Source organism: Medicago sativa, chromosome 4 (assembly GCF_051527215.1).
Source record: "Medicago sativa cultivar Bolivia chromosome 4, Bolivia_mono, whole genome shotgun sequence".
Lineage (NCBI taxonomy): Eukaryota > Viridiplantae > Streptophyta > Magnoliopsida > Fabales > Fabaceae > Medicago > Medicago sativa.
The window spans coordinates 84083029-84153708 of record NC_140752.1 but is presented as its reverse complement, the minus strand read 5'-3'; the positions used below and the strand labels follow the sequence as shown (position 1 = coordinate 84153708).

General features: G+C 33.3%; 9 protein-coding genes, 1 non-coding gene and 1 pseudogene across 11 annotated transcripts in view; 9 read left to right on the top strand and 2 right to left on the bottom strand.

Annotated features, from left to right (window-relative positions):
* The window catches only part of UFO (F-box family protein), a 2046-nt gene extending 1847 nt beyond the window's left edge, over nucleotides 1–199 (top strand). Inside the window, exon 1 of the mRNA XM_085704622.1 lies at nucleotides 1–199. This exon is cut by the window's left edge and continues 1847 nt beyond it. The gene's annotated coding sequence lies outside the window, so the exon portion shown is untranslated.
* Nucleotides 200–26998: 26799 nt separating this feature from the next.
* Nucleotides 26999–28851, top strand: LOC146932914 (mediator of RNA polymerase II transcription subunit 15a-like). Its single transcript, XM_085704611.1, has 6 exons — nucleotides 26999–27241; nucleotides 27346–27499; nucleotides 27592–27725; nucleotides 27826–28002; nucleotides 28089–28177; nucleotides 28542–28851. Exons 1-6 carry the CDS (start codon nucleotides 27230–27232, stop codon nucleotides 28729–28731), a joined length of 756 nt encoding a protein of 251 aa, XP_085560737.1. The 5' UTR covers nucleotides 26999–27229; the 3' UTR covers nucleotides 28732–28851.
* A 1038-nt stretch (nucleotides 28852–29889) lies between these two features.
* LOC146932913 (uncharacterized) lies at nucleotides 29890–32715 on the top strand. The gene is made up of 8 exons (XM_085704610.1): nucleotides 29890–30270; nucleotides 30336–30508; nucleotides 30940–31033; nucleotides 31268–31379; nucleotides 31490–31578; nucleotides 31965–32050; nucleotides 32187–32251; nucleotides 32384–32715. The coding sequence occupies exons 1-8, from the start codon at nucleotides 29968–29970 to the stop codon at nucleotides 32488–32490; spliced, it is 1029 nt and encodes a 342-aa protein (XP_085560736.1). The 5' UTR covers nucleotides 29890–29967; the 3' UTR covers nucleotides 32491–32715.
* Nucleotides 32716–33748: 1033 nt separating this feature from the next.
* TRNAG-UCC (transfer RNA glycine (anticodon UCC)) lies at nucleotides 33749–33820 on the top strand. The gene has a single exon. It is a non-coding gene; the product is annotated as a tRNA-Gly (tRNA).
* Nucleotides 33821–34325: 505 nt separating this feature from the next.
* Nucleotides 34326–38656, bottom strand: LOC146932911 (UDP-D-xylose:L-fucose alpha-1,3-D-xylosyltransferase MGP4-like). The gene is made up of 4 exons (XM_085704609.1): nucleotides 37959–38656; nucleotides 37008–37169; nucleotides 35191–35406; nucleotides 34326–34913 (listed from the first exon to the last, which is right to left on the bottom strand). Exons 1-4 carry the CDS (start codon nucleotides 38442–38444, stop codon nucleotides 34704–34706), a joined length of 1074 nt encoding a protein of 357 aa, XP_085560735.1. The 5' UTR covers nucleotides 38445–38656; the 3' UTR covers nucleotides 34326–34703.
* Nucleotides 38657–40565: 1909 nt separating this feature from the next.
* Nucleotides 40566–43436, top strand: LOC146932910 (F-box/LRR-repeat protein At3g58900-like). Of its 2 annotated transcripts, none has more exons than XM_085704605.1 (5): nucleotides 40566–40727; nucleotides 40851–41838; nucleotides 41980–42282; nucleotides 42424–42554; nucleotides 42947–43436. In XM_085704605.1, exons 2-5 carry the CDS (start codon nucleotides 40882–40884, stop codon nucleotides 43011–43013), a joined length of 1458 nt encoding a protein of 485 aa, XP_085560731.1. In that variant the 5' UTR covers nucleotides 40566–40727; nucleotides 40851–40881; the 3' UTR covers nucleotides 43014–43436. The 2 variants fall into 2 exon arrangements, with proteins under 2 accessions (XP_085560731.1, XP_085560732.1); XM_085704606.1 differs by having other exon boundaries at nucleotides 42405–42554.
* A 1118-nt stretch (nucleotides 43437–44554) lies between these two features.
* On the top strand, nucleotides 44555–47252 carry LOC146932909 (polygalacturonase QRT3-like). Its single transcript, XM_085704607.1, has 3 exons — nucleotides 44555–44872; nucleotides 44952–45173; nucleotides 45921–47252. The coding sequence occupies exons 1-3, from the start codon at nucleotides 44702–44704 to the stop codon at nucleotides 46968–46970; spliced, it is 1443 nt and encodes a 480-aa protein (XP_085560733.1). The 5' UTR covers nucleotides 44555–44701; the 3' UTR covers nucleotides 46971–47252.
* A 667-nt stretch (nucleotides 47253–47919) lies between these two features.
* Nucleotides 47920–50187, bottom strand: LYM2 (lysm domain GPI-anchored protein 2 precursor). Its single transcript, XM_085704608.1, has 4 exons — nucleotides 49820–50187; nucleotides 49395–49748; nucleotides 48410–48724; nucleotides 47920–48305 (listed from the first exon to the last, which is right to left on the bottom strand). Exons 1-4 carry the CDS (start codon nucleotides 50136–50138, stop codon nucleotides 48184–48186), a joined length of 1110 nt encoding a protein of 369 aa, XP_085560734.1. The 5' UTR covers nucleotides 50139–50187; the 3' UTR covers nucleotides 47920–48183.
* A 3765-nt stretch (nucleotides 50188–53952) lies between these two features.
* LOC146932907 (zinc finger BED domain-containing protein RICESLEEPER 2-like) lies at nucleotides 53953–56420 on the top strand. Its single transcript, XM_085704604.1, has 4 exons — nucleotides 53953–54055; nucleotides 54158–55513; nucleotides 55613–55934; nucleotides 56104–56420. Exons 1-4 carry the CDS (start codon nucleotides 54041–54043, stop codon nucleotides 56223–56225), a joined length of 1815 nt encoding a protein of 604 aa, XP_085560730.1. The 5' UTR covers nucleotides 53953–54040; the 3' UTR covers nucleotides 56226–56420.
* A 1392-nt stretch (nucleotides 56421–57812) lies between these two features.
* On the top strand, nucleotides 57813–58594 carry LOC146932906 (RING-H2 finger protein ATL10 pseudogene; annotated as a pseudogene).
* Nucleotides 58595–62167: 3573 nt separating this feature from the next.
* On the top strand, nucleotides 62168–63163 carry PER1 (1-cysteine peroxiredoxin 1). The gene is made up of 3 exons (XM_085704603.1): nucleotides 62168–62463; nucleotides 62550–62693; nucleotides 62779–63163. Exons 1-3 carry the CDS (start codon nucleotides 62197–62199, stop codon nucleotides 63022–63024), a joined length of 657 nt encoding a protein of 218 aa, XP_085560729.1. The 5' UTR covers nucleotides 62168–62196; the 3' UTR covers nucleotides 63025–63163.
* The last annotated feature ends 7517 nt before the right edge of the window (nucleotides 63164–70680 follow it).

Sequence of the window (70680 nt, the reverse complement as noted above, 5' to 3'; positions counted from 1 at the left end):
TGTATAATGTATGCATGTATAATTATGATGGTATGGTATTGTTATGGTATGATATAAGTATGGTAATATATATATGAATGAATGACTTGTGATCCTAGCTAGCTAGTCATGAAAAGTGAATCTTCAGTGTAATACTCGGTCAACTTGTTAAGTTGTAGTAGTAATGATCCGTTTAATAACTTAAATTGTTCCTCTTTATAATTGTAGTCCCATTTGCAGTTATCTATCTCCATACATATTTGCACTGTAGGTTGTAGGCGTAGTAATTTACACTCAATCAGATTTGAGAAAAATAAGAAGATTTTATACGGGAATGGATTGCTATGGACATTCTAGTTCTAACCGTATTAATCGGTAACGTTTTTATTGAATGAAACTCATGTGAGTTTTATTCTTTAAAAATGAATCTCACGTAAAATTGTGAGTTTCACATCTCAATAAAAAAGTGAGTATTAAAAATAAAATGTTTTCTTTCTCGTGTATACCCATGAGATATTAAAATGTGATCTATAACCATTCATACTAGTTTTATTTATATTTCTCATGTATTTCTCTCTCTTAATTAACGGTAAGAGATCACACTCTATAGTTAGGCTACAATTGACAATTTGTTAACTATTTCATTTCTTAAGTTAAAATGGAGATACTTTTATTTTTTCAATAAACCTATTAGTAATTTTTTTCTTTGAATAAACTACTCAACATAGTGATAGAACAATGTGTAAAGATTGAATGAAAACAACAAAAAACTGTGTATAAAATTGAAGAGAATTGGGATTAGGGTTTCTAGGGTTTCTTTGAGAGAGAGAAAGAGAGGATAAAACTTGTGAAATTTGATTGATTGAATGAATTGTATTATTCACAAAGGCTATGAAGCTATATATACATCAAGTGATGTAACAAACTAGAGAAACAAAATGTAACAAACTCTTAACTTCACATGCAAGTAACAAAAGCTAGTTACTTAACATGCAAGTTTCTAAACAAACTACTAAACAAAGATAAGATCAATTCTAACTAGAATGAATTACTAAACCAATACACCTCCTTAATTCATTTAGTTAGATGCTTCAGCCATTCCTAACTTCTTCTTCAAGTAATCAAAGCTGCTTAGCTTCAATGGCTTTGTGAGCAGGTCTGCTATCTGCTCTTCTGTCTTGTAGTGCTTTACCTTCAGCTTTCCATTGTTCACCTGGTCCCTTAGAAAATGGAATTTGGTTTCAATATGCTTGCTCCTGCCATGTGCTACTGGATGTTTTGCCAGGTCTATAGCAGATTTGCTATCAATCCTGAGCTCCATCTTTTCATCCTTCACCAGTTGCAATTCAATTAGTAACATGTTGATCCATTGAGCTTGACATGTTGTCATGGATGCTGAAGGAAAATCGAAAGATATCATACACAGCGGAAGAAGAAGAAGAAGAAGAATTTCGATTTTCTTTCCTTGGATCATTACGAAGTTCAAACATGAATCAGTGATTCGATTGTTACCTTGAACTGTGGAATCTGAAAGCTAGAACTGGAAACTGGAATCTCGATCACAGCCAAGCAAGCAACAAGCAGCAAAGCCTCTAGCAAGTCCACACGAACAGTGCTCCTCCAAAACTCGGTGCTAGCCAATGAATTGGAAGTGCAGAGAAGAAAGGGGTTGCTTCAAAACGTGTAACCAAAAACTTCAGCACCAGAGTTCTATTTATAGAGCTTCTAGTGTGCTCTGCAAGTCATAAGTCACTATTGGGCTTCAGTAAGCCCAACAACGAGTTTAGTAATTTTGCTAACTAATTAGCGTTATTTACTAAACGCACCTCTTATATAAGTCATACTTATATATTTCTCTTTTGACTGTTCTTTGTGTGTGACCCTATAGGTTCTAGTCACGTTGGCAATAATATTAAATCTAATATTTAATATTATAAACAATGAGCGGTATCTAGCAACACATCATTGCTACCCAAGTGACAAGAATGTCAAGTGATCTGACGAAACCTTTCCATGATAATACTTATGTGTACAATTACTCCTTTGTCTCGATATCTCTATTGATCCCAAGGCATAGATATTGTCACCCTTGTATAGATCAATGTTTATATTTCTTGATTCCGAAATATACTGAATAACGAATAAGTCCAATATCTTATATTGACTTAGTTCGGCATGGCCATGCAGTTTTACAGTCATATTTCATCAAGAGGCCTAAAGATATATCTCCTGTTTATGAGGAGGGACAAATCCCATCTAGGACACTCATGTCCCTCAGCATGCTTCATCAAGTACCCATCAACCAACGTTATGGTTATCCTTTTACAGACAACGTTAGAATGGCAACAAAGCACTTGAGTCCACATCTAGGGATCATAGTGGTTTCAGGTCCAAGAGCGATATACACTATTATCATTGTGAGAATATCTTATGACAATTGCATAACTTACTATGTAGTATTCTCACGGCGGGTCAATCCAATATAAATATTACTCCTAATATTTATATCTATGTGAAGACTTGATAACTCTTTATCCATGATCTGTGAGATGTGATCATCAGTCTACCCACATAATAGTCTCTATGCTTTAATGATATCCCACTTCTCAATAAAGCTTGACTACGGATACTTTTAGAATAGTTTCCTTATGTTTAACGGGGTCTCACAATTAAGTTATACTTAATGTTCCATTAAACGGACTAATTATTCTAGGGACTTCATTATTTTGAAACAAAATCAATAAAGAAATGCCTTTTAATTTATATTTTCACAATATATATATTTATATCAATATCATGATACAAAGCCAAACCCAATCAATATAGATTGGCTATTAGGGCTTACTCCAACAATCTCCCACTAGCACTAAAAGCCAATCAAATATTAACTCAATATCTATTGGTCAAGTGTTAGCATCAAGCACACTTTGGGCAAGATACTCTACTAGCAGATAAGGAACTCTTTCCTATGTTGGTAGGTCATGCTTCTTTCAATTTACACTTTCGATTTTCTATCGAAAAGAAATTGAAGTGTCAAAGCATACATTTGGATCATTGGTGAGATCAAGTTTTCATTGCTTGCAAGATTTAAACCAATTTTACCTCAGAAGAGATCAATGAAATCCGCAACGCAAGAAACACGTGTTTTCACTCATTTATGAGCTAAACAATCCAAATCATATATATTTGACATCTGTAATAGAAACAACTACTATCTGAAGCTTGTACTTTTACAAATTTCATAGTTGATATCCTAGCATAACATTTATTCCAAATTACGATCTGGATATACTGTACATCGATATGAAAGTCAACACTATTGTAACTCATTTACAATGTTTCTTTCATATGTGTTCAAGAAACAATCCTTAGTCCTTTAAGACATCCATGGATATTCTTGAAAGTATTCTAGTGTCGAACACTACAAACAATTTTGGTACATATTGAAAATAATTTTCTAACCATGTCTCACATGTGTAGATAAATTGTTTTGGTGACTAGTATGTCATCCACATACTCCACCAAACTAATATCAATGCTCCCACTATTCTCCTTGTGTGCACAAGATTTTTATTAATCAAAGTTTTTCATAAAACTTCACTAATAAAACAAATAATTCAACTTCAAGAAGCTTGCTCCAATTCATACATGAATTTTGTAATATATATACCTTTCTAGCATCCTTTGGATTAACGAAATCCTACATATGTCAAATACATATATAAGGTTATTCCAATTAAGGAATACAACCTCGTTATCCATTTTCTAGAACATGTATTATACAACAATGGCAATTGGGATCGTTAGATTTAAGCATTACGATGATGTAATGGTTTCGTCATAATTTGCATCATGAGTTGCATGAAACCATATACAATCAATCACATCTTAAAGGTATTCATAATACCATCCATGTCAGCTTTCTACAAGAAAACTCACATTCATCTCATGAGTCATACTCATTTTGATGATTTAACCAATATCTATATATGGTTTGTGTACATGGATTCTTTATAAGATCCCATGGCATTTAGCCATATCTCAAAGTTCAGGCCATTTACGACCTTCTAGTAAGTTTGGGGCTCATCTACCATGAAAATCATAACACCTTGTTGAGCCATGACAAAATCATGTTACTCATTGTAGTGATATGACATATCAAACTCATCTAGATCTTGTGCTACTCGAACTGGTGATTTAACAACAACCCTTTGTTGAATTAGTTCATGTTCCATTCTTAAAGATACATGTATTTTGTGGTACTTGACTTAATTCAAGTTCTACAACACTCCCACTGGCTCCTACAGAGACATACTCCTTTAATAGGAATACTCCAGATCTAGAGACAAACGATTATTGTCATGAAAGGTGATGTATAATCAGTATCCCTTAGTTTCCTTAGGGTACCTCCACAAATGTACATTCATTTAATTTGTAGTTTAGTTTATCTAATAAACCATATAACCTCAAATTATCATAAAGTCAAAAACTAGGTACTCTTACCTCCATATCTAATATGGTGTCTTTATGATTACTCTATTGGAACTTGTAGTGGGTGAAGAATAACTGTAATTTAATTTAACATCAAGAGTCAATGAGTCATAACCAAACTATTTTAGATCGATTCATGTCAAACATGAAGCGATATAAATAATAATTATACTCATTAATCAAACATTTACCATCACGACTTACTCATATGGTCTTTATACTTTTCAAACCTATTTCTTTTACTTCATTGTTAAACTCTTTGAACAATTTCAAAGATTTCTTGAATTGTGTCAAATACACTTTTCTCATATACTATTAATTAGTAATGTTAGATGAAGTAAGAGAAATAAAATATCCAGCAAATATGTGTAGTGCTCCATATACATCTCATATGTATATCAACTCAAATAGATTATGTGTCCTTTTCACCTTTACCGGTATACTAATCTATTTTGAAAGGTGGAACTCACATCCTTCAAATGATATAAAACCAAATGAGTCCAATAGTCCATATCCATGGATTTTGGAAATGTGAATCACACTTGTTTGTACTAAACAGTGATGCCAATGATATATAAAAGGTTCAAATCTCATTTGATCCTTTTCTCATATGTTATAGACTAGCTTATCAAGATCATGGAACTCAAATCCATTACTTGATCAGCACATTGTATAGAAAACATTATTAGGACAATAGGACAATATTTGTCTATCATTCAACTACATAATCCTTCTCTTGTCAATACAAGATTTATGATTTAATGTTTCTGTTTTATATGGAATTTAATAACAATTATTTGGTTCCATATCAAGTTAAGTTTAAGTCCAAGCATAAGCTCTTATAGTCAATGAAACAATTTGTTCCATTCCAGACGTAGGTGAACTTCACTTATAGTTAATGTTCTGCTTCTTTAAAACTCTCTATATTTCAACAAATATGAGATTAATCATCAAGTATCATATATTTATGATGAAGAAGTAGAAATTTAACTTTCTATAACTATATGGGTAAATAAGAAGTCTTACTTCTTTCTTATATTTTGACCCTTTCAAAACTACGAGCAATTTTTGTTTTTCGACTTTTGAAATAATTGCTTCCCCTTTTTGCAACCGTGTTTAACCTTTCAAAGGTAGAAAAACAGAATTTGAATTTTATTCTTATCCATGTACATCTACTTGATAGGCTTAAACTATTCATCTTATAACATTGAGGTTGAATGATCATATCATTCTCCATCGTCGTTACCACTATGAGATATCCTATATCTACTCATTTGACCCAATGCTTCTGATAAGCGTTGTTTTTCAAATATAGACATAGAAAGTTGCTAGGAAATAACTGCTCGAGAATATACAGTTTTTCTCATTCTTAAGAACAATTCTTAAATTTTGTACCAATTCAAAAACTCTTTTCTAAAAATTTTGTTCTTCATAAGAACTTTTAACAGTATAATAAAATTTATATGCTAAAGAAATTCTAAATACAGAAAATAAATAAAATAAATGTATCATGATTTAAAACATATTTAAATAGGTCTTTAATTAAATATGCTCCCACTATTTTACTCAAAACAAATGACCGTCAACATTTGAATCGGAAAATCTCATTGGAAGATTTTCTAGTGGGTTGAAATCCATATTTCACCTTGGTTTAAGTCAACGGAGGTTGTACTCAAAACTCAGTTATTTAGGTAGGAACTCCTTCCAATTGTATCTCATACAACTTTCAAATCATTTGAGTGAATAACTCCTTACTCTAATCTATCATATAGATGTTCCCAAACATTGCTTCTAAATTTATTTTAATCTTATTAAAATTAATTTAGTTAAGTTAAACCCAAAAGAATAACACTTGGGTAAATGGATTACCGCACCGCAACTTACTAGTATAGAAAGTGCACCTCGCGGAGGCGAAACCTACACATTTCGATATTAGTCTTGAAGGGTGTTAAACTTTTGGAAAGCATTAAACTTAATATTTTGAATTGAAGGATTTTTATTAAGTTTGATCTCACCTCACCACGGCTTATATATCATATATATTCGCACTCCAATCATAACATGCATAACGATTATACAATAATAAAAGTGACATGATTATGGCCATCCTAACGCTATGACTCTCTCAAGCCAATGAGAGAATCTAAACTAATCCTAGCAACGACCTTGCTTCTCCAAGCTTGACCTCCAGGACTATCCTAACGTCATGAGCCCTATTACTTCTTTGCATTCTATTTACATTACATATGAAAGAAAACTCGTTTTACATACGAGGGAGTGGATGAGAAGAGAATGTACAATAGAGATATAAGAGAGAGGCACGTCACGCAGGCCGTATTTCAAAATCCAAATGAAATAAAATAAAAGGACTAAGGCCATAATCATTCACATGATAATAATAACAAACACACTTTTATTATTATTAATTATACCTTATAATTAAATAAATTAAATTAAAATTTGACATATGATCACAAAATTTGACATATGATCACACTACGCAGATTAGCTGGGGGTTTAATTGAGTACCAAAATATATTATATTGAGTACAAAAATATATTATATTAAGTACAAAAATATCTCATATTATGTACCAAAATATATTTTATTGAGTACCAAAATATATTATATTATGTACCAAAATATATTTCAGATCAAGTACTAAAATATATTAGATTGCATACCAAAATATCTCAGATTGTGTTCCAAAATATTCTAGATTGCGTATTTCGCATCAACACTTGACACGTTTATGAACACCCAAATCATTTCGGCAAATATTCTGATCAAATCCAAAAGATCATATATGATATTGAAACTCTTTCAAATCATGATTCTTTTAAATTATAAACAAATCAAGTTAAAGTCATGCAAATCGATTAAATAATTTCAAAAGATCATATATGACATTGAAACTATTTCAAATCACGATCTTTTAAATTAATTATCAGTTTAGGGTCGTTTATTACCTTTCAAACAACTTTTGAAAAACAATCCAAAAGGTAGAATTTTTATTTACTTAATTATAGTAATATTGACACTCAATAATTATTATAATTAAATCTGCTTTATTTAGGCAATCAATTTGTTTCCAAAACAAATTACAGGGCTAAAATTAAGAAAATATTTTATTACCAAATTCAAAAATCATATTTGATATTGAAACTCTTTCAAAATCATGATCTTTTAAATTTACTACCTTTCTCCAATTAAATAAATTAATTAAACATAAATATTTGCAAGGATTGTTTGTTTAGCATGAACAACCGGATCTATGATGCTTCACCAGATTCGGATATTGAAGCTCACTCTCACGAATTGTTCAAATTCACAACAATCTCTTTGAAAACAATTGATCGAATGATACAACCATAATAATACAACGCTTGTATAGTTAGGTATCCTAATACAACAATCAAACATCAATAGTTTTCACAATTGTTTGTTCAGTATGGACAACCGGATCTTTGATGCTTCACCAGAATCGGTATTCGAAGCTCAATCTCACGAGTTGACTACAAATTCACAATCAATTATATAAAACCTATTGAACGAATGATATCATCAATATATCACATATAATGATGTTGTATTAAAATCATATATCACATATATGATATTGATCAATCAATTTTAATTAATATTTAAATTTAAATAATAAAATATTAACACTTAATATTCTATTTTATTAACGGATTTGCATTCCAAATTAATTCCTTATAAAATATCAAAATATTAGCAAATCAAATATTTGCGAAAATATTATTATCTCTTAAAACAATTTTAAAAGATAATCTAATTTGATTTGTTTCCAATCATGTTCCCGTCGATATGTATAATCGATATGTCGATACTTCACCAGAAACGGTTTCTGAAACATCAAACAAATCGAAAAGCCATGCACAGAAAACATGATACGATGGCAATTTTAATTCTCTTTATTATGTAATTCCGATACAAAATGTTTAATCATATTAAAACATAAAGCAGTAACAAAGAAATCCGATTCATGGTTTCGTAATTGGCTCTGATACCACTGAAGGAAAATCGAAAGATATCATACACAGCGGAAGAAGAAGAAGAAGAAGAATTTCGATTTTCTTTCCTTGGATCATTACGAAGTTCAAACATGAATCAGTGATTCGATTGTTACCTTGAACTGTGGAATCTGAAAGCTAGAACTGGAAACTGGAATCTCGATCACAGCCAAGCAAGCAACAAGCAGCAAAGCCTCTAGCAAGTCCACACGAACAGTGCTCCTCCAAAACTCGGTGCTAGCCAATGAATTGGAAGTGCAGAGAAGAAAGGGGTTGCTTCAAAACGTGTAACCAAAAACTTCAGCACCAGAGTTCTATTTATAGAGCTTCTAGTGTGCTCTGCAAGTCATAAGTCACTATTGGGCTTCAGTAAGCCCAACAACGAGTTTAGTAATTTTGCTAACTAATTAGCGTTATTTACTAAACGCACCTCTTATATAAGTCATACTTATATATTTCTCTTTTGACTGTTCTTTGTGTGTGACCCTATAGGTTCTAGTCACGTTGGCAATAATATTAAATCTAATATTTAATATTATAAACAATGAGCGGTATCTAGCAACACATCATTGCTACCCAAGTGACAAGAATGTCAAGTGATCTGACGAAACCTTTCCATGATAATACTTATGTGTACAATTACTCCTTTGTCTCGATATCTCTATTGATCCCAAGGCATAGATATTGTCACCCTTGTATAGATCAATGTTTATATTTCTTGATTCCGAAATATACTGAATAACGAATAAGTCCAATATCTTATATTGACTTAGTTCGGCATGGCCATGCAGTTTTACAGTCATATTTCATCAAGAGGCCTAAAGATATATCTCCTGTTTATGAGGAGGGACAAATCCCATCTAGGACACTCATGTCCCTCAGCATGCTTCATCAAGTACCCATCAACCAACGTTATGGTTATCCTTTTACAGACAACGTTAGAATGGCAACAAAGCACTTGAGTCCACATCTAGGGATCATAGTGGTTTCAGGTCCAAGAGCGATATACACTATTATCATTGTGAGAATATCTTATGACAATTGCATAACTTACTATGTAGTATTCTCACGGCGGGTCAATCCAATATAAATATTACTCCTAATATTTATATCTATGTGAAGACTTGATAACTCTTTATCCATGATCTGTGAGATGTGATCATCAGTCTACCCACATAATAGTCTCTATGCTTTAATGATATCCCACTTCTCAATAAAGCTTGACTACGGATACTTTTAGAATAGTTTCCTTATGTTTAACGGGGTCTCACAATTAAGTTATACTTAATGTTCCATTAAACGGACTAACTATTCTAGGGACTTCATTATTTTGAAACAAAATCAATAAAGAAATGCCTTTTAATTTATATTTTCACAATATATATATTTATATCAATATCATGATACAAAGCCAAACCCAATCAATATAGATTGGCTATTAGGGCTTACTCCAACAGCTGCAATGTACTCTGCTTCACAAGAAGATAGTGCAACCACTGATTCCTTCTTAGAGCTCCATGAGAAGGCTGCATTTCCAATCATGAACACATAAGCAGCAATACTCTTTCTGTCATCTTTATCTCCACTCCAATCAGAGTCTTGAATAAACAACTAGCTCTCCACTCTTATTCTTAAAGTACTGGATACCATAATTTCTAGTACCCTTCACATATCTCAGAATTCTCTTTGCAGCAACCAAGTGAGAAGTGGTAGGTTTCACCATATACCTGCTGATCAAACCTACACCATATGCAATATCAGGTCTTGTATGGCATAGATACCTCAATGAACCCACAATTTGCTTGAACAAAGTTGGATTCACTTCTTTCTCATCATTTACCAGAGACAATTTCACTCCTGTGTCAACTGGAGTTGAAATTGGTTTGCAATTCAGCATATTGAACCTCTTCAAAACATCTTGTGCATATTTTCTTTGATGTATCAGAATTCCCTGTGAATTCATTTCAAACTCAATTCCTAGAAAATATGTGAGATTGCCCAGATCAGACATCTCAAATGTCTTCATCATATTCTTCTTAAAGACCTTCATTTCCTCTTCATTGTTTCCAGTAACAATCATATCATCCACATATAAGCATACAATAAGTTTATTAGTGGTGTTTCTGCAGTAAATTCCATGTTCAGTTACACACTTCAGGAAACCTTGCTGAACAAGAAAACTGTCTATTTTCTTATTCCAAGCTCTTGGAGCTTGCTTCAAACCATACAGAGCTTTATCAAGCTTGTATACATACTCCTCCTTTCCCTTTATCTCAAATCCTGGTGGTTGATTCACATAAACTTCTTCTTCAAGCTCACCATTGAGAAAAGCTGACTTCACATCCAATTGCTACATTGACCAGTTGTTCTTGACTGCTATAGCAACAATCAATCTGATTGTTTCCATCCTTGCCACGGGAGCATATACTTCATAATAATCTTCACCATACTTCTGCAGGAATCCTCTTGCAACTAGCCTGGCCTTGTATTTTGCAACCTGACCATCTGGCTTCAGTTTTGTCTTGAAAACCCACTTAACATCAATACACTTCTTATCAGTAGGTAATTGAACTAATCTCCAAGTTTCATTCTTTTCTATGGAGTCTAGTTCCTCAATCATTGCTTTCTTCCAGTGACTTTGTTTAAGAGCTTCCTCAAAAGATATTGGTTCAGCTTCAGCAAGCATTGCTGATTGCACCATATCACCATCATCTGTGATTGCTTGATCTGGAAACCTTTCATAATCTCCCAACCTTGCTGGTGGTTGAGTATTCCTTCTTGGCATATTAGCAACACATGTGTAACACCCCGTTTTCCCAACATAAAAATTTCATAATAAATTATCAGAGGTATTCACATAAACGGAATGCTACATCTCTTTATTCATAAAATCTTAACAAAATAGATAATAATTTATCCTTCAAAAATTCATCAACATAATATTTAAAAACTTCGCAGCGGATTTAGTTTAACAATAGAAATAGTCTCGGCACGCAGGCCTCATCATAAAAGTCTCATAAATCTTAGTTCAATAATAATTCTTAAACTTCAAAAGCAATACGTAAAGGAACAGAAAATAGTATTAAAATCCCCATCCCGTTACGTATCAGAGCACCTAAGGACACAGTGAGAGATAGTCACCCACGACCGCAACTAATCTTGATTACCTGCAAGTTACCCATACGAAGAGCAACATTTTCAAGCAGAAGGGGTGAGATTTCTCAAACAATAATATTAAGCTCATAAATCATAAATTACATTTAACAATATAAACATCTTATAATTTAACAATTATAATCAAATACATAGACATCATCATTTCATCTTAGCAATATATCATCATATAGCAGTCACAATCATCGTCACATATCATGATACTAAAAGGCATCACAAAGTAATTCGTTAAAACATCACAACTTAACAACTTGACTCGACAATGCATCTAGACTCGACTATGCAACTCTTAACGTCTTAAACCATCTTGAATCATCATGAAAATGCAAATGCATGTGGTACCAATCTAGGGCATAAGCCCTCGTCGCTATTGAGCAAAAGCTCCTAGGGCATGAGCCCTCGTCTCTGGTTGAGCAAAAGCTCCATCGTCGTAGTTGAGCAAAAACTCCATCGTCGTAGTTGAGCAAAAGCTCCATCGTCGTGGTTGAGCAAAAGCTCCATCGTCGTGGTTGAGCAAAAGCTCCAGGGCATGAGCCCTCATCTTTAAATGAGTATGCATGGACTCAACATCTTACGTCTTAGAAACTTCATGAACATCTTACAACTCTTTGACTTAGACCGACACTTACATCTTAAATAAGACTCGGCAGTATATGCAGCATATAAATAATTCTTCTATAGCACATATTTAAATCACACAACTTCAAATATCACATCCTCAAATAACTCATTAATAAAACAATATCTTAAATAGAATAATATTCACAGGATATAGTGTAAAATTATCCACACATATAAGAGATGGAAATAATCAAATAATAACAATTATAAATTTAAAGTAACAAAATAAAATGGTAAACAAATTAGTAAAATATCTTAATATTCCAGTTACATTCATAAAGACACTAATTATCCAAATAAGACATATAGTCAATTCGGCTAAAGCAAAAATGGGTATGCACATAAATAGATTAAACACATAAATCAGAACTAACCGATTCCAAACATTTTTTTAATTGTCAATATTCTATTTTTAACAAACTATGATTCATCATTACTAGATAACTCTTTTATCAATTAGGCTAATTCACGTAGTATACATAGCAATCAAATTAAATTATTCTTTTATTGAGAGGCAAAATAGATAGATTGCTAACTCTTAGCACATACATATAGAATTCTTATTATGAAAAATAAAGTCAATTGATTCACTACACACATAGCAGATATCACATATGATTTCCCTTTTGAATTCTAAATTGAAAATACCCATTATTATCAAACTTAGAAAGGATAATTGAAGGCTAAAGGTTAAACATGATTCAAATATTTTTAAAAGGCAGTCGCATATCAGGTATTGGATTTTGTTCAAACCACTTTTGATATAGACTCAGTTATCGAATTCAAAGCTAAATACAAAATTTACGAAATCAAATCACACAATCATAAATCATTTGTATAAATTCAACACGAAACACATTTCAATTCAACGGTTTTTCATCACCTAATCATCAATTCTCACTCAAACCCTAATTCTCATAATCTTACAAAACTCATCCTAAAACACGTTAGATGCAATCTAATGATCTACAAACTTAATATTAGTGAAAGATAGTCTCACCCTTACCTTAGATTGTTTTTCTGAAATCAAAAGCAGCGTTCTTCATTCCTAGGGTTCTCTCTCTCTCTGAGTTCTCCTCTTTCTCCTCTTTCTCCAAAAAGCGGTCTAACGTAAAAACTCTTTCTAACCTAAGCTTCCTTATTTATAATACTAATCACTCTTCCTAAATCTATTTAGGCCCAATAACTTATTCTTCCTTCTATTCTAACCTCCAATTCTACTTACACTAATAATTCTCATATTCTAATAAATAATATTTCTCTACTAAATATATAATAATACACCAAATAACAAATATATATCTATAACAATTAACAAATATATTATGCTAGTAAATACCAACATATAACATAACAAAATATCACTCAACAAAATATATTAATTAAATTATAAAAAGACATCTAATCTCAACAAATCATATATCCCTCATATACAACATATAAATATATAAATATATTCTAAAACTAATTAAAATAATTAAATAAAAAGGAGGGCGTTACAACTCTCCCCAACTTAAAAGAATTTCGTCCTCGAAATTCAAGCACAATAGAAAATAAATTTAGTCATTACTTCTTCAAACAAAACACAAAAACTACATCAAGTTAGTCGGTTAAACATGATCACATAAAAAAACATAACTAATAACTAGAAAACATGACGACAGGACACAATGACTCATCTACTTGGCCGGACGGACCGACCTGCTCTGATACCAATTGTAACACCCCGTTTTCCCAACATAAAAATTTCATAATAAATTATCAGAGGTATTCACATAAACGGAATGCTACATCTCTTTATTCATAAAATCTTAACAAAATAGATAATAATTTATCCTTCAAAAATTCATCAACATAATATTTAAAAACTTCGCAGCGGATTTAGTTTAACAATATAAATAGTCTCGGCACGCAGGCCTCATCATAAAAGTCTCATAAATCTTAGTTCAATAATAATTCTTAAACTTCAAAAGCAATACGTAAAGGAACAAAAAATAGTATTAAAATCCCCATCCCGTTACGTATCAGAGCACCTAAGGACACAGTGAGAGATAGTCACCCACGACCGCAACTAATCTTGATTACCTGCAAGTTACCTATACGAAGAGCAACATTTTCAAGCAGAAGGGGTGAGATTTCTCAAACAATAATATTAAGCTCATAAATCATAAATTACATTTAACAATATAAACATCTTATAATTTAACAATTATAATCAAATACATAGACATCATCATTTCATCTTAGCAATATATCATCATATAGCAGTCACAATCATCGTCACATATCATGATACTAAAAGGCATCACAAAGTAATTCGTTAAAACATCACAACTTAACAACTTGACTCGACAATGCATCTAGACTCGACTATGCAACTCTTAACGTCTTAATCCATCTTGAATCATCATGAAAATGCAAATGCATGTGGTACCAATCCAGGGCATAAGCCCTCGTCGCTATTGAGCAAAAGCTCCTAGGGCATGAGCCCTCGTCTCTGGTTGAGCAAAAGCTCCATCGTCGTAGTTGAGCAAAAGCTCCATCGTCGTGATTGAGCAAAAGCTCCATCGTCGTGGTTGAGCAAAAGCTCCAGGGCATGAGCCCTCATCTTTAAATGAGTATGCATGGACTCAACATCTTACGTCTTAGAAACTTCATGAACATCTTACAACTCTTTGACTTAGACCGACACTTACATCTTAAATAAGACTCGGCAGTATATGCAGCATATAAATAATTCTTCTATAGCACATATTTAAATCACACAACTTCAAATATCACATCCTCAAATAACTCATTAATAAAACAATATCTTAAATAGAATAATATTCACAGGATATAGTGTAAAATTATCCACACATATAAGAGATGGAAATAATCAAATAATAACAATTATAAATTTAAAGTAACAAAATAAAATGGTAAACAAATTAGTAAAATATCTTAATATTCCAGTTACATTCATAAAGACACTAATTATCCAAATAAGACATATAGTCAATTCGGCTAAAGCAAAAATGGGTATGCACATAAATAGATTAAACACATAAATCAGAACTAACCGATTCCAAACATTTTTTTAATTGTCAATAGCCTATTTTTAACAAACTATGATTCATCATTACTAGATAACTCTTTTATCAATTAGGCTAATTCACGTAGTATACATAGCAATCAAATTAAATTATTCTTTTATTGAGAGGCAAAATAGATAGATTGCTAACTCTTAGCACATACATATAGAATTCTTATTATGAAAAATAAAGTCAATTGATTCACTACACACATAGCAGATATCACATATGATTTCCCTTTTGAATTCTAAATTGAAAATACCCATTATTATCAAACTTAGAAAGGATAATTGAAGGCTAAAGGTTAAACATGATTCAAATATTTTTAAAAGGCAGTCGCATATCAGGTATTGGATTTTGTTCAAACCACTTTTGATATAGACTTAGTTATCGAATTCAAAGCTAAATACAAAATTTACGAAATCAAATCACACAATCATAAATCATTTGTATAAATTCAACACGAAACACATTTCAATTCAACGGTTTTTCATCACCTAATCATCAATTCTCACTCAAACCCTAATTCTCATAATCTTACAAAACTCATCCTAAAACACGTTAGATGCAATCTAATGATCTACAGACTTAATATTAGTGAAAGATAGTCTCACCCTTACCTTAGATTGTTTTTCTGAAATCAAAAGCAGCGTTCTTCATTCCTAGGGTTCTCTCTCTCTCTGAGTTCTCCTCTTTCTCCAAAAAGCGGTCTAACGTAAAAACTCTTTCTAACCTAAGCTTCCTTATTTATAATACTAATCACTCTTCCTAAATCTATTTAGGCCCAATAACTTATTCTTCCTTCTATTCTAACCTCCAATTCTACTTACACTAATAATTCTCATATTCTAATAAATAATATTTCTCTACTAAATATATAATAATACATCAAATAACAAATATATATCTATAACAATTGACAAATATATTATGCTAGTAAATACCAACATATAACATAACAAAATATCACTCAACAAAATATATTAATTAAATTATAAAAAGACATCTAATCTCAACAAATCATATATCCCTCATATACAACATATAAATATATAAATATATTCTAAAACTAATTAAAATAATTAAATAAAAAGGAGGGCGTTATAACATGCACCTCCTTCATATATATCACCAACTATTTCTCCTTCTTCAGTCCCAGCATCTTCTGTTTCTGAATCAGGTAGATAGAAGTGACTGTCAAAGCTATTTGATGCCATATCTTTCCAGTTCCAGCACTTTGTCTCATCAAATTTCACATCCTTGCTGAATACTATTTTCTTACTATTTGGATCATACAGTTTGTAGGCACCAGTTGAGTGATATCCAACCATAATCATTACCTGAGATTTATCATCTAATTTTCTTCTCAGTTGATCAGGTACATGTCTGAAACACAATGAACCAAAAACCTTCAGATGTTGAACACTTGGCTTTACTCCACATCATGCTTCCTCTGGTGTTTTGTCTTGCAGCTTCTTTGTGGGGCTTCTATTGATGAGATATGCTGCAGTAGCAGCTGCTTCTCCCCACAGATAATGAGGCATCTGCTTTTGCTTCAGCATGCTCCTTATCATATTCACCAATGTTCAATTCTTCCTCTCTGAGATTCCATTGTGTTGAGGTGTATAGGGTGCAGTAAGTTCATGATTTATGCCATTTGATGAGCGAAAATCATTAAACTCATTGGAAGTATACTCACCTCCTCCATCTGTTCTTAGCCTGCTTATTACTTCACCACTTTCATTTTGAACCAGCAGTCTAAACTTCTTAAACACACTGAGTACATCACTTTTCTTGGCCAACAAGTAAATCCATAACTTTCTGGTAAATTCATCTATGAATGTCACAAAGTATCTATTTCCTCCTACTGAATTCACTTCAAAGGGTCCACATACATCAGAATGAATTACCTCAAGTTTCCTGGTTGCATTGAATGGTACTTCTGCATTGTAAGAATTTCTGGCTTGCTTTCCAGTGCAACATTTCTCACATACTTCATCAGGAAGCTTTATCTTTGGCAAACCCAGCACCAACTTCTTCTCACTGAGCATATTCAAGTCCCTGAAGTTGATATGCCCATACCTTTGATGCCATAGCCAATTTTCACTCTTAACTTCTGACAGCAGACATTTGTCTTCAATAACACTAATGTTGATTTTGAAAGTCCTTTGCTTTGATAGAGGAGCTTTCAGAATCAACCTATTCTTGCTATCAAACACCTTCATGGTTTGTGCCTCCACCTTCATAGTGTAACCTTTTTGCAGTAATTGACCAATACTAATGAGATTGCTTCTCATGCTGGTACATACAGCACATCAGTGATGCAAGCTCTCTTGCCATCCTTCCTATGAATCAGTACTTTCCCAATACCAGCTGCACAAACTATACTATTGTCTGCAAATCTTATTTTCCTGTTAACTGAATCATCCAATTCAGAGAACCAAGCTTTCTTGCTTGTCATATGATTTGAACACCCAGTGTCCAAGTACCATTCATCACTTCTTTCTTCTTCCTCCTTGACTGTTGCCATCAAGAGTACTTCTTCAGAGTCAGAATCCTCATCTTGAGCAAATTGTGCCTCATCTTTGTTCCTTGGCACTCTCTTTTATCTACATTCAGATGCATAATGTCCCATATTCTGACAATTATAGCATTGAATATCTTTCTTATCATTCTTCTTCTTCTTTTGATCAGACTTTGCATCATTCTTTTCTTGATTCTTGCTAGAACCTTCACCATCCTTATAAGATTGATTATTCCAGGATTTCTTCCCTTTCTTGGATTTTCCTCTCTTCTCATACTGAGCTTGCAAAGCTTGATCAGATGATGCACTCTTTCCTCTTTCTCTGTTCCTATCAATCAGCCTCAACTCATGTGCTTCAAGACTTGCCTGCAGTTCCTCTATCTTCATAGAATCTAAGTCTTTAGATTCCTCTAGGGCCACTACAATGTGATCATATCTTGGTGTTAAGGTTCTGAGAACCTTTTCCACCTTCATCACATCAGTGATAGTTTCACCATTCCTTGTCATCTGATTTGTAAAATTGATCACCTTATCAAAGCATTGACTAACAAATTCTTCTTCTTCCATTGTCAATAATTCATATTGTCTCCTCAAAGCTTGAAGTCTCACTTTCTTCAACTTACCATCACCAGAGTACAATTTCTCTAATGCATCCCATGTCTCCTTCGCGCTTCCATAATGCATGATCTTCTCAAAGATCTCATCACTTACACTCTGATGCATCAAGAACATTGCTTTCCGATCTTTCTTCTTCTGACCTCTATGAGCTGTTTGTTGTACATCAGTTGCATTCGTTGCTAATGCTGTCACACCTTCATTCACAATTTCCAGTACATCTTGATACCTGAAAATCACCTTCATCTTTACGCTCCATTGATCAAAATTATTGCCTTCAAAGATTGGTAGATGCGCAGGAATGTTACTGTTATGAGTTGCCATCCTTCACGAATTCTCTAACAACAACGAACGAACCAGGCTCTGCTATACCAATTTGATAGAACAATGTGTAAAGATTGAATGAAAACAGCAAAAAACTGTGTATAAAATTGAAGAGAATTGGGATTAGGGTTTCTAGGGTTTCTTTGAGAGAGAGAAAGAGATGAGGATAAAACTTGTGAAATTTGATTGATTGAATGAATTGTATTATTTACAAAGGCTATGAAGCTATATATACATCAAGTGATGTAACAAACTAGAGAAACAAAACGTAACAAACTCTTAACTTCACATGCAAGTAACAAAAGCTAGTTACTTAACATGCAAGTTTCTAAACAAACTACTAAACAAAGATAAGATCAATTCTAACTAGAATGAACCACTAAACCAATACATAGTATTCCTCCTAGAATATTTATGACTCGGGGAGATGGACCTTTTTGAACTCCATTTTAAGTAGGTTTTACTTTGGTACTAAGTTCGGACCTAGATGTGTGCATGTGTTTTCTTCGAGAGCATGTCTGTCTTGGTGAATGTGAGCTCTACCCATGAGATTAATATCTAAAGGGGTCTCAAATAAGGAGACATGCTAGCTCCATTTCTTTTGATGGTCGAGGGCCTTGTTATGTCTATCAAGAAAGCGGAGGCACTAAATATATTCTTGTGGTTTAAGGTGGGGAACGCTGGTTTGGCGGCATCCCACCTTTAGTACGATGGTAGTACCTTTTTTTTATAAGGGGGCTACAGTGGATAATATCTGGTTGATTAAGACAATCCTCAAATGCTTTGAGATTGCGTCGTACCTTAGAGTGAACTTTGCCAAAAGTTGTGTTATGGGTGTTAATGCGGGTAGTACTTTTTTTGGGAGTGGCAGAGTTTTCTCCATTATAGTGTGGGTTCTATTTCTTTCAAGTATCTGGGGCTACATGTGGGGGCCAACCCTCGAAGGGCTTCTACCTATCAACCAGTCTAGGATCTTTTTTTCGAAGTATCATGGCTCTTGGAGCAATAAATTTGTTAGCCTAGGTACCACTACTAAAAAACAAAGTTAGAGAGGGAAAAATGATATCCTCTCTAGTTTCGTCACTAGATTTTGCGACGAGCAAATTAGTGAGGGATTTTAATTTTCCTATCACTAATTTCCCTCATTGATTTTGTTATGCTGGGTCGTGGTCTGGTGTTTTCCTTAGGTTTGGGGATGAGGGCTTAATAGCTTGCATCATTTCTTTTGGTCACTACATGGGTTGTTTGATTTTCTTTGTTTTGTATGTGGTTCAGGTTTACTCCTTCTACTCCATGCATCCTCTCTATACACCATGTAACATCGTCTCTCTCTCTCTCTCTCTCTATATATATATATATATATATATATAGGGTTATGATAGAAGACACATTTTATGAAGGTGTTTTTATCAAGTTACTCTATGAGCATTTGCGAAAAGACACCAACTTACTTTTATGAAGGTGTCTTTTAGCAAAATTATAACTAAAAAGTGAAAATCACACCTTAAGGTGTGACTTGTTAAAAGACACCACCAAAGGGTGGCTTGTAACAAAACCCATATATATATATATATATACACACACACCATTAAAAATGCATTTATTACTATTTTTAATTCATGCTCTCTCTATTTTTAATTATAAGATTTTTTTTAAGGAAATTTGTTTGCCCTTAAAAATAAGATTCTTTGAACAATACTACTTTATTTATTACTATTTTTTTCCAAATATATATCTTATAATTAATACTACAAATTATTAAAATAAAGAGCAATTTGGTAACAATATCAATTATATTAATTTCACATTATTCATTTTTATTTTTATTTTTCGGTAAATAGACAAGATGACAAATAACCATTGAAACTCATACACACAAGTTAATGGGTTGAGGCCAACCCAAAATAATGTATCCCTTTATATATACTAGCGAGAATGTGCAAGTCTTTTAGCTCTTTTCACTCAACGACACCAATGATATTGAAAATATAATATAAATTCTTATATTTTTAAATAACATCGACAATATAATATTTTTATAGAAAAATTAAGGGTATAATTGGAAGTGAAAAAGTCAGTCCTAAACTTTTTATTTTGAAGGATGCCAACCCAAAAATATGTATTCTTTTTATGTATAGTATGGCGGGGCAGCTTTTTTTTTTTTCACAATAAGACCTGGACGATTATCGCTAAGGCATTGGCCATTTAGTTATCTTAAAAAAGAGTTTTGATAATCCATAGTTCAATCATGAGTTAAATAAATTGAACTAAGCATCTCATTTCAAATTATATCATTAAAATAAAATTAAACAGTGCTTAAAACTCTCATTAAATCCCCTTTTTTTTTGGGTTACATAAATCCCATTAATTTGAATACATTCAAATCTATATTCCTTTTTCGTTTGAAATTTTGCGTAACTTTCTCGGACTTTTCGTAATTGATTTTCTCTGTTAGAGAAAAAGCAAAAAAACAAAAGTGTCCAATGCTCACTGTTTTTTTTTTTTTTTTCGGGATGTCCAATGCGCACTTGATTTTATGGCAAATTGTACCGTGCACCCAACATATTTGAGTGTACCGGTACACCACACCTTTAAATTTAGGGCAAATTGCACTTACCTCCCTTCAGGTTTGTTAAAATGTCACTCACACCCCCTCTGTTTTATAATCAGACACAAACCTCCCCTACTTAATTTTAAATGTGAGAAAAACCTCCCCTATAGATTAACACCGTTAGGTTCCGTTGAAACATACATTGTTTGATCCACTGGCAGTAGATCAATTGAGCAAACATGCATCGTTACCTTTATTCCACACTCTAAATTCTCTTTCATTTCTACTTTTTGTGTTTCTGTATTTCAAATTAAAATTGATTGTGTTTCTGTGTTTCAATTTAAAATCGATAGTCAATATGGAATTGGTATTTGTACGAATGTTGGGATGCACTTTAAACCAATTAGTTTGCTATCATGACGCAAGCACATGACAGAGGAGCAATTGGCAGTGAAAAAAATGGCAGCACCTATCTAATGCTAATAAAAAAAACAATAGAATTATGAAGGTTCCCTAAAGTAATCAAGGAAATTCCGATTAAGAAAAAAAACTTGTTAACACAGTATACAAAAGTGAAAAATACTGATTAACAGAAACTTAACAAAGAAAGTGGCCTGGGAAATTCAAAGGTAAATTAAAGAATGTCGTTCAAGGAATTCTGTGGAAAAAATGCAAAAAACTAGGGCACAACTCAGAGAAGTCAAGAGTCAAAAGTGGATAAATGTTTTTCTCACTAACAGTGTTTCAACGGTGTTAACTTGAAGGGAGGTAGGTGTTAATTTAAAAAATAGAGGGGGTGTTTGTGTTGTTTAGTTAAACCTCGAGGGAGGTCAATGTAATTTTCCCTTAAATTTATAGTTAAATGAGTTTTTTTTAATGAAAAATATTATTTTTTATCATTTATAATTATAATGATTAAATCTTATTCACCAAAAGCGTCAACGAAATAAAATTGAATTTTTATCGCTCACAATAGAGAATTTTGATTATTTTATACGATAATATGTAAAAAAATTACTATGATTCTTATAAACAATGAATGATGTGCTTTTCTTATAAAATGATATTTTCTAAAATATAAATGCCGACAAATAACTATTTATTTCATAAAATTGATCGTTAATTTATAGATTTAGGAAGCAAGAGTACCGGTACACCTCAATTTATGAGTGTACCGTAGAAGTTCCCTGATTTTATTTGTATCTCTTTTTTGACATTTGATTTGGAATAAAATATAGTCAATAGCTACGTATTATTTATTAGATTCTGTAAGGATCGATTCATGGAAATAATTAGAATAAATATAATATTCTGAATTTTAAATGGTGTAAAAAGTAATAATATTTTTCCTCAATTTTTTTTTTATATTTGGATGCGATATCTTTCCTAATCTAATAATAATTACCATATATTTTATTTATGTTATAAATATTATTATAAGTGGATTATTTTGATTGCCCATTTATTTATTTGTGTCTATAAATAAAATTCACATTGTATAGAAATACACATTTGAAGTGCTATTTTCTTCTCTTTTCTCTCATTCTCCTTCTTCTCTACTATTCTTTTTGGCCTTAGCATTCCGATCCCTCAAAGTAAGTTAGCACATCAGGATTCGACCCGATAGGTAATTAGTAACTCTTCTTCTCTCTCTCTTTCTCCTTTTTTTTTTTTTTATGTTAACCTTATAGTTCATTCGAACGATAGATATAAGTAAACCTTGAATTTTTTTGTTCCACTAAAAATCCAACTCGGTTCATTCAAACCATTCGCCTTTAGGACGAACGAGCTCCATCGTTTGTTTCTTCACCTCTACTATTCTAATACTCCCTCCGGTCCTATTTATAAGAGAAATTTTGGTCAAAAGTTAATGTATTTGGTTAAAAAAGTGGACCAGATACATCCACTTTTGTTGACCCAAATTTCTCTTATAAATAGGACCAGAGGGAGTATAATTTTATAACAATTTATTACATAAGCTGATTCTCGTAATATTATGGATATTTTATTTGGGCGGTGTAGTGCATGTATATTGTAAATTCTCTTGTTAATTATCAATTACATTGTACTATCCAAAAAAAGTTTTTTTTTTTTGAAGGAAGCCAAAAAAAGAAAAATATCATTTACATTCCTTTTAAAAATAAAATAAAATACCATTTACATTGTCAATGAATATGCCTTCATTAAAAAGTTCGAACAATATTGATTAAACAATTAGTGTAAATTTTTTATATTTACCTCTTACAAATTCAATACCTTAACTAAGCCCTAAACCTCCTCTAAAATAAACTAAACCCTAAACCTACTCTATTACTGAATGTTTTGCTTTTCATAACTTTTCTATTTAAGCATTCTCTTGTGGGCGCGAATGAAAGAAAACGTGAAACTCAAACTATTGCACTGATCCATATATAATACTTTCTTTTTTGTTCTCTTCTCAATTCAGTGACTTCACTCTTCAGTGCCTATATACTTCGATTGTAGCAAGTAACGCACTCTCACTCTTTTTTATTGCTTCTTGGTGATGGATTCTTGATACTTGTTCTTGTTGTTCTTGATTGATCATTGTGTATGTTTATATGTGAATTGATGCATTGCATGACTTGTGAATTTTGTAATCATGTAAAATCAAATTTTGATGTGGTTACTCGGAATTGAATCATTGATTAATTGATCTTGGGATCTTTGTTAAAAGAGTTTGATATTTCATGAATCATAGTATAAATGCTCTCCATTATTTTACATTCTCACAAAGTTTTATGACTTTTCAGGTAAATTCTGAGTACTTCTCAAACAAAATGAATGATGGTAAGCAAGTTGCCGACAATGCGACCAAGAGATGGAAAACGAAAGAGTTTCGGAAAAGGGTTGTGATGAACGCGTAAGAAACATGCCTACACAAAAATATGATTTGAATTGTGCATTTTCTTTTAGTTTATGTGTAACAGATTGTGTTAAGCATAAGTCCAAATGTTGAAATCTTTTTGTTTTCTATTTGAGCACTTACAAGACTCAATATCTTTCTCAGTGACGATAAGAATTTTTCAAAATAGAGTTTCTTGATTCCTTTATGAATTTCAGCTTGTGGCATTGAGCTCTTCTTTCAAATTTGTTTCCTCTTTACTCTTTTTGGAAGTTAACTCTCTTTTATCTTATTGAGTTTTTCCTTGGCTATTTTTTGATAACTACTTTCTTTGTGATTAAATTTTTTCCTTTAGCACCTTCTCCTTTTATTGCAAGGAATATAAGCATGTCAGTGTCTATCATTGATCTTGTATAAGTACTAATAATTGAATTCCTTTTATAGTTAAAAACTTCTAATTCTTTATGTTTATAACTTTTATGAAGCTGTTCAATATTCTGACATGATCTATCATTTGTTTAAATGTAATATAATTGGTGCAGCGCGAACAGAATAATGAAGAGTGGTGCTACCAATAAAAAATATACTTTACCTGAGCTTGTTCAAATTGTAGAAAGATATGAGGAGAAAGTGAATGCTTCTGCTAAAACTGAGGTATCCTTCTTGTAATTGTAAATTCTTTGGATTAGGGACTTTGCTTGTCTCTGTAAGTAGATCAGGACCCTAGCTTTATTGCGAGATCTTCAAAGAATCAACTTTTATCTTGCAAAAAAAGTATTAGATTTCTTACTATTTTGAGTATTTTTCAGAACAAAACTGAAGCTAAAATTACTTTCGTCGATACAAAGTGTTTTTCATAATTATACTAGCTTCTGCTTTATATAAAATTTATAAACATATTTGAAAACAATAGTAACTTACCTACTAAATATATTTACAGGATGAGTACATGCGTACCGTGACAGCGAGGGTAAAGTCGATTGAAGCACATCGACAGGCTGCTGAAGCTAAAAATTTGATCAGTAACCCTTCTCCCTCAGGTGACTTATCCTCTTCTCTACATGTTGAAACAATTTAAGTATGTTTTCTATAATACCATGGTCATGGAAACTTTTCTAACCTCAAATATTAAGCATTGTGTATTTACCATAAACAAGAATATATAGTTTCCGCCCTCTTCCTAATGCATAACTTCCTTATTTGCAATACCAATTTTTTTGTCTCCTAAGTTCTCTTGTTTTTTCAAGCTTCCAAATGTTGTTATTGATGAGTTTGGATAAATATCTAGTTCTTGATATATAAAATTTTCATGCCACAATATTTCTGCTATTGGTCATTCTTGATCAAGCACCTTTCTGACTATCTCTTTAGGCTGATGATCATTGCAGCCATATTTCATATCTGTAATGTTTCCAACTTCTTCGAGTTTCTTTTTAGTTTGCAACCATGTTTTATGGAGTCAATATCAAATTTTTCTGATTCATTTTTAAGAAACTTAAGGCTTAAGTAAGCTTTAGTTTGAAGGGAAGTGCTTGAATATATGAATAAATGTCTTACAATATCAACTTTGTATCTAAAAATATTTTAAGAGTATTTTAGGTATTAGAATTGGTTTTCCTTAATCAGTTGATCCTGATATGTTTCGCCAGTAATGCTAAGGTACTCTTTAATCTAAACAAGGATTCTACAATAGTGCGAGAGAAACATTTTTGAAATAATAAAATTTCCACTAGTAATTTTAGAAGCTTCTAATTTGCAAGAACAAGACCTTAGTTCGATAATGTTAATTTTCGGTAGACCAGTGTTAGATTTTATCTCGAAGGACGTCTTATTGTTTGATCATTCTATTTCTTGAAGCAGGAGCAGATGCAAATAACGATTGGCGGGAGCTTGTTTATAAAAAGGTAGTTACTAAAATTGTTCCCAAAATTTTACATGATTTGTAAAATTTACTAAAGTGTACCATAAAGGATTCATACTGTGTATATTGGTTAAATTATGCTCCTGAATCCAATAACTAGACTGAAAGTTAGCAATAATGTTGTGTTACTTTCTTATTGCAGCTTCAATTTCTGAAAGAAAAATTTTACTCTGCAATCCAGCCAAATTACCAAAATCTTTGTACAGTGCTTCAGGTTTGTGAATTTTTCAATCAAATTATGATCCTAGAAAACTTTGATTTGCATATTGTCCTTCTTGATTTTAGTACTTATATTTCCTATTTATATTAAACTTCTTCAGACTGATCCTTCTACTCAAGTCTTAAGCTCAATAGAATTGGAAACATATAGATACCATAAGAGTGAAATGGAAAAGATTTTGTCACTCTTTGAACTGAGTAAAAGCCAGATCACTGCTGATATAAATAATCGAACAATAAAAGCACATCGTTATTTACTAAGCCTTCCAAAGACTTCAGAGCAGCCCAACATGCAACAGCCACCTCATGTGCAATTAAAGCAACAGTTTTTTGGCTCGTCGAATTCTACACTTTCTCATCCGGTAATATTCAAAATGAAACTATCACCATTTACCGCAATTATTAGAAACAAAGAAACCTCATTTAACAACAAATTTCTTGGCAGAACAATATGTATCTTCAAGATCACGGAGTTGCAATGCCAATTGGAAGTTCACAACGTGGTATTATGAATCAATCTTCGATTGTAACAGGTAAACATTAGTTCACTCTTTTTTGTAGATTATTAAATGGTCTTCTATATCTTCTAGCAAACACTTAGTTACTATAAATTTCAATCTTAGGCACCGACAATGCTGTACAACAACAGACAAACATTGCATTCAAAGAATCTTGTGCAAGTATCAACGCTCCAAGGATTTCAGCAACTGAACAATTTGGGGCAAGCACCAGCACTCAGAAGATTTCACCCTTGATTAAAGAAAACAATAATCAAAATCAAGTTTCTCAAAAGCCTACTCTCGGTTCTGAAGAGCAAAATCCTGCAATTCAGCGAATGCTTAACGTGGTAGGCCTATAAAACTTGTGTCAGATCTTTATTTGTTTTTTCATTGACTTGTAAGAGATGAGTGCTGATACATAGTAAATTCTATGAATCTAAATTATTTTCAGCTGACATCCATTTCGCCTGAAGCACTGAGTCATGGAGTTGGTGGTATTAAAGAGGTGGTCCGTTTGAATGATGAAATTCCAGGGGCAGAATTGTTAAATCAAATGCCAGAGATGGTTGATGAACTAGGACTACCAACCTTTACTATTCCCGAAGGTGTGGACCTGTCACTAAAGTGCTTAATTTACATTTCACATTGATGCATGTTCATCAGCAAGATTCTGACTTGTAATGATTTACTCCCACAGGATGGAAAATGCCTCACAGCTTTGTTGCAACCACCTATGATATTCCCATGCATGATGCTTTCAATCAGTTCGCTGACTCTGCAGAAGCTGACTTGAATTCATCCACAATGAAAGGAAAATGCCCTCAAACTGTGGTAATCTTATTTTTTTTTTTTCCTACCACTCAAATCTACTAGAAGAGTATACCGTTATCTTGTTACAAGAATTTTACTGACACATTGTTAACTCTAGCAGAAAAATCAGAACATTTTAGCAGAAATAAAAGACATAAACAATCAATTGTTCGACTGTGAGGTGGTTATCGCTGAACAGGAAAATGTTGAAAGTGCAGTTGGATTACTTCTTAAAATCATGTACAATGCAGTGACTATCAATCAGGACCTTGTATCTCACTTCACTTATGATAAAAAGGTGAATGATTTTATATTCTGTTTTGAACTATTCACATTAATTATTTTGATTTTTTATCTCATTGGCTATGTATATTTGTTCTTCAGTCATTGATCAAACCGTTGTGGTTGCTTATTCCTACAAGTTATCCGTCTTCCTCTCTTGTTATTCTAGACGAATTGCCGTTGGAAGTCAGGTTAGAGAAATTATGCATCTAGTTATGATTGTATACTTTTAAGACTATTTGTGAACAATAATTAGAAGCTGCTCTGAGTGTATAATTTACTACCTACTAGACAACCATAAAATTTCATGTTACACACTAAAATAATACTTTATTGTTTAAGAAAACTCTATGCAACTCCCATTGGAGATGCTCCTAGATCGATTTTCTTTTATTTAATATAGACATAGTATTGGATATATAGTGTTCATCTAACACTCATCAATTTATTATAATTAGCATGTACAGATATACTTGATAGATGATGGATTATATTTGATTTGCAATATATAGTTGTTGACCTTAACTTGTGTTTAATAATTTGAATGACATGCAGTGAGGACCTGAGAGCTCTATTTGAAAGAGCAAAAGCAAAGCTGAGATTTAATCTTCAAAGCATGAACGAACCATGGTTGATTAAGGATATAACAAGAGCATGGGAAAGTTGTGTTAAAGATGCAATTCTTGATTATGCACAGGCTATTGGTGGGGGGACATTTGATGCATTTGGTTGGGAAAGTTGTTGAAATCAAATTTTAACTTGTAAAGTCGCCAAATTTCACGTATTTAGGTTAGAATGTTGAGTTAAATTGTTTGTAAAAATGAATTTACAATGCAAGGAAAGGATGACACTATTCATGCTGTAATTACTGTTTAAGTCGCATCATCACTCATCCCAAGCTAACATATAATGCAACACAAAGGCATTTGTTTACGGCTAAAAATAATTAGGTTGTTAGTCGAGAATGACAAGGAGTTGAATTACATTTGGTCAATTGAAGGTTGATAAAAAATGAATACTAGAGACGTAAGTCTTTTTCGTGCCAAAAAAGTTTAAGAAGGTTGTAAAAGCAAAATATTATAATGACGTTAATAACTCTCAATTGTGATTCCATTTATACTTCCAAAACGTAATACGAGAGACGTTGAGGAAGAAATTTTGTCCTTTAATTATGAGTTTCTTAACTCTTCCAAAGAGTGTTTAGTAAAAAGTTAGGTTTTTTGTAAGTAAAAAATGAAAAGTAAAAGATAAAGGATAAATTAGCAAAAAAATTATCCTCATTGGCCAAAATATCATGTCCTACAGAATCCACTCACACAGTCCTAGAGCTATGAAGCCCATAAAATGGGTGACGTACCGTATCCCCTGCGTATCCTGCACCGATACCTGCCCGATACTTCCCGATACGTATCGGAAGAGTATCGGATCATTAAATTTTAATTTTTTTAAAAATAATTATCCGATACTTCCAGATACGTATCGGAAGAGTATCAGATAATATAAATTTTATTTTTTTATATTATTTTGATTTATGTTTTTTTCTTTTAAAAAGTAAGAAAAAAACATTATATTAATATAGCACTAACAATGTTCATTTTGGATATAGTATAGCATTGATAGTGTTCTTTTTGGGATAATATTGTATATGTAATTGACTAATCATCACTCTCTTAATCGTCAATATTACTTATATTTATGTTGATATGCTACGGGTCTATGACTGGTTTCTTGTGTTTGTTAATATATTTGCATATTAAAAAAAATTGTAAGATATTGTACATTTAATTATATAATTTTTTTATTAACGTATCCCGGCCGTATCGTATTTGATTTTTGAAAATTTTTCGTATCGGTGCCTTATCGTATCCGTATCGTATCTTGTATCCGGGCTTCATATTCCTATAAAGGATTGATTATACCAACATCAACTCAACTCAACTCAACTGCTTCTCCTAGTTCCCAATCTCCAAGATCCTGTATAATGACAACAACAACAACAACAACAACATCAAATGCTGTTCTCAAGCTTCCAAATTTATCACATAACTTCTCTCATAACACCGTCTATACGGGGTTCCTCGCTCCTAATCTGTCATTGCTTCACTCCAATTTCAGAACCAAACTAAAGTTGCAATCTTTTTCCATTTCTAGACCAACCCATTTCAAGGTTTCACAAAATTCACTCACAACCACTGAAGAATCACTCTCTTCCTTAGCAGAAAATGACTTACTCATTGTGGGTCCCGGTGTTCTTGGTCGCTTGGTAGCTCAAAAATGGCGACAGGTACTCTTTTCATCTTCTTTCTTTTATTTTTATATCTGTTATGATTTATTGGCATATTCATGTAGGAAATTCCGGGTTGTGAAGTTTATGGACAGACAATGACAACTGATCATCACAACGAGTTGATTCAAATGGGTATTAATCCATCTTTGAAATGGACTGAAGCTACTCACAAATTTCCTAATGTCTTGTATTGTGCTCCGCCTTCACGGACCAAAGATTATGCTCATAATGTTAGGTAACAAATCTTAGGATTAATTCCATTATTTTTTTAACCATTTATTAGTAGTTGAAAACCAAAAGGTGTGTAGTAGGAATTTTCTAATGATGTTTCAAGACTTGGTTATTATTATTATGTTTAAGTCTGGTTTTATCTTAATTAATTTTTACCTTTAAAATTGGCACACGAGGAAGTAAATTGCTACAAAGCTTGTTGCGGAAAGGTTGTAGTATAAATTAAAGGTTTTACTTTTTCTTGTAAAAAGATATGTTTTGCTTTTGATTGTTGGCATTTTTTAGTAATATTGAACGATCTAAGGCAATTTAATGTATACTTCTTAGTTAAATATAAATTATGTTACATTGGTGAAAGGAAAATTCGCAGTTGAGTAGTACTAGTGGCTACTTGCTAGTTGCCTTCTTATGAGTTGTGAATTTTCAACAAATCAGGCTAGCTGCATTAAGCTGGAATGGTGAAGGTTCTTTTGTATTTACGTCAAGCAGTGCTCCATATGATTGTAATGATAATGGACCGTGTAATGAGGTGGGTCATACATCCAAATTGTTGTATTATTTTGCTTAATTTGATTTAAATTGAAGAGATGATGATATTCTAGTCTACATTGACTTCTTTTCCAAATGATAGTATAATTCGAATTTCGAAGATTGTTTTAATTTCTTAACTTGTGCAATTGAATTACTTCTATTCCTATGCATCTTGTTCACATTTATTACCTTAAGGGGTCAAATTCGCCTAATTGGATATATTTCATTTTAGGATACTCCAGCTGTGCCAATTGGAAGAAGCCCCAGGGTTGACATCCTTCTAAATGCTGAAAATGTGGTACTCGAGTTTGGCGGTTGTGTTCTAAGATTGGCAGGGCTTTATATATCCTTTATAGGATTCAAATTATTACAATTGATAGAAATTTTTCTTTATCTGAGTGATCATTGCTTTTGTGCTTTTATTATGTTATGGTAACCCTTGACCAATTCCACAAAGCAGATAGAGGTGCACACAATTATTACTTAGAAAAAGGAATTGTTGATAGTCGTCCTGATCACATCCTGAATCTTATACATTATGAGGTCAGAATGGCCTTTCATCTCAAGCTAATTCTTTTATTTACTTCCCCTTGCTTTTCCTATAATTTGTGTTTTATACTGTTTAACTGTCAAAGTTTATTCTTCTGATAAAGATAGCCTGACAAATATGGTGGGAGTGTTAATAATTTTCGATTAAAATATCAGCCCCTGATATTTTCAGGAAATTGGTACATGACAACTAGAATGAGATTATATCCACCAATCGTTTATGATGTTTTATTTGATGCTGAGGCGCATTTTACATCCACTGGGCACTCCTTTTATATTTTTTCCAATACTGTGTTTTCTTTAACATATTTCTATTCATTTATTAATGATGATTATGATGGGGTTAATATGGTGCTCATTTTGATATGCTTTCACACCAGGATGCAGCCTCCCTCTTAGTTGCAATCTTGAAGAAAAAATTCCGTAAACAGATTTTCTTGGGTTGTGATAATCATCCTCTGTCTAGGTTAGGTGCTCTCTCTTTATGTTGTCAAATTGCTATTTATTTTTGCAGTATTTCTATTTAAACTGCAGGTGTCGATTTAACACAATGTTCTGATCTGTTTCTCTGTAAATATCTTACATCGCTCATATTTTTGCAGACAAGAAATGATGGATCTGGTTAATAGGAGTGGTAAATTCAGTAAAAAGTTTGATAAGTTCAATGGTAAGTTTATATTTCTTAGTGAAACATCTTGAACCCATACTGTCATTACTTTATTGTGAGTTGAGTTGATCTTTGTGGTAGAAATATGTCTGATTCTAAGATCATTGTTGCATTTTATCTTTGCTTTTCCAGTGACTGATGGCCCTCTTGGTAAGAGATTAAACAACACAAGAACTCGCCAGGAAGTCGGCTGGGAGCCCAAGTACCCTAGTTTTGCTCATTTTGTCGCGAGCATGTGACAGGTTCCTAGGTGTATCTGTTCCGTTGGCTCTAATTAATGCGGAAGGAAAATAGAGAGATATATTAGGGAATGCTTGATGCAGACAGAAAGTTAATACGCTCCTGAAATCCGAACTGTGTATATTTTCCTATTTCTTCATATTTGGTATTGTGTGCAAGGATGATCGGTTGTTGAATTGTCCTAAAAAGCATTGATTCCAAAGTAATAAAATGGAGTTTTTAAATACTATTTGCTTGAAAATAGTTATTTTAAATGCCACTATCTTTCTATAGTTGAGTTATACATCAAGAATGTAACAGATGTACCTTAGGTTTGAACATGAAGGCACTCCTTTTTATTTTTGAATTTTGTGCGTGATTTGGTTTCTGGTATGCTAACCAACTTGCATGAAATTGAACTCCCTTGATTGATACATGCATGGTGAGAGTTCATTTCTCAGCCTGTATAATATAAACACAATTAATTCATTTGTAGATTCATTCTCCAATCAGTACAATAGGAATCAAAGAACATGGATGCATATAAACCCACTCTGATACTCATATGGCCATAGAGGATTTGTCAACTTCCTAAGGCATTCATTTTGCTAGCATAGTCTCCTTTGTCATTTATTTATGAACATTAGCTATGTGTACACTGTACACAACTCGCCTAAACTTTTGTTTCACTCAACTAAATTTTAGCTCAACTCGCCTAAACTTTTGTTGTTGTTTTTTTGTTAACTCCGAGAGGCAATGCCAACATTATACAAATATAAATGAGAGAACATGGATCGACAATTTTCATCCGTGTTATATTTGTATTCTGCCAAATAACTGATTCAAACCATATAAAAATTTGAGGCATCAATTCTTGCAATTCATTACAAAAATTGTTCGTAAAAAATACAATCACATAAAATTTGATGTTCGTGAAATGACCGACTCCTTTACTGTAATTAAGAGATAGGGATTGCAGTATATACAAAATAATAAATTTCATAAATGGTATGTGCTAGCAACTCTAGTATTATGTCTATGTCATTGGAGTCCTTCCCCCCTCCGTATAAGAGATAATTTTTTTATCCTTTTTTTTTTTTTTAATAAAGTGAGATTTTCTGCTCCTCTATAAAGTGCATACGGTCTATTCTATATTATTTGATACACTGATACGGGAACAAGTATTTCAATCAAAAATATTGGTCTAAGAAAATAGTGAGTGGTGTCTGCTTTATCAATTGGTTATATACCTATGCAGACAGAATCTATCAACAAGATGCGTTTGTAGTCCAACGGTTAGGATAATTGCCTTCCAAGCAATAGACCCGGGTTCGACTCCCGGCAAACGCATTTGCATTTTTTTTAAATGTCGCCCTGTGCATTTTTGGCCTTTATTGGTTTTTTTTAAATTGGTTTCATACTTTCGTTTTTTTTTCTTCTGTTGTTATCATTCTGGCTTTAGATCAACCTTTATTTGCTCTGAACTTTTTTACTTGTCGTTTTCAACATTCAAAGCATTGTTTATTAGTTTGCCAATACAACCCCTTATGTATTTACCTTGAAAAGATAAATAGGTAAAATGAAATAATAAATTGTTAAGAGAACCCCCTTGGGTTGGCCTAGTGGTATTGGCGTGTGCTCCTCCTTGAGGTCTCATTGAAAACACAAATAATTTTCTAAAAAGCAACCAAATGTATTAGTAGCTTTTTCTTGACATGTGTAAATAACGTAAAACAACGACTATGCAGGAACACAAGGAGTACAATGTAGTATCTAATTAGTTTTCAAAAATTAATTGTCACAAATAAAAAAGAGCAACCTCGTGCACTGAAGCTCCCGCATACGTCACAAATAATTTTCATAAATATATGCTGATTGAATATTGGAAACTTTTTTTGAAGCATTTTCTAGAGAAATCGTGTCGATCATCAGGTACAACTCTTAAGAAAATCATCCCTTTTCTTCTCTGGGACCTTAAATATAAATGTATCCGTAACCCATTTCTAACCACCTTTTTTCATCACAAAATTGAAAACCACACACGTTTCTCTTTCCAGCCCATAATTCATCCAATCCAACCATGTGTGTTGATAGCAACAGTTGAAATATCTTCAAAAAGCATCCACCAAGCAAGCAAGGATGAACAATTTGGCAGAAATCATATTCTGAATCCAGATGCTTGAGCCTTGAGGGACCAAATTAAGCTGATGACAAACTTGTAACAATGATCAAGTCATAATCCACCTAAAGGCGACTCCTGTTTATGGTCATCCACCAACCATAGACCATAGTCCCGAAATCGCTTTATCTTCTTTTCAAAACCAACTATATAGTTGTTATGAATAATTACATGCTTTCCTTTAGTTTCCTTAACCCATGTTTTGTTCTTGAAATATAATCCGCCTGTAGGGAATGCTGACTGTGGAAGCAAGTACATGTCAACCTGGAATCGGCAAAATCAAGAAAATGAAGGATTTAAATTGAAGCCCGTAATGGCATGCACTTTGTTCATTCATTTATTAAGAATTCAGAAACAAAATCTCTTATAATTGATCTCCAGCCTATGGTGGCATGCGCAGCGCTACTCCATCAGAAACAAAAATCCTATTTGATCATCAAAATGCTCTAAAAGATAATCTTAAGACGGAGTCTTGTATATTAGTATAATTAGTGTGTGGACGTTATACAAACTACATGGAAAAAAGAAAACTGCAACATACCCCTTTAGCATTCTTCATTAAAGCCCAGTTAAAAGCAGGTTGATCATTAGATTTCTTGGTTCTAGACCATGGCTCAATCTGAAGCTCCTCCATCCACTTTTTCAAAATTAGCTTTGCTCCATCAGTAGGTCGAAGGAAAATCATGCAACTACATATATAAGGCCGTCCTTTTTTTCCAGGTGGTGGTAAATCGTGTGAATGATTCAATGGTTTGATCTGGTCTCACAAAGAAATAGAAAAAAGTTAACTATAAAAGAACTAGAAGAGAATCACAATAGAACTGCAGAAAATATTAAAAGAAAATAAAAATAATTGGAGCCTGATTTACTAGATTGTAATATAATCTTCTTTGTTATCATGTGAATACGTTATAATTATTTTTTTAATGATAGAAAAGAAAATCTATTGGGGTTATAGAATAAAGAGAAATTAGAGTAGTTAACTAGTTATGAGTTATTAGAGAAGTTAGTTAGTTAGTTGAGGTTGTTATAGAGAGTATGTGTATGAATAAAAGAAGTGGAGAACACAAAGGATAGAGATCATCTTAGAATATTGTTATTGTTAATATAGAGTATTTTCTATTGTGAATGGGAAAGCCTTGGAGGAGAGATTCTCTCCCATTCTATCCTATTTCTTAAATAACATGTTCTTTCTTTGAAATTCAAATATTGGGTTCCTAACAATTGGTCCGACCTGCCGAATTCATAAACAACTCATAACTATGTAACTAATTTAATTTCCATTTACTCTATAATCCTAACAAAATCTCGGGCATAGGCCATCTTTGATTCCAAAAAACAAAAAGTCTAAAAGGATCAGGAGGACAAGGAGAAGACTGATATCATTGAACTTCAAAATGCACATAAAGTACTGTCATGGATCTCATGATGCTTTCTCTGCATAGTGGATGCATAGATTCGCATAATGGAGTTTATCTAAATATACAAACCACTGATAGTATTGTTTTGGATTAAAACATTTGACCACAGCAAACATCACATATCTATCTACTCCCTATGTCCCTAATTATAAAACCCTATTTGAAGACAAATTAGTAATATGCATAAAGAGTGCCAAAGGTGCTTATAAATAAGGACTGAGGGAGTATGTGCTAGTTTACAAGTCAACAACATAGACGACGAATAGGACGATAAAGCGAGATCAATCCTCCCAAGTCTTATGTTCGATCTTTTGACCCAACAAAATTGTATGATAAAACAGATATATACTGCATCATACGTTATTACATTACACTTGCTGACACAGAAAACCCAGTATTAATATTTTATAAAGGTTTTCAACCAAGAGAAGTGTTACCAACACATTCTATGACAAACAAATAGAGTGAGTTAGTGAAGCCTATATAAATAAATTTTATCCAATAATAATGTGGATGTAAATCGTGTAGATAACATTTCACTTCCAACTGATAGAACAAATATGAATTCATTAGAAACCTGATACTTTCTTAGAAAGAATAAGGAAAGTCTCCCCTAAATATAGCTACAAACTTACATAACTTTATGGTTTGCTCCTCCCTATCCCAAAGGCCCATAATTTCTCTCAAAATTCCTAAATAACTTTCTTCTCTTCCATTATCTATATACATTGTAATATTGTATGATTGAAACATCCTACCTTTTCTAACTCCGCAGGCTACTAACTAACCAACTGAACTAACTAATATAATATGGTTATCAAACAAAATTATATATAATACACACTGTAAATTTCTAGGATTGATGTATGTAGCTTGGAGTTATAATATAGTAATCGAAATGGACCATAAAAGAAAATGAAATTAAATGAGTACTTACTGCAGTCATATCATCTGTAAAATACACATCATGGTTCCCTTGCAGGTAAGGAAACGGATCACCTAACCAAACCATGTCAACATCATTGTACATTACGCTGTATCCAAGCTCCAAAATCTTCAGAAGATGGCTTGGCCTCCTTGCTGTGAAGTTGAAGAAACCCTATACAGTAAAATAAACAAGCATAGATTCTAAAACTCAGCACCACATAAGGGAATGAAATGGATCCAATAATTAAAAATACCACATCAAAGATAATGCTAGAGGTACATATCAGATAATCTCCAAAAAATAACACCCGGGATGACAAAGTGTGTTACATATCCAAGATAATAACAATAGTTCAAGACACACACACACCAGATAGTTAAATCACATTATGAAGTCACGAGCCTATAATCAAATCACAGTCATGGTAATCAAATCAAGAACGGAACGAATTATTTTCTAAATCATGAATCGGACCATATGAATAATGAGACATTACTGGTAAAAAAAACAACATATTTAAGTAAAAACAAGTGACATAGCAAAATTATAATTTGATATATCATACATGGACCTCAAAATAATTCAAGATTTCAGTCTTACATAAAACGACAAAATAAAAGTAGTCGGCTATGTAAAGTTGATAAAAAATTGTAGCTAACCACACTAAGTTTAGGTAGTGATTCATTAGAATGAATTGGGATTCATTGTCAAAAATAGACACGCACTAGAGATTCATACCGATTGAGTTTAATTATGTATTGAATCTTAAATACAACTGGCATGTATGGTAAGATACTGATAACTATGGCCACATTAAGCAAGAACAAGTAAGCAATGTGACTAAAAAACTAGATATTCACCAAACAACAACAACAAAAACAATACCAATCATTAAAGACTGCAAAAACATGACAATGCTCAATGCAATAAAATGAGAGGATTTGCAGTGAGTGAACAGACCTGAGAACCGAACTTATGAGAAGCTTCAAGATCAAGCACAGGAGGAATAAGAACAGCATGACCAGGCCAAAGCTGATTAACTTTATAAAGTGAAGGATAATCTTCAGCAATAACAAGAACCATATCTTGACGCTTGTGCATAGCAATACTAATCAACCAGTTATTAAGAAAAGGTAAGTAAGGTTGGCTAACAATACAAACAATCACAGTCCCATTTTTAGCCACAAAGGTGAGTGCTTGATCCAATGTATAGTGACCCCATTTGGAAATTTCAGGGTTTGAAGTAAAAAAGAGTTTTTGAGGCATTCCTACCCAAGGGGAGAAAACACCGAGTACTATAATGAGGGATAATAGTGAAAGGAGAATTGCTGGGCTGAAAATTGAGAGGGGTTTTTTGGGATTTGTTGAAGAAGGTTGTGAAGTTGGAAATGGGTTTGAAAATTGGAATGGGTTGTGGAGTGATCTTTGGTGTAGAAACCCTGACATTTTGGAATGTTGGGGATTGAGATCTAGTGATGAAGATGAAACGGAACAGGATTTGAATTTTGATGTGAATTTTAGGGATTTGAGAATTGGGAATTCAGATTAGGGAAGTGGGTGGTTTGGTTTTCCCGGGAGGGAATAACGGTGATGCTCCGGTGCGAAGAAGCGATGGAATGTTCGTTTTTGGTAGCTTAGAGACGACGACGTTTTGCTCTCAAAGGGGAAAAGTAAAAGTGAGTTAATTTAAACCATCAGATTGATCGAAGGGTTGTAAATTTATATATTTCATTGTTAATTTCATGATTTAGAATATAAAAAAAAATAGATACTCCCTCCGCTTCAAAATGAGTGTCGCTTTAGCCAAAAAAATTTGTTTCAAAATGAATGTCGCTTTCAGTTTCCAATGCAATAATAACTTTTTCTTTTCAATTGTACCCTCCAATTAATACTCTGCACACAACTTCCAAAGTATTACTTTTAAAACTGACCAATAGTTAACAAGGATAATTTGGTAAAATAACCATTCTCTTTCTTTTAATCATTGCATTTCTTAATATGTGTGTAAACACCTAAAACGACACTCATTTTGAAACGGAGGGAGTAATGTTTTTTTGAAGGAAAAAAAAAATAGATAATTTTTGATAGGTACATTTTATGAGATTTAATTTAGTAATTTTTTTCCAACTCTCTTGGATGGCGAAGTACAACATGTGAATAAAATAATCATTTTCGGATATGAGGATGTTGTGTTAGATGTGTGATAAGATTAAATAAAATAAGATAAACCATGATAATATTAGAGAGAGTTAAGGTAAACAAATAGTAAAAAAGATGGTGGAAAACATGTTTTAAGTGATTTAGACATGGAGAGAAAAGTGATCAGGTAAAGAATAATCAGATTACTAGAGGCAGGGGAAGATGTTGCAAAACTATGAGAGAAACCACTACGAACTATGTTTGGTAAAAAATAGTGAGCAGATGATAAGCTAGTTTATAACATATGGACTTATCGCAGATAATTGGTAAGTTACCTTATATAACTGATATCGGATAAACTATCTGATTGAATTTGTAGTGTTTGATAAAATTAACAGTTGAACTAACTTATAAATATGAAATAACATAAAAAAATCATATTTATTTTTTTTGAATTAATAACTAATATTTAATTTTTTCGAATTAATATTTCAGCAATGAAATTGAGATAAATAATGATAAGCTATAAGTTACTTAAATTAATTTATAAAAATTGTTATAAACTAGTAAAAATAACTTATAAGCTTGTGAGAAATTGACAATTATTAAACATATCTTTTTTAATTAACTTATAAAGAAGTGTAGATTTTAAACATCAAAAAAGGAGATACGCTACAAACGAATAACATGACAAACGAACTCTAATTGTACAATGTTTGATTTGTAAAACTGTTTTTAAAACATAACAAATTGAACGCAAGAGACAAAACAAAAAACTATACTCCCTCCGTCCCGCAATATTTGACCTACTTGGCCATTTCACACAGATTAAGAAAAGTGCAAAGATGAAAGAAAGAGAATGATATTTTTACTAAATTGCCCTTATTATTATTTTTAAACCTTCACTTTTTTAAGTAATGATTATTTTCTTTGTTCCACTCCAAATTTTTACATCGAGACCACAAAAAGTATCTATAAGGGGTAAACTTGTCAAATTAAGCTTAAAAACTTGAGAAAGTCAAGTATTGTGGGACAATTTGTTTTCCCAAATACGTCAAGTATTGCGGGACGGAGGGAGTAATTCTCTTATCCTCACCAAACACACAACACAACTTTTTGTTCATATATGCAAGTTATTTAAATATCAAAATAGCATTTCCTCGAACAAAAATCGCATAAGATAAGTATTATTCTTTTTTTGGTTACATAAGATAAATACTCCCTCCGGTCCTATTTACAAGAAACAATTTACTTTTTAGATACATTGAATAATTTATGCATCTAGACTAAAATCTAAACTAAATACATAATTTATCTAATGTATCCAAAAAGTCAACTGTTTTTTGTAAAAAGGACCGGAGGGAGTATTATTCAATATCATAAAATTTGAAAGAAAAAAAAAAAAAGACGACTCTCGTGTACCAAAAACAAAATTGAGTCTCTCGATGTTGCAAATTTGGAATGGCGCCAAATTTTCCCTCGGTTAAGATTAAACAAAGCGAACCCTAGAAATCAAATCATAGATTCACACGTTTCAATCCATTCTGTGTACAAGTCCTTGAAGTACCCGAAGTCACACTGAACAATAAGGTATTTCTCGAACCCTAGCTTTTTCTTCCAAATTGTTTCTCGTTGCAATCAAACACGCCTTTGATTATGCTTGAAATTTCACTCTAGAATTACTCATTTTCTCCTTGTTCTATCACATTGCAGAATATTATTCCATTTTGTTCTTCCTTTTTCAATGTTTAACAGAGATGAAGCGAGGGGTATGGATGATTTTCTCGAAGAGAGCAGGATTCGACAAAAGTCGAAGAAAAGAAGGATCTGTAAAGTTGAAATTGCAGAAAATGAAGACAGGTTCAGTGACTTACCCGACGGCATTCTCCTTTACATTTTATCTTTGTTGAATACCAAACATGCTGTTCGAACTTGTGTTTTGTCCAAGAGATGGATACATCTCTGGAAACGTATTCCATCTCTTACATTGCATTCTTCAAGATTTTCCACTGTTAAACAATTCGCACGTGATACCTCAACTGCACTACACGCACTTGATCTTGACCGTCATGGTGATATTGAGCCTCAACTTCTTAAGAAGATTTTAAACTATGTTTCTTCCCATAATGCCCACATCCAGGAATTAGGAATCTCTGTCGGTGGTGATAGTTCTCTTATTATGAGCTGCGTTTCTTCTTGTCATGCTCTTACATCTCTTATGCTTTCAGTTTACCCCAGAGGCAATGTTGATAGTGATGCTGGAACATTATTTCCAAAATCTTTGAATTTGCCCGCATTAACCACCTTAGATCTAACAAATTTCGTCTTTTGTGGTGGTGGAAACGGTTGTGCTGAGCCCTTTTTAGCCTTTAAAAGGTTAAATAGCTTGGCCCTTCATGATTGCAAGGTTAGTGATGCACAAATCCTCAGCATATCAAGTGAGACACTTGTCAATTTAGCTTTGCACAATAATTCATCCGAATTTGACAAAATTGAGCTATCTACTCCAAGTCTGTGTACCTTTACTTTCAACGGTAGTCCTGATCAGATAATATGTGGGTGCGGTCTTTCTTCTGTTAAACAAGCAAATATCAAGTTAATACACTTTGGAGCTTTAGCGAAGGATGCTTTGGTTCTATTCAGCTGGCTGCTAGACCTTTTCAATATAGAATCATTGGCAGTCACTTCAACTACGCTTCAGGTACCATGTCATGTTTTCCAGCTTTATTTTTACTTTCTTCTTGAGATTTTTTATTATTTTTTTTTATTTTTATATTTTTAGAAGATTGTTAAAATTCAATTGATTGCATAAAACTGATCTTAATTTGCCCTCATTGCTTAGATTCTCTCCTTAGTACCTGATTTATTGGAGGTTAAGCTCTCTTCTTTCTGTAACTTGAAGTCATTGCAAGTAGAACTGATACCACTTGATTACGGGGATTTATTTATATTAATGGAAAATGCCATGTTGAAGAAAGCTGCTGCCAAGTCACGTAAAGAAGCTGCTAAGTTAAGAAAGGCATTTAAAGCAGGTTTGGAACCACCTGCCATACCTGATGGAATAGTTGACTTCTTGTGTCAAAACTCACTGTTGGCGGAAGTTAACATCTTAAGTGATTACCCGGGCTGTTTTAATCTTAAGCAGGTAGTTATTTAAAAACCACAAGGGAGTTGAGTGTGGTAATTTTGTATTTTAAGAATCTGAGCTTAGATAATTATAAATGAAGCAACCATAAGAAGATTTTGTGATTGATTGTTACTAAACAGATTGAAGAATCTATAACAGGTGCGAAGATTATCAACTATCATTTGCAATCTGCCTTGCCTGCCTCCTCCTCCGCCACACTTGATTCTGATGCAGAGTCTGCTTCGGCCTCTGCTGCTCCTCCCGATCTTCATGTCTGTCGCGCTGATAAGGTAACGTTCCTTACATGCATTTTGATGGATCCCCTTTGAGCTTCTGTTACTAAATTGTTGGGTGGCATTTGTTATTTTCGTGGGAAGATTTACATTTTTGTGATAATTCAGAATGAGATAGCATATTAGATAATTGCAGGAACCCTTGTCTGTAATTTACTCAAGTAGAAATTGTTCAAGAATGACGACATAGGCATTTATATTTAAATCAGTTATTGTTTGCTTTGCTTCATGTAGTTGTTTGATTCATATAGTCGACCACACTTAGTGGGATAAGGCCTGGTTGATGTTGTATTGTTTGTTTTGCTTTTTATACCTGTTGTAAAAAAAAAAAAAAATCATATGATTGATTGCACAGTGACGATTGATAGTGTTACTTTTTCTGCATTTAGGATGATAAATCATCAAATGAAGCTAAGGTGGAGAAGCACTAACCTAACACCAACTCTCCACTTCTAGATAATGAGCAGTGAAGAGTTCTCATATCGCCTTACAAGTACAATGTCCTCTCTTTTAAGATATCAGATGATTGTCTGGAAAAAATCAGGTTGTCTGACTTTACTGATTTGTGTTGTTTGATTTGACAAACATTTGGTTTAGCTTGTCTCCAATTTTTAAAGCTAAATTGTAATATGGTCGCTTAGCGAATCACAGACACAGAGTATGCGTTGGATGCTAAATTCAAATTGTAGTGTGCAAATGGTATACTCTGCCTATTGTATGTGTGCCTGTCTCTATGTGAACTAGTTTCTTTTGTTTTTGAGAGCCTTCATTAATCATTTAGTTGCTACTGGATATTGTTACTTCAAGGTTTTTTCTGTAATATAACTTGTACTGAAGAGTTCATTGCGAGTTGAAGAAGGATAGTTGAAATGATGAAAATTGTTGAGTTATTTGACCATCACAGACACATTAGTATATCACGCTTAAAAATAATACCTCCGTCCTAATACAAATTACTATTCCCTCCGTTTCAAAATACATGTCCAATTTTTGCAATGTGCACTATTCACTTGACTTACTTTGACCATACTTTTTAACTAATGTATAAATACAAATATTAGCATGTAAGATGTTGTTTGATTTGTCTCGACAAATATTTTCAAAATATTAAATTTTTATAATTTTTTACTTTAGATAATTAAAGATATTAACGGTTAAAATTATGCATTGACATATGTAAAGTGGTTGACTTGGACATGTATTTTGAAACGGAGGGAGTATTTCTCAAGAATGGTTTCCAATATAATGAGGATTATAAAGTAAGAGGACACGTGGTTAAAAATAAAAACACGACATAATCCCTAACACTGTTTTTTTACTTACACTCTTTAATTTGTTAAAATTCTAATTCGTCCCGCTAAATGCTTCAATAAGACTCATTTAAATTCAATCAATTAAGAAATTTTTTGTTAGAGAATGCATAAATAGTAACACTCTTCAATCTTTTTTTAAAAAAACAGTCTTCAATATTACCACCATCATTATTACAAGAAACAATTGGCTTTTTAGATTTTTGTGTAAGTAATATATCTAGTCTGTATTTATAACGAAGTACATTAATTATTGAATAAACTTAAAAAGTCAATTGTTTTTTATACTAAAGACCGGAGATGGTACAAAAATAAAATGATGAACACAGTGGTACCTATAAAATTTGGTTATAAAATCCTCATCACTCGATTATTCAATAATTTATCATATTTTTATATTAATAATAAAATAAATTTTTTTTTAAAATAAAATTTGCTTAAAAAAACTTCAGAATATTTAAGAATTTACCATATTAAAAAGTACTAGGTGAAACACCAAGTCCCAAAGAGCGTACTAACCGGTCCAAGCCTATAAATGACCACAACAACTTTTTTTTTTTTTGAAGGACCACAACAACTTTTGCTTTGTTGTCCTTGTGTCATCTTTACAAGTGAGGTAAGTGAGGCCCCACACCCACTGTAGAATTCAATTCAATGTCCTTAAAAGCATAACACATGCACTTTTTCTATAGCTTCACGCCTTCACCTTCACTTCAAGTCCTTCAATCCAGATAAAAAAGATGATACAGTTGTAAACGTAGTAACCATCATACACTCATTTTGTTCTATGAGAGCCATTAAAAATCTGTTTCAATATTTTTTGTGTGTTAAAGTATGAAATTCTCAGTGGTGTATTTTGTTTTATTATTGGTATTGTTAGTAGAAGCAGCTACATATTCTACATTTTTCACCAGAGAACAAAAGCTATCAGAATTCAAGCATAAACTTGAGCAACAATTAGCTAGTCCTTTGGCATCACCACCTGCTTCTTCACAAACAAAGATGGTAAGTGATTAAGCTACGTGCATTGAATTATTGATTATTTTTCAACCGATTTTTAACAATGTACAATGTGCATTATTAGAGTAACAGGGTATTGTACCCGAGTGAATATGGTGCAGACCCAACAGGATCAGAAGAGAGTAGTGATGCCATTTTGAAAGCAGTGGAGGATGCATTTAAGTTGCAAAAGGGTCTTGAATTGGTAGCAGGGGTGAATGATTTGGGAGGTGTTATTATTGATTTGCAAGGTGGAGACTACAAAATCAGTAAACCAATTACTTTACTCCCAGGTGGCAATATTGTGGTGAGTAGTAACATCTTTTTCTGCCATTTATTTTGTAGCATGTGGAAGAAATGCAAATTTGAAAGTTTGTTTTAACATAACAATTCAATTATGTTAGTGGTATAATGCTATTGTATTATATACCAATCAAATCTTAAATGAAATATGGTTGAGGAAAGAACAAATAATTAATATTAATAGTTTAAACATATCCCCTCATATCTTTTTAATATAAAGAGACCTATGATAAAATTCAAAACCAGCAAACTAACTTAAAACGATATCAAATTTTATTGCCGACAATTATTGGTCCAAGACTCCAGGTGTTAGAAACCTGAGTACATTTTTCTTCTTCTCCATTTTACTGTTTTTTCAGAAAACACAAGGTGGTGTCCTTTTTAGGCTAGGCTTACACGAGTTAACATGCAGACCATGACACGTGTTTGTCTGTTTATGACTTTTCTCTTTACAAAAAGTTCATATGAGTATTCTTTTAGGCAAAATATGTGCTTTCAGACAGGTCTTTAAATATTTTTGTTCAAAATCAAGAGCAAGATTCGTTAGGATTCTTCCAATAAATTTGGCACTTAACACTGCCAAAGGATAATTGAACTAAATGCAGTAAAAAACATTTGGAGGATCCAAGTTACTAGTTAGTTTTCTACTCAACTCAAGTAAACAAAATAATTTTCCACCCATAAACAAGTTAGTTCATCTTAACATGTATTTTCTTTGCATCTTAACTTTATGAGAAGTATGACTGAATAGGTAAAAGGAGGAACCTTGAGAGCATCTGATACTTTTCCTGGTGACCGACATCTAGTTGAGATGTGGTCATCAAATTCCAAGAAACTTCAGACAAAAGAATATATGCAAGGTGGTAACTTCAGTGGAATTTATGCACAAAACAATGGAATATACTATGAAGACGTAACTTTCAGGGACATCCTCTTCGATTCAAACTACAGAGGAGGAGGAATTTTCATCGTTGATTCCGCTAGAACTCGGATCAACAACTGCTTCTTCCTGCATTTCACCACAGAAGGTATTCTGGTACAGCAAGGACATGAGACATTCATATCAAGTTGTTTTCTTGGACAACACTCAACAGTTGGTGGTGACCATGGTGAGAAGGACTATTCTGGGGTCGCTATTGATCTTGCTAGTAACGACAATGCAGTCACTGATGTGGCGATTTTCTCGGCAGCCACTGGTATTGTGCTAAGAGGTCAAGCTAACATTCTATCAGGGGTGCATTGTTATAACAAAGCAGCAGGATTCGGTGGTATAGGTATCTTAGTGAAATTGGCAGGAAATTCTTTAACTAGAATTGACAACTGTTATATGGATTATACTGGTATAGTAACGGAAGACCCTGTTCAAGTTCATGTCACTAATTGTCTATTTCTTGGGGATGCTAATATTTTAATAAAGGCTGTTAAAGGTCAAATTTTGGGTTTGAACATAGTGGATAATATGTTCAGTGGTGATCCTAATAAGAAGGTTCCAATTGTAAATCTAGATGGTCAATTTAGTAATGTTGATCAAGTGGTGATTGATAGAAACAATGTGAATGGTATGGGCTTGAGATCAACAGCTGGGAAGTTAACTGTGAGTGGTAATGGCACAAAATGGGAAGCTGATTTTTCATCAGTTTTGGTATTTCCTAATCGGATTAGTCATGTTCGATATTCCTTTTATGCTCAAGGGGAGCCAAAATTTGTAGCACATTCTGTGACCAATGTGTCTGATAATGTTGTAGTTGTGGAGAGTGAGAAAGAAGCTAAAGGTTTGGTCTACTTCAGTGTTGAACAATAAGAAAGAAGCAAGGGGGTATCTGTGTTCATTAATGTATTAAAAAGTTCTTTTAAAATAATATTGTTTCACTAGTATAAGCTTATTGCTGCAGAAATTGAATTTCTGCGAAAATTGAATTTCTGATAAATTGCAAGTATTTGAGCAACTTTATTAGCTTTATGTAGGAAGTATGAACACCGAACCTGTAATCACAAAAAAAAGCTGTTGTGTTTATCATACAAAACACAACAGCCAATGATAAACTATATAAATTCAAATCCTACTTGATGACTTGACTTACAATTTTTTTAGTGTATCTCTCATGATTAAGGTACTATCTTAAACTTGATCTATTCTACCTGGAACTATAGTTTTCTCCAATTCATCTCCTCACATCCAACACTTTTGGAAATGTAGAAAATGAAAAGATAATGGAGGAAAGAAGGGGGCTAAATCATGGTCATCCCACTAGGATTGTGCATAGGCAACTTGCACATCATCTAAAACTACATATACTTGTCTTAAAAACTAGCAACTATATGGCAAGGATAAGGGAAAAATTGACTATAAACAGTAAGAAAAATTTAATACTATTGTTAGATAAGTCAACACTCGGAGTCTCCATCAAAAGCATGAAGTCTAAGGTGTGCAATTGAACATGCAAGGCTTTACCAAGTCATCAGTGAGGAACATACATTAAAAAATTGGCATTGAAATCCTAGTTTAGTGGTCCAAATTTGAAACTGCAAAGTCTAGTTTTTTTTCCCACTTTGAAACTGTAAAAGTTTAATGGTCCAAATTAAGACTAATCATTCTCATTAGCCATAGTCAATAATGGCCTAACTCTTAACTCCTCTAGATGAAGAATTTTCTCATCTGCTAACTTTCTGCGTCCTCTTCAGAACTAAGACAAATCGTGAACAAGTGAGTGGAATGGATAGCAGAGAAAATATTAAAAACATACACATCATTGAAGTTCAGATAAAATTCTTATTCTTCAGAACATACTATGTTACAAATATTGGAAGTGTATCTTTGAAATCAATGTGAGTTTGACAAAATCACTGTAGCAGTGTGATTCAACGTAGCTCTCAATCCAAACAAGCACTAAATAGAAGAAATAAAATAAAAATTTGAGTTGACACTCACAAGTCACAACACTGAACAATGAACTCAGAAATTACTAATCCATAGAAAGAAAAAAAGAAAAAGAACAAAGATGCAGGGAGTTGAACTACAATAGATAGACAAATAAGATGAGAAAGTGGATGAGAATTAGAAGCTTATTAAAAACCCAGCCATTCAACATGCTCCTAGATGCTCCTGAATCTGAATCACCGGAACCACTAGGTGCCACTGTTTAAAAACAAATCAGAAACGATAAAAGACATCATTAGCAATCAGCAAATAATATCAAAAACCAAATAGATAATTTGTAACTAACTAACAAACTAACTAACCGGCACAAGTGTTCTGAGTAGTAAGAGTGGTAGAGATATTGCGAGAAGTATAACCAGCGTAATCACAAACTGTACGACTACACGAAGCTGTGGATGCAGTGTTCCCAAGCATCACACTCCCGGAGCATTCCATAGACGGACAAACCGACCAATTATTTATCGGTTTTAGATTTGATGCCTCACATTGTAAGTTGTTGTTGACACCAGTAGAGTCGCATTTACATTTGACACATTCATTTGCAGTGTAGAAATATGTTGCATTTGGCACAAGGAATGGAAAATCCGATGAATCACTTTTGATACTCGAGTTACAAACTGCCAATATCATCACACAAATCAAACACACATAAAGAAAATTCTAATTGAACTAAAAACATAGGGTTAGATATAGTTTGATATTATTCACAATCAGTTTAATATTGTTTAAAATAGTTAAAAATTAGTTGTGATTAGTTGTTAGTTAGCTATATTTATTTACCTTAGGACCACTGTATAAAATGACCATACATTCATTTGTAATCAATTTCTTCATACTTTCAACAAAAAACATCTTCATCGTATCAATTCCAGAAACAATTTCTTTTTCTTTGTTGGGCTCTAGCATGCTTCTCGGTTCTGAAGCTATCGTATCCGGTGAAAGAGATCATCCTAAGATAACTAAAAGTCTGTTTGGACTGTTCAGTAAGCTAGCTTATAGCTTATAAGCTCGTATGACAAAAAAAAAACTGTTTGATAACTGTCATTTCTCGAGAGCTTATAATTTATCATTTTTTCTCTCATTTTTACCCATGTTACCGTAATTGAAAGAATGTAATACGCTATAAGCTAGCCTACCAAGCACTATAAATTCAATCAACTAGCTTATATGTTATTTGCTATAAGCTAGCTTATCAGCTATCCACAAACAAAGCCTAATATAACCAACTAACAGCTAATCACAACTAACTTTAAACTACCATGTACAATAGGAGTTGTAAGAAATTACCTGGAAGGGGAACATCAAGAAGCTGACCAGCTTGAAGCTTTTTAGGGTCATCAAGATCGTTGAGTGACAGCAGAGTCTGTTGACTAGTACCATATTCTTGAGCAATAGATTCAATACTACTCCCTATTGGAACAATATGTGCATAATGCATCACACTGCTCCCATCCGCCTGATCACAGCTACAAGGCAAAGGAATCCAAATGGTAGCACCAGCAGTTATATTATTAGCATCTGGAATCTTATTCGCCGTTTGGATCTGTTGATACTTCACCAAACCCGCAAACTTAACCCTCGCTATTGCATCCAGCCCATCACCCGGTACAATCTTGTACTTGGGTACATGGTTGGATGTACCTGTTGAAACGGTCAATGTTAGTATGTTAATTTGTTCGTATTTACAAGATAAGTGAGAAGTAGTTATTTACCTGTTCCGTTACTACATTTGCAGGGGAATGGAACCTTGATGACTTGGTTGGGATTAACTTTGTAACTGTTGTTGGTGTTGCTTGGAAGGTTGTTAGCTCCAAGGAGGTCTAGGAAGTGTTTTACACCGAACAGGGTTGCTATTTCCTTCAAGGTTGTTGCGTTTGTGCTGGTGTAGTCGGCTAAACTACGACACGTGGCGTTTTTTGTTAGACACTTGAAGTTTGCTTCTGGTTGAGCTTCTGTTAGTGTAAACCCAACACTTGCTACTACTGCAACGGTGATTAACCATACAGTGACCATCTTGTTCCCTACGCTCATGTTTTGGTGTTCTTTTTTCTGTTCTTTCTACTGTTTGGTTTCCTATCTTTGTGTGTGGTGATTGAGGTTGGTTTTTTTTATAAGGGAAGTGGGGGCGTTGGGTTTATTGAATTCACATTATGAGTTGAGGTTTTTTGGTTTGGATGGAAAGCATTAGCAGTGTGGAATAGAGATAAATTATTGACTTTGACTTATAAAGTTGGAAGAAGAAGAAGAAGAAGAATAGTCTATGATGGTGATGAAAGAGGCGTTGATTTTTCAAACAAGTCACATAGATGCAGGGCCAACATTTTTAGTCTTTGATTCTAGACACCATAACTCTCCTGGATGGATCATGGAAAATTGCCTATCCTAATTGTTACGTACATTACTTGGTGAACTTTTATATAAATAAATGCTTCATTAATAAATAATATGGAATACATAAATATTTTAGATGAGGCAGTAAATAAAAAATGAGGAGAGTACAATTTTCTCACAACACACACTAGTACTTATCATTCATTCCTTTTTTTTTTTTTTTTTTTAATAATCTGTTTTAGTCTTTAAACATCAATTAATAAAAATATGTAGTGTACCTAATGTGTCGATTGATGTTACTAAAATAACTTTGTGTGGATATATGTGATCAATTCTGTTTTTTCATCTCACATAACAAATTAGTATATCTAGTCTAGTAATTTAAAATTAAGTTTATACTTAGAGACAAATTATATATCTAAAAGATGCTTGTAATTAGAGAGAAAAGTAGAAGTACTATACACTTTGGGTTAAAAGTTAAAAACTTAAAACTTAAATAGAAATGTAAAAAACCAAAAAGTTAAAGAGGAATGCCATAAACAAAAAATAAAAATTGAAGTCAGTCCAGTCCAATCCCTTTCGAGGACTTGTATATCCACATGGTGGGAAGCTGACTAGTTAAACATAGGACTGTGGGTCAGGGATGATTATTATTTAATTATGATTGAGATTTGAACTTAATTAAATCTCCAGACAAAACAAATCAAAAGATAAAGACGTAAGTGTGCGGCTTAAAACACGCCTTCTTGAGAGACGACCTAAGATAAGAAGGATGGAAGAAGACAAAATAGGGAAAATAAAATAGCAATATATGGAACGGGTATGTTAGGAAGCACAGTTAACACAGAGAAGTCCAATTGGTCGACCATATCTTTTTTCATGTGAACATAATACTATCATTTGTACTTGTTGCAACCCTACAAGCATCAAATTATGCGAGCCTTTGATACAAAAAGTTAGAAGATTGTTCTTTAGGTATTTTGGATTGAGATATGTATTGACACGAAAGTTAAAGCAACGGTAAGAGAAAGTAAAAACATAATAAATGTATAAAAGAGAGGGTTGTCCCAAAAGTTGTTCTAAAATTGTTATACAAATATTATTTATCTTTGGATTGCTCCCACATATCACAAATATTACAGACCATTTACTCTTGAGCATGACTTAGGAATCGTTTCAGAATTAAGATATATCAAGCAAAGGTCACTTGTAATACACTTCTCTATCACACTCTTCTATTCATTTCTTCAAAGTTCAATTTTTTTTTTTTGTTGTTGTTGCAAAAAGTGTGTCTTAAATCATCAAATAATGATTGTTAAAGAGTTTCTATACTCATTTGACGTTAAGAGACATGTATTACTTTTTTTTACCCGCTTACATTGCTATTTTTTGATGGATTTTTTTAAACTATTATTGAACCGCATTTTATCCTTTCATTAATTTCATTGTTTCTTGATATTTTCCTGTGTATCTACATCTCTCAAAGAAATCATGCCTCAAATAGAAACTCAAGTCAAATATGATGATTTGAAGAAGACAACTAAGAATTTTTAACCCTCATAGACAAGTTGGATGAGTTGAAGACGTAGCTTAACCAATTCTTTCATCATGATGGTGAAAATCATATATGTCTCGTGTTGTTGTTCAGGTAGCACGCATATGATGGATAATAATGACAGATGAACTATTGTTTATCATCCTAAGATTCTTAAGGATGATAGTAATGTAAAATTCATGTATTCCTCGATGTCTTTTTTAGATGGCGTGTTATATCTTCATAAGGAACTTTTTTAAACGTATTTTTATATGGTTGTTCTTACACTTGTTTTAAAATATCAATGCTGAAATATTACATATCGTAATTTCATACAGTTCTTTTTACAAATAACCTTTTCCCTTTAAATCAAACTCGCACTTGTTTAGATATATTTTTTTAACCAATTTTAAATGTATTTTTATTTGGTGTCCTATACGTGTCAATTTTTTTATGTTCAATTATCACTACTCATTTAGATAAATCATTTAGATAAAAAGTAGAGAGAAAATTTAGATAGAAAGTAAAGAGAAAATTTAGAGTAAGTAGAGAGAAAATTTAGATAGAAAGTAAAGAGAAAATTTAGAGAGAAGGTAGAGAAAAAAAAGGAAGAAGTGAGAAATTTTAAGATTTAGTGATATTTATAGAAAATTAAATTTTTGTGTGAGAGATTTGTTTTTTCTCTCAAACTTTGTGGTTACCTAACCCGTCACAAACGCCAACCTAAATAAATAAAATTAAACTTTATTCTCACATGATCCCTCACAATCTTAACAAGAGATTAACAAAAGAAATCAATCAATGTTTGTGACAAAATAAACGACCAAAAATGTAAAAAAATCTGTAAAATAATTTGTGTCAGTCTAAATGACCATAACTTCAAATTCTTTTAGATTCGTGGCCATTTTTTTTCACTCATTAATAAAAACATTTGCTATGAATTTTATTGTCTATTTGTTAGGGATTTTTTGGTTACACATAAGAACTAAAGTTTAAAAGTTGTTAGAGATTCTATTGTTAGTAATTTGTGAGTTTTTCTTTTTGTTGGTCTCAAATCCTTTTCAATTGGGTTGAATAATTTATCCGTCCTTAAAAATGTAGCAAATTTTGATTTTAGATTTTTAAAAATAAAACAAGATGTTTACGCCCTTCGAAAAAAATGGACCATGATGAACTTGATTTTGAAATGTTCTTGACGTTTGTTGTACATAATAGTATGAACATACAATAATTTAACGCAATATATAAAAATAACTTTGACATGTCTTAAACGTAAAAATAGTCATAACATAAACATTAATACGAGCATAACACAGAAAAGGAAACAATTTTTCTTTTTTGACAAAAGGAAACAATTTTTTTATTGAGAGGGTGTAAACATTTTGTTTTATTTTTGAAGGATTAAATCAAAATTCACTATATTTTTAGGGACAATTTAGCCTTTTTTCAGCTTGACTACGAAATAAAATTATTCATCACATCCCAATAACAAAATAAAAATAAAAATTGACCTCATGAAAAAAAATCTCATCACCAATCAGTATAATATTATTTTTTTTGCCTTTCAAAACAAATATTATTCTTCTCGTAACTATATTATTAGTGAAGAATTCTTTCTCGATGACTTTTTTTTTGTGGTGTCTGGAATTCGAACCTCAGACTTGCATATATTATGCATTGTCCTTAAGGTAAAGTCATAAAAACATTTCCTTACCAACTGAACTAAGCTCATATGGACATTCTTTCTCGATGACTACTCTTTATTGAAATTTTTTATAAACCGCTTTTAATAGAATCTCTTTTTCTAACTATATTTTTTCATCCACAATATTAACACTCTTTGTTGAAGAGATATGAATCTAATTTCATCGAACTAAAAAAAATTAAAAAGCTAACCCGTTTTAGGGTTTAGGTTTGGATGGAAGAGTAATTTGTCAATTTTGGGGGAATATAAATACTAAGCCCGGGAACTCATCACTCAGTTCACTCCTTCATTTCGCGATTCCCGCCAAAACCCTCGTTGCCGCCACTCCCCGTCTGCCTCTCCGTCATCACGCCGCCGTCTCCGATGTCTCACGAACAGGTATTTTCTTCAAACTTACTCTTTCAATGCAATGATAACAACTTGCGATTTTCAAAACATAATAATCATATATATAATTTACAATGCTGAAATGTAACCTAGGTATTCGAAGAAATGTCTGAAGAAAAGATAGAATTTGATAACGAGGTAGATCAAATTGATTCACGCTTTGTGGAAATATGTGCTTCTATGATCCTTGCACATGATTTGCCCTTTCATTTTTTCGAGCTCGAGGGAATGAGGAAGTACTCCGAGTTCTTAAATCCAAATATTGCTATACCTCCTAGAAATGTTATCGAGGCTTACGTTTCGCATTTGTATACGAAAGAGAAACCTAAGCTTAAACAACAATTAACTACCATTCCTAATAGAATATCTTTATCTTTTGATTTGTGGGAATCTAACACTACTGAGACTTATATTTGTTTGACCGCTCATTTTGTTGACGCGAATTGGAAGTTAAATAGTAAGGTTGTCAATTTCCGTCTTGTTTACCCTCCTACTAGTGGTGAGATTTGTCAGAGAATGGTTGAGTTGTTGAATGATTGGGGAATAGAGAAAAAGATTTTCTCTCTCACTATTGATGATTCATCTGAGAATGAGATTTTGCAAGAACAATTGAAAAGCCAACTTGTTTTGCAAAATGGGTTGTTATGTGATGGAGAGTTCTTTCGTGTGAATTGTTTTGCACGCGTTTTAAATCAGATCGTTGAAGAAGCGTTAAAACTAGTTAGCTGTGGTGTGCATAAGATTAGAGAGAGTATCATGTTTGTGAGGCATTCAAAGAGTAGAAGGGAAAAATTTAAGGAGTGCGTTGAACAGGTTGGTGGTGTTGATAGTTCGGTTCGCTTACATTTGGATATATCTATGAGTTTGAGTTCAACTTATATGTTGCTTGAAAGAGCTCTTAAATACCGGTGTGCGTTCGAAAGTTTTCACTTGTATGATGATAGTTATGAATTATGTCCTTCGGCAGAAGAGTGGAAAAGAGTACAAAAGATTTGTGCATTCTTGTTGCCTTTTTGTGAAACTGCCAACATGATTAATAGCACAACACGTCCTACTTCCAACTTGTATTTTTTACAAGTTTGGAAAGTCCAATGTGTTCTAGTTGATAGTTTGGGAGATGAAGATGAAGATATAAAGAAAATGGCTGAAAGGATGATGAGCAAGTTTGAGAAATATTGGGATGAGTATAGTGTCGTTCTTGCATTGGGAGCGGTTCTTGACCCACGGATGAAGTTTTCAACCTTGGCTTATTGTTATTCAAAACTGGATGCATCAACCTGTGAAAGGAAGCTACAGCAAGTAAAGAGAAAGTTGTACATGCTATTTGAGAAGTATTCTGGCAACAACACTTCTGCTGGGGTTCAAAGAACTTTTAAGGAGAATCAGGACCAATCTTCTAGCATGCCATTACAAAAGAAATTAAAGTCTTTATCTCATGGCCTATTTGATGTAAGTTTTTATATATTTTTTGGATTAACACTTAAATTACATTCTATCTTGAATTTGTTTAACCTCGTTGGTTTCCTTTTCACTTGTGAAATGTAATAGGAATTGAAAGTGCACCATCAACAGCTTGTTACCAAAACTGGAAAGTCTCAACTTGATGTTTACTTAGATGAGTCAGTTTTGGATTTTCGTTGTTATGCAGAAATGGATGTATTACAATGGTGGAAGAGTAATAATGATCGATTTCCGGATCTATCAATATTGGCCTGCGACTTGTTAAGTGTTCCCATTGCCACCGTAGCTTCTGATTTTGAATTTTGCATGGGCTCACGTGTCTTTAACAAGTATAAAGATCATATGTTGCCGATGAATGTGGAAGCTAGAATTTGTACTCGCAGTTGGTTGTACAATTTTGTTAGTGAGGGTAATTTTCTAAATTTTATATATATGTGTGTGTGTGTGTGTGTGTGTGTGTGTGTGTGTGTGTGTGTGTTGGTGTGTGTGTGTGTGTGTGTGTGTGTGTCTGTGTGATTGTATTGTTTTGATAACCATGGGTAAATTTAGTTATTAAGTTCTTCAATTATGATATGTAGATGGAGAAGACGACGACGATGGCTTTGAAGAAATAAAGAATGAAATCGACAATGATGAAAAAATGGAGCAAGCTTCTAATGACTTTGGTTTTGAAGATAACGATGATGTCGATGATGATTGATTTGCTTGTATTTATTTAACTTTGGTTTATCATGTTTGTTTTAGATTTATGGTTTAAAAAATTAAAACTATATTTGGTTGTTAGGTTATGATTTCTGCATTTTCTGGTGAACTTTTAATGTTTGTAATTGTAGATTTGTTTTTAACTTGTAGTATGCGGATATGTTTGCTTTTCTAATGTTTAATGTTGGAGGAATTTTGTCTGTTTATTAAAACTTTCAATACATTTTTGGTCGCGACTCTAAATTTCAGAGTTTTAGCTACTTCTGGTGGTTTGGTATTGTGTTAGGCCAGAACTGACTTTGGTTAGTTATGTTTTTACATAATTAAGTTTGTAGTAATTAAGTTTGAGCAATTTTTTGGACCGGTCCTGTAAGTTTGGCAAGCGGGACTTAAAAAAGTCATTTGTCATTATGAATCCCTTCCTGTTAAATTAGTGACTATGGGAACATCACTACCAAAAAAAAAAATACACACACTACAAAAAAAAAAAGTGATTATGGAAACACATTAATATCACCACTATGCTAATATGCTTGAAATTGTCAAAGATTGTAATAAAAGGATTGAAATTTTGTTTTGAGGCGTCAAGGACATGCTTATGCGAATATCCTTTGTAAAATAGGAACTTATAATTTATTTTCTTTGATTATGATTAATGAGTCTCTTCCTTATATGTCTTCAACGTTTTTAGTAGATTTTAGAAGAGTGTTATTTTTATTAGAATTTAGTTTTTGTTTTTTCATGTAACAAAAAAAAAAAAAATCAATTGCAGTTGCTACAGATGAACGTATCTTGTGCTAATATTGCTCTGACTTTGATTTAAGTTTAGAATTTTACACTTGGTAGGTTATGCAATTTTTCACTCAGAATCTTCAATAAGATTAAAGATTCTTTATAATTTTGATTCCCTAAATATATATTTTGTCGTACCAAAAAGAAATTTTAAAAACAAAATGCATATCCTCACCAGTTCCCATTTTCACAACTTGCGGCAGCCCCACGCAGCACCATTACCAGGAAGTGGAAGGCAAAAGAAAGAGATAATTTGTTAGTGGATTCAATCATTTCGAGTTCCATCACATCAAACCCCTTCACAAGGTTATTGTTGGTTTGATTAATTTTATAATTTGAACCAATAAAAATAGACTAACATTCATTGAAAATGAAGAAATAAACCAGGGAGAGAGCACAAATTTGTTATGTATATTGTTGTTAGGTTAAGTGTTACTAATATAAAATAAATAGCACATTCAATTAGCAATTTATAATCAAAGTCAGCCAAATTGTAGATGACTAGTAACTATTTTCTGTTAGGTAAATGAAATGACGATAAATATAAAAAATTTACACATGTAAGTGGAGGATCAGAGTTCGAACCCCGATCATGACGTCCGATCTAACAATTTATATATAGTTGAATAACATAACAATATTATAAAATTATTTTAGTTAAACCTTGAAGTAACAAAATCCAAATGATTGGATGAAAGAGAGAGGGCAATCAAAATCAGTTGCTTTTTGATTCCTAAGAAGCGCATATACAAAAAGGAAAGAGCAGTGGATTATCAGCTAAGCATCTCTCATGTCCACCGTATCTATTTAATCACTCATTATTTTTCTTTGACTACAATCAATGAATAAAAACATCCCATTTGTTTTAGTGGTTATATTTTTCATGTACCAAATTATTTTCTTCATATATGTGTCGCCTTCTCCATGTTTCCCACTTTCTTCTTTATATGTTCCAAATTCCCTCATTATTCATTAGTTTTCCATCTCCATATGGCTGAAAATAATTCTCATTCTCACTCTCAATCTCCCATACCATGTGACAACCACCATGATCATGAACAAGTAGCTGGTTTTGATTGGATGGTTCTTGTAGCAGCTATATTATGTGCCATTGTTTGTGCTCTTGGTCTTAACACAATGTTACAATGTGCTTTTCAATGTCTTGGTCGTGTAGTTACCGAGCCTATGCAATGGATTGCTTCTAGAAGGTTGAATTCCGGAATCAAGAAGAAAGAAATGGTGGCTTTACCAACTTCAACATATAATCATGACTCAGGTTCTCCATCTTCAACTTCTAGTTGTGTTATTTGTTTAGCTGAATTCTGTAATGGAGACCAGATAAGGTTCCTACCAAAATGCAATCATCATTTCCATGTGGTTTGTATCGATAAGTGGTTGTTATCTCATTCTTCTTGTCCTACTTGCAGGAATCTTACTCAAGTCTAGTAACATATTATCATAGCTTAGAAATTAATACTATGAGTATATATATAGAGAGCTAGCTAGTTATTAATTTTGTGTAGGTTAATCTCCGGGCCTTGTCTGTAAGATTAATACAAGATTTGAGTTAATATATATATGAGCAATGCTATATCTCTAGAAAAATAACATCAAGAATTCTTCAAGAATAAAGAATAGCCAATCACAATGCACTATTTGCCACAATTCAAGGGGGTGTGGCTGAAAAATAGGAAGTGGACAAATAAATCATCCAATTAAAATTTGCCAACTATTTCTTGAAAAATTCTTGAAGCTATTTTTTTTGAGAAGTAGCATTTTCCTATATATATATATATATATATATATATGAACTTCCTTTTTTTTTTTTTTTTGACCTAATATGAACTTCCTATGTTGGTGACCTTTTAATTTAATTCAAATATTTAGCAAATTTGTATTTTTTTTGTAGTGATGGAAAATATACAGCACAAGGTATAACTTTATTTTTTTTGTGAGATTGAGAGTATATGGTTATGGTTCCAATTGAATATGTCACGATTATGTCATCATCATCATCATCAAATTAACTTGCATTTTAACTTTGTGGCTTTTGAAAAAAATGTTCTACATCAAAGGTTTTATCTGTAGTGGAGGTACATACTTCAATGTTTTCTGCTAGGTTTTCTAAATATCTGTATAAATGTTTATAAAGTGAAATATAATTGAAGTTTTGTGTCCCTTAAAAAAAATTGAAGTTGTGTAATTGTGTATAGTGACAATGAATACTAATTAAATTCATTTGATTTAAACATATTTTATAGAGATTCCAATTATGTTTCACTATGTTGTCGTGGTATAGATAAATTTTAAAAATAACACTTCAATAGAGTAATAATATAGTAAAATATGATTACATATAAAAATGTAAAATATATCAACAAGTAATAAAAAGTAGATGCTTGAGCTCTTTATTAGCAAGTCCAGAGTTTGATCATTCAACGGTGCATGTGACAAAACATATGTCGAGAGATGTCAACATGACAATTGTTCGTGCGGGAGATATATTAGTTCATAAAAAAAAAATGTAAACTATAATTGTACCCAAAATTGTTTTGACAAATTATATGTGGTAGCAAACATATACTTTTTCTTTTACAAACCTCTGATTTTTTCTATTACTAAAAAATTAAAGGATTTATAAATTGGTAAAGGTTCAAATCCTACTCTACATTAACATTAAACAATTTAATTTACTAATATTGATCTTTATAAGAAAACAAAGTGACTCAAAATGGGTGTGCCACAACACCCTCAAACATCAAAATGAAGCAAAAGTCTGAGTTTGCAATGACCTGTTTGGTGTTGTGCTAGATTAGCAAGATTTGGTTTTGTGCTTCTTGTCTTTGAAGTGGACCACCGGTTTGAGTTGGTTTTGTGCTTCTTGTCTTTGAAGTGGACCACCGGTTTGAGTTGAGCGTTGAGACACCAAAGGAGTTAAGGAGGGTGGTAAACTGGTAATAAACTACACAAATTTATGTTAATTAAGAATCAGGCTGCAAGACCCTTAAAAAAACGAACCAGGTTGCAAGATTTTTAGGAATTAAAAGGAATAATTTTTATTGTTTTTTAATACTCAGATATAATATTTCGTCAAAGAAAAATCCAAATATACTAGTGCTTATATAGATTAATAAAGGCATATTATGATCTTGGAATATCTCTGCATCATGCAATTTAACTTGTATGGTATTTCATTGATAAAGCAAACCTCAAATGCTTTCTCATCTTATTAATTATTCAAAAGCAAAAAAATACAAGTGTTATTTCGTCTTAATTAAAAAGTTAAGTTATTTTAAAAAAATTACATGCACTTGTTTAATATGTAAGAAAAAAATATGAACATATATTCCTTTTCAAAACTGCATATTCTCCGACATATCTAAGTGTGCGGTAAAGTTTAAAAGATCAAGTTCCTTTCTGTGGATTGAAATTTCATACTTTATAATAAAGAAAAACTAAATTTGATGATACACTAATTTGTGATTAAAAAAAAAAAGATGATTCACTAATTAGAAACTCCTACAGTCCTGCATGTCTTTCAATAATTCAATTCATTGACAAATAAGATGTCTAATAATTGAGCTCAAAAGACTGACCTATATAAAAAATTAAAAGTAACCCACTTTGACCAATAGAAAAGGGAATTGTAGTCCCTACGAGGATAACTCAGTTGGCAAGACATACATTATTATATGCAGGAGCTGGGGTTAAAAATACGAATTCTAACCATTAGACTATTTGAAAAAAAGAAAAAAAAGGAATTGTAGAAAAATCAATAGATGAAAAATAGAGATGATGAAGATTTTATTTGTACTTTAAATAAGTATCATATAAAAACATTAACGTCAATCCGTTGTAGTCTAGTTGGTCAGGATATTCGGCTCTCACCCGAAAGACCCGGGTTCAAGTAGGGGTGTTCAAACAATTCAGTTAACTGCACCAAACTATGAACCAAACTGCATCCAACCCTGTTTTGGACTGAACCATTTCAAACAGTTTTGAACTGAACCACTTTTTCAAACCAGTTCCAGTGCAGTTTAAATCCGGTTCAGAACCGGTTTGAATTTAAGAACTTTTTTTAAAAAATAAAATAAAATTATCTGCAAAATGTTTAACATCCCGAGAACAAAATTAACACCACTGGTCTTCCAATCTGATATATTGCATAAATCAGATTTCTAGCACATTTCTAGCACTAAACACAAAACCCTCACTTACCTGATCGGAGCGAAAAGGATTGAAACCGGAACCAGAACCTTCATTTTCAACTGCGGTGGCGGTGGTTCTGGTCTTAGACCTTGCGGTTTGTGACGCTGATTGCTTCCTGAGTTTGACAAGTCTCGGCTTCGACCTTCCACGTGCGGTTGCGGCGGTAGGAGGATTGACGGCGTCGGCGTTGAAAGGAGCAAAGGGGAGAGGAGAATGTGGAGTTGTGTCATCTGAGTTGATCGGAGAAGGTAAGTGCATCGGAGCCGGTGACATTGAATTTGGGATGAGTAGGGTTTTCGAATTGAGTTTGTGGTGTTGTTTGTTGCAACGGGTTGAAGAGTTCAAATTCACACGCACTCTTCAACGCTAATCAAATTTGGTTGGGTTAATTGAGTGATTAATTGATTGCAAAAACCGGTTTAAAATGGTAAATCGGTTCGAAACTGGTTCGAAATAAATAAACCGGTTTAAAACTGTAAACCGGTTCAGAACCGGTTTTAAACCGAACTGGAACTGGTTTGAAAAATAAACCAGTTTTTTTTAAAGTGGTTTTAAAAACTGAATTGTATCCATTAATGTGGTTCAGTTCCAATTCAGTTTAGAACCATGAACACCCCTAGGTTCAAGTCCCGGCAACGGAAATCCTTTTTACATTTTTCACTCTTTTTTGTTGTTTTTCCATTCCATTATTTCTTTTTTTTGCTACAAGTTTTATTTTCGTTGGTACAAGTTGTTTTTCCATTTTATTAAGATGAATTTGATTAAAACAAGTGGTGAGATCAACAAAGGTCAAAAATAGACTAGGAAGTATACGTGGGAGTTGATGTAACCATGTAAGCAACATCACAGTCACACGTTCATATACCACTAACTTGCCACGTTCTCTTCATGCAATCAACTCTGTCCTCTATTTATAACCATATCACACATTCTCATTCTCATTCATCACAAAAAACCTACTAGCAAATATGCCAGGCCTTACTATAGGTGACACAATTCCTGACCTTGAAGTTGATTCCACCCAAGGCAAGATCAAACTCCATCACTTCTGTTCTGATACATGGACCATTCTCTTCTCTCATCCAGGTGATTTCACCCCAGTTTGTACCACTGAGCTTGGTAAGATGGCTCAGTATGCTTCTGAGTTTAACAAACGAGGAGTTATGCTGTTAGGTATGTCTTGTGATGATCTTGAATCTCACAATGAGTGGATCAAAGACATTGAAGCACATACCGTAAGTTTTCCTATTTTCCACATGCATGCACACCATAATTTTGTATGCATGTTTCTAAATAAACTTATTTGCAATTGTAAATGCAGCCAGGTGCTAAGGTGAACTATCCAATAATTACTGATCCCAAAAGAGAAATCATCAAGCAACTCAACATGGTTGATCCTGATGAGAAAGATTCCAATGGGAATTTACCATCAAGGGCTCTTCATATTGTGGGACCAGATAAGAAGGTACATATATATCTTTTGACTAAATTATTTTTATAAAAATTTGCAGTCTTCATTCTTCCCTAAATGTTTGTTTAATTTGTTGCAGATTAAGTTGAGTTTTCTGTACCCTGCAACAACTGGGAGGAACATGGATGAAGTGCTGAGGGTGGTAGAGTCACTACAGAAAGCTTCGAAGTACAAAATTGCAACCCCTGCTAACTGGAAGCCAGGGGAACCTGTTGTCATTTCTCCTGATGTTACCAATGAACAAGCTAAGGATATGTTCCCTCAAGGTTTTAAGACTGCAGATCTTCCATCCAAAAAGGAGTATCTTAGGTTCACCAATGTTTGATAATGTGCCTGCTACTTATTAATGTTGTCTATCCTAATGATACTATATAATATAATGTAGTATTCTAGTTTTTGTGTCTATCTTGGCTTCTTATTTTGTTAGTCAACTATATATAGAAAATATAAACAAACTTTATGTATCTTTTTGTTCCCTGTGGACTCTTATGTCTATGGTTTTTATATATGCTGTAAAAATCCTAATTAACTATAAGTTTTAATTTTAATTAGATTGTTCATCCATTTATAACTTCGGAACTTTATTTTTGGAGAGGAAGCGTTTGTTAGTAATAGTAATTGTGGAGAGCGGAGAGGAAAAATAAATAAGTTTGGACAAGGAAAAATAAATCCAATATAGTCTATGATAGAACACTTTTTTTTTTTTTTTTCCGAACAAGCCAAAATGGAATTAATAAATCAAAAAGAGTGATTCATCTCGCACAAGGCGTAGTATGACGTAATTTGATTCATCCCATTTAGTGGGATAAAGCTTGATTGTTGTATTAAATAACCATAACCTATAATAAATCTATTTGCAAAGAGTATTATGGTTTAAGCAATACAATTTTCTAATTACAAATTTATTGCCATGACTTTCACTTGTCTAATTTTAAAAAGGGTCATGCTAACCGGTGCTTCCGGGGCACTAGTTAAGCATACCATAAAAGAGAATTATTACCATAAAAGGAAACTGTTTTTGACTTTATTATAAATTAATTACACAATTTCAATGCATTAACTACTATATAATTTTCTTTTTCATATCCTTAACCAGTGTTCGGGGCATCGGTTAGCATTTCCCTTTTAAAAATGATTGAAACGAATAAAAAGTTTTTTACTTTAGAAAACATAAATATGACATGGCTTTCGCTTGTCCAATTTTTAATGGCATATGCCATCTAATTTATTGTCACATTATCAAGTCAAAAAATATGAAATAAGGTACCAAGATTGTGGTTTTTTAAAATAGGGGATTAAAATTATACAATTAAAAATAAAAGGATCAAAATTGCAGTTTCGTCAAAATAAGGGGACTATTTTTAAATACTATCCAAAAGAATTTTACTATTCCAAAATTAATTGCATTCAAAATAACAACAAAATTGGGGAAAATTGAAAGGGGGCTTCTATGGTGTAGTTGATAAGTGTTTAAAAGTGATATATTTCATATAGGAGTTTAGGCATTTTAGTGACTTGTTTTGCAAGATTCTCCATGAAAAACTCCAAATATTATGCAAATATGTCATTTATGCTTTTGAGCCTTATTCTACCCTTTTTGTGCAGGAAAATACAAGCAAGGAACAAGAAACGTCAAAGTTGAAGCAAGCTACGCTATTAGCGTGTGATATGTTATTAGCGTGAGCAAAAGATGCCAAAGTCCAGAGAGATACGCCATTAGCGTACCTGGGGCGTGATCCTGGTGCACTCTTGAAGAATACGCTATTAGCGTATACTGAGCTATTAGCGTACAAGCTCCAAAGAGCTACGCCATTAGCGCACCTGGAGCGAATCTTGTCATGAAGAAACACGCTATTAGCGTGGGTTACGCTATTAGCGTAAAAACTCCAGAGGGACACGCCATTAGCGTAGATGGAGCGTAGGAGCAGGGTAAGACCAACGTGGCACAATCCCATTGGCCACAAACTTAAACCGCCACACTGCGCTATTAGCGTATATTTCGTTATTAGCGCATATGTAAAAACACAGGCCCTTTAAATAGCATTTTTACCTCTCTTTTAGGTCATTCACTATTCCATTGATATTTTCATACATTCTAAGAGAGAGGTCAGAGCTATTTCCAAGAGAGAAACACAAAGCAAGTGGTTTAGGAGTAGATTCAACTCAAGATCATTTTGGACACGAAGGATCTTGACATAGAATCTTCATCTTTCCTTCATCCTTTGCATAGTATACATGTCTATGTGTAGCTATCATCTTCTTTGTAGTATTGAGGTAACAAACAAGCTATTATGTAATCTTTTGATCTTTTAATATATAAGGTTCTAGCTTAATGATTCAATATTGTTGTTATTCTTATGTTTAATGCTTTCAATGAGATTCAAGATGATTTGGACACGAACTCTTGAATCTAGAACTAGAATAACAATCTATCTTATGTTATATCACTCTTGACAAGTTTGTAAACCTTTGATAATTACTTTTAATCAAGAATTTAATGCTTTCGGATACTTAATCAGGCTGGACACGGTCGATTAAGTTATCCGATCGACTTTGTTATCGTTTAAGGGATTTGGACACGAATGTTTAAACGCTTGAAGGTGAGAAAAACACAAGAAGGGGGGTTGAATTGTGTTTTTGAAAAATTCTTCGTTTCTCCTAAAAACTGAACACACTGATCAGAAGCTAAGTGAGACAGCTTCTGAAGTGATAATCAGAATCTAAATGCAGCGGAATAAAACAGAGAGAGAGAGAAGAAGAACGACACAAAGCAATTATACTGGTTCCTTCCACAAACCGGAAGTAGTCCAGTCCCCCTTGCACTTCCAAGGAGATTTCACTATGAGTAATATCTGATTACAAATGCTCAAGCACACAAGCAAGAGACTTCCAATGCTCAAGCACACAAGCAAGAGACTTCCTTTGCTCAAGAACACAATCAAGAGACTTCCTGCTCAAGCACAACTGCAAGAGACTTCCTAACTAAACAAAATTACACAGAAAATTGTTTAAGGTTGAACACTTGATATACAATCAGAGGTGCTCACAATACAAATCAGATACAGACTCAATGGACTTAAGAATTTCTAAGATATGACTTTGAGACACAGAAATTCTAAGTGAATGCAGAACAATTTCAGCAGAGGTTTGGTACTTGTGAAAATCTTGTGAGTCTTTCGTTCAGCGTTCTTGCATTACCAATTCTCTAAGTCTTCACTCCTTTATATAGAGGTGTGAGAGAGACGTTGTGAAATTGCCAGCACACCAAAGAGTCGTTGTTGAAGCTTGATCTTTCACCAATAATCTTTTGCCTGATTTGGCTGTTGTCCTATGAAGAACAAATTTGAAATCCATTCCTTATCCAAAGGAACATCTATGCAGGCGAAACCGTATTCTGGAGCTGTTTTCTTGTCCTGTAGTGCGGACACAAAACAGAGTAGTGGAGAACGTGGTTGTACAATTCGTACAAAGTACAATGTCAACGCTTTCGTCCAAATTGCAAACACACGCCTTCAAACACCTTTGAAATGACCGTTGCAAACTCCACTAATCCTTTGTTTGTGTTTTCGAATCCAATAGACAGCTTTTGCATTGATGATTCTTCAATTCTTGATTCTTTGCAAATCCAGTTGATATTCAGCTTCTGGTGAAATGGCTTCTGATGAGGCAGCTTCTGATGATGCAGCTTCTGATGATATGACTTCTGCAGCTTCTGATGACGCAGCTTCTGATGATGTGGCTTCTGGACCTCTTGTCTTCAGAAGCACTATTCTTCAGGAGCAGCTTACTTCAGGAGCGCTATTTCTTCAGGAGCGCTTTTTCTCTTCAGTAGCAAGATGCCTTCAGGAGCGTCCAAGCTTCAAATTTTTGTTGTTTCCATAGCTCTTTATTTGCTCATTCAGAACCAATGATGATGTAACTTTATAATTATGGTCCTGTACACTTGAACAAATATTAGCTAGTCCAATTTACAATTTTTAATACCTTGTTATCATCAAAACCCTTTAAGGTTCATTGTTAAACACATTTTGTTCCAACAATCTCCCCCTTTTTGATGATGACAAACAAAAGTATTTAAAATTGATCAATTGTTGTTAATCTAATTAACAAGTTGACTTTGGGGTTCTGAGGTTTGTAAGCTCAGAATCTGAGGTTTGTAAGCTCAAACTCCCCCTGAGTCTGATAGTCTTTAAGGTGAGGTTTGTAAGCTCCCCCTAAGTTCTATCCAGGTTAATTAAATTCATTTTTCGCACAATAATATTATCAGAGCTTAAAAACAAAATTGAATCATTGAAAGAATTAATTTATAGATAAGAAGAATGGTTCAATTAATTTTACTTGAATTTTGATACTCCTTCGTTCGTTCATAGCTTATACCAATAAGGTAAAAAAAAATGATAGAAGGTTTTCAAAAATTTCAAATGCCATTAATGGGGCTCAGAGCCTTTAAATACTTGTCACATATACTCCCCCTTTTGTCATTATCAAAAAAAATAAAAAATAAGCATAAAAGACAAAAAGATTTGAGAAAAACTCAAACAAAAGAGAGTATAAAAGAAAATGAACTAAATAAGTCAGAGCAAAATATATGAACATGCATATCAATTGTCAGAAGCAGCTAAACAGTCAGAATCAGTAAGCATTCAGAAGCAAGAGAAATAAGACAAGATGGTTTCAGAAGCAAGGACTCAGAAATTTTAAAACAGACAACAAACAAAGAAAAACACAAGGGTGTGCAACTAAGGGTTGGTTTGTTGTTGTTTCTTCATCTCTTCCATTTCTTCAATCTTCTTCTTCAACAGTTCTTCAAGTTGTTGTTGCCTCTGAAGAAGAGCTTGTTCCCTTTCTCTAGCTTCTTGCTGCTGCTGTGCCATCTGTTTCTTCAGAAGCTTACACAACCTGGCTTCTCTGGTCAAGTAATCCGTTTCAAAGAAGAAAGGCTGGTTTGCCAGGAGCAGTGTAGAACTTCTTACTCTAAGACTCTGATTCAGATTTTCCATTAGCCTGCTGACTGAAGCTTGCTTGACTCTGATGCATTTAACCCTTATGCTTTCAATTAGCTCAGTTGCCCGGTTCTGAAGAGATGCCCAGGAGTCATCATATGCACTTGTGAGATCAATTGTCCTTCGTTGATCCACAAGATTATGCAACTGACTCAGGATTGAGAGAAGCTCAGAATTAATATATCCAGATTCCAGGATGTTTGAGGGTGGTTGTTCAAGGATTTCAAGATCAGAATCACTGATTTCCAAATCTTGAACAGGGTTAGGAACTGGAATGGTAAAGTGTGTTTGTGTGTTTGAAGATGAAGGCTGGTTAGAATCAATGTGTGTGGTGGAGGTTGAGTCTTGAACATTGACTAGAGAGATGTCAACATCCATGGGAGTTGGTTCTGGAGAGTGTTCAGGTAAAGGTTGAAATTCAGTTTCAGTTGGTGGTTGTTGTGGTGAAGTTGTTGTTTGATTGTTGAGTTGGGGGTCAATGATGGCTATTGGTGATTGTGGGGGTGTTGTGGGTTTTTGTGGTTCAGGTGTTTGTTGACGGGGGTTTTCTGAAACAACATTTTCAGAAGCAGCTGCTTCTGGAGTTGTTTCAGAGGCCTTTTCTGAAGTAAATTTGTCTATGGGTAACTCACCTGAGTAGTGGAGAGCAAGATTGTCTAAGACAGAAGTGTCTTCTATTGGTTCAGGTGCTGATGGTGAAGAGGGTGAAATGGGGAGAGAGGTGACTGGAATCTGAATTACTTGATCTGCAGGGCCAGCTTCAGAAGTGATCTTCTGTGGATCAGCAGATTGAGAAACTGCTTCTGAAGTTCCCTCTTCTGGAGCATTTTCAAAGACGAGCATCATATCGTCTTCCTCATTGTCTTCAGTAGGTTTACCAGCAATGGCTCTTACTTCAGCCAGTTTATCTTTGTAGAACCTATCACAGTCCTCCAATCCCAAAGCCTTGAGCTTTTCATCTCTTTGATGAGTGTATTGAGCTTTTTGATCCTTTCTTTCTGATATAAGATCAGCAGCACGTTCATCTGCCATCCTTTTCCTTATTCCTGTCATCTCAACCATAGGACTCACAAGTTGAAGGGGAGCCTTCTTCTTCTTCAGCTTGGGATCAGCCTCCTCTTTCTCTATTTCTTCAAGAGCTTCATCCAGCTGCTCTTGAGTGATTACCAAGTCTGCCTTACCTTTTCTCCTCTTCTGTGGAATAGAAGCAGCACCAACCTTCTGCATCTTTCCTTTTTCCTTGATAAAAACAGGTTTGGCAACTTCTGACTCAGTACTAGTTCTGGCCTTCTTTCCTTTAGTAGGAGCAGCTTCTGATTCAGAACTAGTTCTGGCCCTTTTCCCTTCAGGTGCCTCAGAAACAGCAGCTTCTGACACAGCAACTGCCTTGGCCTTCTTGCCTTTCCCTTTAGCAAGAGCAGCTTCCTCCTGAGACCTTGCATCTTCCTCCAAGACGTACTCAGCTACTGATTGAACTAGGAAATCAGAGTCACTTTCCTTAAAGATGGGAGGAAAGTCCCTGATTATCTCAGTTTCAGCAGTTGTCATTTCTAACCACTTTTCATCTTTAGGGGCTTCTTTGATGAACTTCATAGAGCATAAGCTCCTGCTACTGATAGTCCTTTCAGCAGTAGAGACTACGAAACATTTATCAGAAGCACTCCTTGTCCTTTTTAAGAACTCCAGCACCCTTCCTTGATGAAAGATTTCAGAAAGCAATCTTCCATAGGGTACTTGTTTTCTTCCTCTTGTAGTGCTTTCGTTTATGGCCCAGCAGAGATGATCCATTACATATCTGGGGAAGTTTATCTTTTCAAGATTGGTCATGAAATAAATTGCTAGCTTCTGTTGGTTGTTGGGTTGGTCAGACCCTCCTGCTCTTTGAAAGAAGCAATCATTACTGAATTTCACCAACATTCTGTTGTGAATCTCCATCTCTGAAGGTTTGGCATCTTTCTTCCCACCCAGAAGAGAGTTGTAGTAACCTTTTAGCAGGACATCTTCCTTCCTGACTATTTCTTGGAATCTTCCCTCTGCATGCATCCTACAAGCTTTAGCTATAACGTCCTCAGTGATGGTTATAGGAATGCCCATCACTTCAGACCTTATTTCTAAGCTATCAAATGATGTAGGATTCATATCCATGACCATTTTCCCTTTCTTTGACCCCGCTTGTTTGCTTACGACTTTTGCAGGCTTTTCATTGTACACTTCAGCTTTTAACCAAAAGTCCTTGACCAAGTTCACATATGTTGGCCCATTTAGCATCTTGAAATACTCAGACATCATCTGAGTTTCTATCAAACCTTCCATGTTTACTTCATACTTCTTGAGTGAAGCAAAATCCACCGGTGACTCTACTTGAACTATTAAGGATTCCCATGGAATATCCATAGTCTTCTTTTTGTAGATGGACCCAGATTCTGATACGCTTTGCTTGTTTGATGTAGATTCTGAAACTTTTGAGCTTGATGATGCCATTTGATGATTTACGAAGATTTGAAGAAGATGAAGATTTTAGGGTTCTAAGGTTGAGAGAATGCGCTTACTTCGCAAGAGGTTTGAGAGCAAATGTGTTTGTTGTGAGTGAGTAGTGTGTGAATTGTCAAAGTGTTAAAAGTAAAACGATTGCAATTCAAAAGAGACAAACAAACATAACATTAATGACAAAATTGGGGGCGCGTGAAAAGTACTTTCAAAGCTATTAAATCATCATTGCCCTTTTAGTTATACACCAACACATATAGGCCACGTAAGAAGTTCACAGAGTAACTACCAAGTTAGTGGGCCAGAAGTTACTTTTTAAAAGGTAACTTCCAACGTTTCCACTAATTCAACTATTCAGAAGCAACAAATCCAGCTTCTGGACTTCAGATGCTGACGTCATCATCAGAAGCGAGTTTTCCTCAGAACCTCAATAAAGAGCTTCTGATGGACTACCGCTTCTGAACTAACTTCAGAACCTAAAATCCTATTCA

Coding starts and splice junctions, on each gene's coding strand:
- LOC146932910 (XM_085704605.1), top strand. CDS start 40,882: ATGTTTAACAGAGATGAAGCGAGGGGTATGGATGATTTTCTCGAAGAG. Junction 42,283..42,423: donor GCTGTTTTAATCTTAAGCAG/GTAGTTATTTAA, acceptor AATCTATAACAG/GTGCGAAGATTATCAACTAT. Junction 42,555..42,946: donor ATGTCTGTCGCGCTGATAAG/GTAACGTTCCTT, acceptor TTCTGCATTTAG/GATGATAAATCATCAAATGA.
- PER1 (XM_085704603.1), top strand. CDS start 62,197: ATGCCAGGCCTTACTATAGGTGACACAATTCCTGACCTTGAAGTTGAT. Junction 62,464..62,549: donor AAGACATTGAAGCACATACC/GTAAGTTTTCCT, acceptor TTGTAAATGCAG/CCAGGTGCTAAGGTGAACTA. Junction 62,694..62,778: donor TTGTGGGACCAGATAAGAAG/GTACATATATAT, acceptor AATTTGTTGCAG/ATTAAGTTGAGTTTTCTGTA.
- LYM2 (XM_085704608.1), bottom strand. CDS start 50,138: ATGAGCGTAGGGAACAAGATGGTCACTGTATGGTTAATCACCGTTGCA. Junction 49,749..49,819: donor CAAATGTAGTAACGGAACAG/GTAAATAACTAC, acceptor CCGTTTCAACAG/GTACATCCAACCATGTACCC. Junction 48,306..48,409: donor TACTCAGAACACTTGTGCCG/GTTAGTTAGTTT, acceptor GTTTTTAAACAG/TGGCACCTAGTGGTTCCGGT.
- LOC146932911 (XM_085704609.1), bottom strand. CDS start 38,444: ATGTCAGGGTTTCTACACCAAAGATCACTCCACAACCCATTCCAATTT. Junction 37,170..37,958: donor CTCATAAGTTCGGTTCTCAG/GTCTGTTCACTC, acceptor TTTACTGTATAG/GGTTTCTTCAACTTCACAGC. Junction 35,407..37,007: donor TTACAGATGATATGACTGCA/GTAAGTACTCAT, acceptor TTGTGAGACCAG/ATCAAACCATTGAATCATTC.
- LOC146932913 (XM_085704610.1), top strand. CDS start 29,968: ATGACAACAACAACAACAACAACAACATCAAATGCTGTTCTCAAGCTT. Junction 30,271..30,335: donor TAGCTCAAAAATGGCGACAG/GTACTCTTTTCA, acceptor ATATTCATGTAG/GAAATTCCGGGTTGTGAAGT. Junction 31,034..31,267: donor ATAATGGACCGTGTAATGAG/GTGGGTCATACA, acceptor ATTTCATTTTAG/GATACTCCAGCTGTGCCAAT.
- LOC146932909 (XM_085704607.1), top strand. CDS start 44,702: ATGAAATTCTCAGTGGTGTATTTTGTTTTATTATTGGTATTGTTAGTA. Junction 44,873..44,951: donor CTTCTTCACAAACAAAGATG/GTAAGTGATTAA, acceptor GTGCATTATTAG/AGTAACAGGGTATTGTACCC. Junction 45,174..45,920: donor TCCCAGGTGGCAATATTGTG/GTGAGTAGTAAC, acceptor ATGACTGAATAG/GTAAAAGGAGGAACCTTGAG.
- LOC146932914 (XM_085704611.1), top strand. Junction 27,500..27,591: donor AACCTTTACTATTCCCGAAG/GTGTGGACCTGT, acceptor TTACTCCCACAG/GATGGAAAATGCCTCACAGC. Junction 27,726..27,825: donor GAAAATGCCCTCAAACTGTG/GTAATCTTATTT, acceptor TAACTCTAGCAG/AAAAATCAGAACATTTTAGC.
- LOC146932907 (XM_085704604.1), top strand. Junction 55,514..55,612: donor TATCTCATGGCCTATTTGAT/GTAAGTTTTTAT, acceptor GAAATGTAATAG/GAATTGAAAGTGCACCATCA. Junction 55,935..56,103: donor GTACAATTTTGTTAGTGAGG/GTAATTTTCTAA, acceptor TATGATATGTAG/ATGGAGAAGACGACGACGAT.